The 68473-nt window shown below is 54.7% G+C and overlaps 3 protein-coding genes and 1 long non-coding RNA gene across 8 annotated transcripts in view; 2 read left to right on the top strand and 2 right to left on the bottom strand.

Annotated features, from left to right (window-relative positions):
- The window catches only part of LOC131423623 (endogenous retrovirus group K member 6 Gag polyprotein-like), a 5209-nt gene extending 3413 nt beyond the window's left edge, over positions 1-1796 (top strand). The window contains exon 4 of the mRNA XM_058574247.1: positions 12-1796. Within this exon, the coding sequence (XP_058430230.1) occupies positions 498-1673 (1176 nt within the window). The 5' untranslated portion in view covers positions 12-497 and the 3' untranslated portion in view covers positions 1674-1796. The remainder of the gene's footprint in view (positions 1-11) is intronic.
- The window catches only part of Bik (BCL2 interacting killer), a 20142-nt gene extending 3849 nt beyond the window's left edge, over positions 1-16293 (bottom strand). The window contains exons 1-2 of the mRNA XM_058574248.1: positions 16236-16293; positions 14947-14997 (exon numbers count right to left, since the gene is read on the bottom strand). The gene's annotated coding sequence lies outside the window, so the exon portion shown is untranslated. The remainder of the gene's footprint in view (positions 1-14946; positions 14998-16235) is intronic.
- An 18243-nt stretch (positions 16294-34536) lies between these two features.
- Positions 34537-62511, top strand: Ttll1 (TTL family tubulin polyglutamylase complex subunit L1). Of its 5 annotated transcripts, XM_046429494.2 has the most exons (13): positions 34541-34669; positions 35193-35253; positions 38665-38733; positions 41908-42024; positions 45482-45565; positions 46331-46539; positions 47081-47261; positions 50031-50165; positions 50409-50517; positions 53114-53257; positions 56368-56454; positions 59112-59275; positions 62230-62511. In XM_046429494.2, exons 4-13 carry the CDS (start codon positions 41912-41914, stop codon positions 62357-62359), a joined length of 1356 nt encoding a protein of 451 aa, XP_046285450.1. In that variant the 5' UTR covers positions 34541-34669; positions 35193-35253; positions 38665-38733; positions 41908-41911; the 3' UTR covers positions 62360-62511. The 5 variants fall into 5 exon arrangements, with proteins under 5 accessions (XP_046285449.1, XP_046285450.1, XP_058430218.1 ...); XM_046429493.2 differs by lacking the exon at positions 35193-35253 and having other exon boundaries at positions 34537-34669; XM_058574235.1 differs by lacking the exon at positions 45482-45565 and having other exon boundaries at positions 34544-34669.
- Positions 35621-42984, bottom strand: LOC124082948 (uncharacterized). Its single transcript, XR_006848566.2, has 3 exons — positions 42846-42984; positions 37433-37689; positions 35621-36047 (listed from the first exon to the last, which is right to left on the bottom strand). It is a non-coding gene; the product is annotated as an uncharacterized LOC124082948 (long non-coding RNA).
- Positions 62512-68473: the final 5962 nt, after the last annotated feature.

The raw sequence follows: 68473 nt of genomic DNA, 5'->3' as shown, positions 1-68473 counted from the left end.
ACCTTGATTAGACGGATACACGCTGTCCTCCTGCTGACCGGACTTCTGTTAGGAGGGCGCAGGCTGTGGTCCTCACGACAGGGGAGGAAAAGGGTCCTGCCTTTCTGCCCCTGCTGGACTCCCTCCCAGGCCTCCTCCCCCTACCCTTCTGATCTGCTAAGGTCACCATCAGCCTCCCCCAGCAGCTCCCACAGCTGGAAAACCCAGGCACCTGCTGTCACTCTGTTGGGATGGACACCTATTTTTTGAAGTCTGCTGTTTCTCTGAGCAATAAAAGCAAATGAACGAGGAGTAGATGACACTCCCACCTCGCAGGGACCCTGCCCCGGCTTCTGGGCCTTTTCTTCCACTACTGGGTCCTCTGAGTTTCTCAGTGCCTCGTCTTTGCTGAGGCTGATATTGAACTCGTGATCCTCCTGCCTCAGCCTCCTGAGCCGCTGGGATGACAGGCGTGTACCACGGCGCACAGCTCCAGGCCTTCTCTAAACCATCCTCACATGCAGTTTCACAACCTCCTCCCAGCTCCCCTGGCGGGGCTGCTCTTCAGCCCTTGGCCTGCTCAAGCACTCCCACTCCCAACCTATGGTCCTCAAGCACCCTTCACTGTAAGCATGGTTGAATCCATTAACAACTTGAACATGACGCCAGCAGATTGGGCTAATATGTGTAAAGCTGTGCTAAATGGAGGACAATACCTGTTATGGAAGGTTGCCAATGAGGAATTTTGCAAGGAGACGGCTAGGCGAAATGCAGCAGCTGGTTATCCTCAGAGAAATCTAGATATGTTGTTAGGAAAGGGACCTTATGAGGATCAGCAGCAACAAATTGCATATGATCCTAGTGTATATGCACAAATTGCTGTAGATGCAATTAAGGCATGGAAGACTTTACAAGGACATGGAGGTTTACAAGGTCAATTATCTAAGGTAATACAAGGAGCTAATGAATCTTATGCTGAATTTGTAGATAGGCTTATTCAAACAGCTACCAGAGCTTTTGGGAATACAGAACAAGCAATGCCATTACTAAAACACCTGGCTTATGAGCAAGCGAATCGTTGGTGCAGAGATATCATTAGACCATGGAAACATGAAGATTTAAACACATATATTAAATTATGTAGAGACATTAATGAACAAGAGCAAGTCGTGGCAGCTGCAGTAAAACAGGCTTTAGATGCCAGAGACATTAATGAACAAGGGCAAATTGTGGCAGCTGCAGTAAAACAGGCTTTAGATGCCAGGCCAAGAACATGCTACAATTGTGAACAAACAGGACATTTTAAAAGGAATTGCCCCATTGGAGGAGGGTTTAACAAAACTAGGTATCAAAGGAGTAGAATACCAGGTATTTGCCCACAATGCCGTAGAGGGAGACATTGGGCTAATGAATGCCGTTCTCAAACCACCATAGAGGGTACTCCATTATCAAAAAACGAACAAGGACCAGGTGTTTACCCACGATATCGTGGAGAAAGGCATCAGGCTCCATTGCCAAAAAATGGACAGGGGGGCCCAATGCTCCGGGGCCCAAAACCACAAATATACGGAGCACTGGAAGAACCCAGCAACCCCATCAGGGTAGTGCCCAGGACACATTGTCCATCAGATCCCTCATCAGACAAACCAGAGGGAGCGCAGGGTTGGACATCTGCACCTCCGCCAGAGCAGTAGTTACCCCTGATCAAACTTTTACATTTTTAGTACCCAAACAATCAGCTCAAAAGGTAGAGCTTAATGCAGTTTTACAAGCTTTTGTGATGTTTAAAGATTCTGTATTTAATTTATTTTCTGATAGTCAGTATGTAGTTAATGCTATAGTATCTCTTGAAGATGCTGGTAGGATTTCCCCTTCTTCTACTGTTTTCTCTTTGCTTTCCACTATACAAAGTCTAATCTGGGACAGAAAAGATCCATTCTTTATAGGACATATCAGGGCACATACAGGATTGCCTGGAGCCCTTAGTTTGGGCAATGATTTAGCAGATAAAACTACACATGACATACATATTTTCTCTACACTAGAAGAAGCTATAAATTTTCATAAAAAGTTCCATGTCAATGCTAATACTTTACAAAAGCGTTTTAAAATAACTAAGGAACAAGCTAGACAAATAATAAAACAATGTCAAAATTGTGTGACCTTTTTACCACAAGTTAATCTTGGAGTCAATCCTAGAGGATTGATACCTAACCATATTTGGCAGATGGACGTCACACACTTGCCAGAATTTGGAAAATTAAAATATTTGCATGTTACAGTTGATACTTCTTCTGGATTTTTGATGGGCTCCCTTCATGCCGGAGAAAAAACTAAAGATGTTATAGCTCATTGCTTACAAAATTTTGCCACTGTGGGTGTTCCAAAACAGTTAAAAACAGATAATGCCCCTGGTTATACTTCTACCTCTTTTAAACAATTTTGCTCAACATTTGGCATTACTCATATAACAGGAATCCCATACAATCCACAGGGACAAGGCATAGTTGAAAGAGCTCATCAAACTATTAAAATGTACTTATTAAAGCAAAAAGAAGGAATTGGGAAGGGGTATATATTCCCCAAAGATAAACTTAAAATAACCCTTTTTACTCTAAACTTTTTAAATTTGGATTCATCAGGACTTAGTGCTGCGGAAAGGCATATGTGTCCAAAAAATGTGCATAAGCCCAAGGTACTTTGGAAGGATATTCTAACAGGACAATGGAAAGGTCCTGACCCAGTAATTGTCTGGAGTCGGGGGTCTGTTTGTGTGTTTCCACAGGGAGAACAGCAGCCGATTTGGATTCCAGAAAGATTAACTAAAGCGATTTCTACAGACCAAAAAGAAGATGATTTGGCTCAAATCCATAACAACTGATATCCAAAACTGCAGTTTGGCTATTCTTACATCTGCAACAGAACCAGGATGCTTTTTTCAATATCTATTTTATTATTGCCCTTTGCCATATCATGAAGTTCTATTTTGTTTTTTGAGCTCATACAGACCTAGGTTAATGTTTTGCTGATCAGTTCTATTTTTTGACTATAGAGTTTTTAAACATTGCAATGGAGATTTCACCTGTAAAAAGTTATAAGGCCTTTACTATAATGTTATGTGTTGTATGTATTATATTATGTGTGCACACTTGTGTTTTGTGTTATATGTTTGAATGTACGTATGTCCATATATCATATATGATGAGCGCTCATGATAAAATGGATCCAAATATTTTTTTTTCACGTGATTTATATGGTTTAATTTAAATTGGGTAAACAACTGTTGAGGATTGTTTTACTATGTAAACAAAAAAGAAGGTTAACAGATCTGTTTGTTTACTTTCACCTTTCCTTTTCATTATATTTAATAATTCTCTTAAAGATAATGTAAATTGTTAAGAAAATTGTTTTCTTTTAGTGCCTTCTGTAATGTTACATAATTTTTTCTTTAGCCATTATTGCCAGAATTCCTATCTTCATCCCAGTGCTGGTGAAGTCAAAGATAAAACCAATCTACAGCTTCTACAATAGCCATCACTGAACTGCTTGCAGAACTTGCCTGGACACATTGTGAGCTCACCTGTATGCATTGTGAACTATCTGTTGGTGCAGCGACTTGTGGTAGTGTTGGGGTATTTTTGCTGATGATGTCATTGGTGGTACAATTTTTCCAAAAGGAGCCGTCAATTGGCTTGGTGTATCTTCCTCCCTTCTGCTTGTCATGATAGTCCAGCTAAAATTTGGGGGCCAACAGAGGTGAGGCAAAGAACCTCACCCCCCCGCTGGTACAAAGACCTCTCCACAGGTGTGGCTGTATACTGGACCGGTAGTCAGTGACGGGTAAGATCCAATTGCAATGGTACCAACCTAAGGACCATATGTACTATTGGACAACCTAAGGCAGGCACGGTCCCTAAGCCACATGCTTGTTGTTTAAACAGAGAGGGGGAGATGTTGAGAGCCACAGCCAAAGGGGCCCCAGCAAACTTCCAGCTGCCAGCAAACTTCCAGCTGCCGGCTGATGATTGGCTCACAGCGGCCCCAGCAACATCTAGCTGATTGGCTCCTCGGCCCCAGCAACATCTAGCTGATTGGCTCCTCCGCGGTGATGCTCATTGGGCTGTTTCCCTGCCCTTTCAGACCACTGAGCTACTCATTGGGGGACTTTTTTGGCTCCGCCCACGTGACCCAGCCAATCGGCCTCCAGAGCAGGAGGATTGTGGGAGGTGGAGAGAAGCTTGTGTGGGAGAGAGAGGCTTGTGGAAAGCCGGTGGTGGCAGTTGAGGCTCTGAGGGTTTTTCCTGAGAGGCTGTTTTGTTTGGCGTGTGTGGTTCTAAAAATAAAGTTAGTTTCTTTTGACAAGTGGCTCCTGATTGTGCCCAGCCAGACTGCGGCACCTGCACACGCACTCCCCCAGGCCACCACAACCCTGCAGGGCCTCCCTCTGCAGCATCCGTCCCTTGTAGCCAGTGCTGGCCCCGTGACCCAGCCTGGCCACTGAGAAGTGGGAGGTAGGGCTTGAAAGAAAGGGAGCAGACCCAGCCAGGGCAGCTCCGGGCTCTGCTGCTTGAACATAGGAGCGAGGGCTGGCGCTGCAGCAGCCAGCCCAGGAGAGCGGAACAGGAGGTAGAGAAAGCAGAGCCTACGGCCTCGTGGAGCAGCTGCAAGAGTGACAGTCACTGTCAGCCCCTCTGTGCCCAAGACAAAAATTGCAGTACTGGGTGGGGTGCTTGAGTGGCGCTCCCTGGGCTGTTGGGAGGAGGGGGTAAAGGAATCCCTTTCAAGCACTCTGAGGAGCTGGTACCCCCCATGACCTTCCTGCAGATCAAACTTTATCCAAAATGCGCAGGGCCAAAATGTTTCAGATTTGGGATTTTTTTTTTCTTTCAGATTTGGAATATTTGCATATATGTAATGAGGTATCTTGGAGCTAGCACCCAAGGCAAATCAAGAAATTGGTTCATTTCTCATGTATACCTTATGCACATAGGCTGAAGTTAATTTTACACAAAATGTTGTTCATGGGGCAAAGCTTGTGTGTGCCGACTTGTGGAGTCACACTGATGCCCAAGGGTTGAGTTTTGGAGCATTCTGGATTTCAAATTCTCAGACTGCAGATGCTCATCCTGTTATTTTCTTACAATAACAAAAATAATAAATTAATTCCTCACATCTGCTGGCCCTAGAGAGCTCACAGAGCACCTTCCCACTCTCTCCTTTGATTTTTTGGTTCAAAGAAGAACCGGAGATTGGAAAAGTTCATGACTCAGAGCAGGGTGTGGTGGTGCACACCTTTAACCCCAGAAATTTGGGAGGCTGAGGCAGGAGGATCACAAGTTTGAGGCCAGCCTCAGCAATTTAGCAAGATCATCTCAAAATAAGAAAGGGCTGAGGATGTAACTCAAGAACAGAGCACCCTGGGTTCAATCCCCAGTAAGACACACACACACACACACACACACATATACACACACATACACCACATACATATACCACATACACACACACATATATACACACACATACACCACATACACACACACACACACAGAGTTCATGACTCAGCTAAGAAGGCATAGAGCTCTAGTCTCCTGCCCCCTATGCCAGATAGATTGATGTTCCTCAGACTGCAGACTCCATGCACAGGGCAACTGGACCCCTGGACCCCTGGGGATGCCTGAGGCCAAACACAAAGAGTGCTCCCTCCTTGCTCTGGGCGACATGGGGAAGGGAGAAGCTGGAACAGCAGCACTCACTGGGCAGGGGTCAGAGCAGAGCCCTACGTTTGGGACCCTCTGGGTGTCTCAGGACTGATCTAGACAGCGAATCTCAACAGGCACCCAACACAAGCAGCCCAGGAGAGGGGAGCACGTGGTGACATCAGCGCCACGGACAGGCCCAGGGTGTGGCGTGTCTTAGGCCTTGAGGACTGGAGAAACACAACGGTCCCCCTCCACCCCCCGGCCGGGGTGGGGGTGCACACCAGTCAGCCAGGCTGCTCAGGAGGCCGGGGCAGGAGGATCACAAGTGCAAAGCCAGCCTCAGCAACTCAGCGAGGCCCTAAGCAACTTAGGGAGACCCTGTCTCAAAACAAAAAGATGAAAAGGGGCTGGGGATGTGGCTCAGTGGTTAAACACCCCCCGGGTTTAATCCCTGGTACCAAAAAAAAAAAAAAAAAACAGAGCAGAAATGCCCAGAATTTCTGTCAATAGAGACGGTGTTTCAGTTTCCCAAGAGGAAGACGGAGAGGAGCTTTCCACCTGACCCAGAGGGAGTCTGACATGCAGCAGGGGCCGGCTGGAGGCGACAGGCGCACGGCACACAGCTGCACAAAGGGCCCCGCATTGGCACCTGCACCTGTCAGGCAACACCTTCGCCTGCGGCCGAGGTCAGGTCTGCCAGGTCCCTCAGCGCCAGGGCAGGGCCACACCTGCGGAGCACACCTGCAGGCAAGGTGTTGACAGTCACTGGGTTGGAGCAGCCCCCAGACCCTCGGGCAGGAGCTGGGAGGGTCCCCAGTGGCTTCTGTGTGCCCAACACAGGCTCTGTCCCAGGTGCACACCGCTAGAGCTCGGCCAGTCGAAACCAGCGAGGGACGCGGAGACCATCTGCAGGGCAAAGATGTCCAACAGTGCTCTAGAAAGTGCTTGGGGGGACAAAGCGGCCGAGGCTTGAAGCCACTCTCGGTGACCAGATGGCCAGAGACGACCTTCACCACTGTTTCATTCAGATCTTGCACCTCTCCTCTGCACAGGATGTGGCAAAACCCCTTTCCCAGGCCAAACTTGGACTTCACAGAAGCCACCCATGACACTGGCCAGCAGCCCAGAGGCCCCTTTGGATGAGGACACCATCCTTGGCCCCTGGCCCCTGGGGATGCCTGAGGCCAAACGCAGGCCTCTCTGTCCATTCTCCCGAACTGTGGGCGGGCGAGAGAGGGGAGGGGCTACCACACTCACACCAAAGGCAGGAGGGGACAGGTGCGGAGCAACCCAGGCCCACGGGCTCTGGTCACCCAGCGTGGCCTGCAGGACTCCAGCTTCAGCAGGCGAGTGGGAAAAATGACACCACGAGTGACAGGCCAGGGGCCCTACCCCCCCAGGCCACCTCGAACAGGTTCACAGACAGGAGCACTAATGCAGGGAACCAAGGAGAGCCACGGGCACCCGCTGACGGCACCGTGGAGTCTGCGGTCACTGACTCAAGATCTGGGCCCAAAAGTCAACAGCGCTCCCACACGCCGACCCGAAAATAAGACATCTCCACCAGGAGGACAGAGAAACAGGTTTTAGGTCAGAGATTAATCTAATTGAGGACGCATAAAACTTTTTAGGCAGAAAAATTTTAAAGCCCATTAAAGGATATAAAAGGCCCAGATAAACAGAGGTGGACCGATTTTCACGGCCGAGATGGTCTGGGTTGGACAGACGAGAAGCACAGAGAGTACTCGTGTGTTCAGTGGCCTTTAAGGAATATGTCCAGAGCCCTGGCTGCCCCCCAAGCTCCAGGCGGAAGGGGGGTGACCATGCAAATGGCCATTTCCCTGGGAAAACAGCTTCAGCCCTCATTTGCATTGGCCTCCCCCCAGCCTCCAGAAACCTCCAAGTGACTTCAGAGGCCTGCTGTCCCCCCCCCCCCGCCCTCTCCCCCTGCCCCCCATGCTCTCCCCCCCCCCGCCCTCTCCCGCTGCCGTCTCTCCAGGATACATGTTCCTGGAGACCCTAAGTCCCAGCCTCTTCCCTGCCCTGTGGGCAAGCACCACAGTAGTCAGCCCCATGCTGGACACATGGCCTTGGCCTTGACCCAGTGTCCTGTCATCCCCCTACTCAGCAGACATCCCCAGACCCCCTCCGGCACCTGATGGGAGGATGTCCAGCCACTGGGGTCTGCTGTTGTCAGGAGTCCACAGAGAGCAGGTGGGTCTGCCAGGGGCGGCCACCCACTGCCCCAGGGGGCGGATCTGTCCTGGGCAGCGCCCACTGTCTGCCTTCCTTCCAGACCCGTCCAGACCCACTGGCCTCCCTTCTGAGGGGGCCTGTGACAGCCACCCGTCTCACCTTGGGCTAACATCCCAATCCCACCCCTCAGCCCTCCTGTCCTGGGCCCGTTTCCCTATCTATTGCTAAATGGGGACGACGGTGCTCAAATCCTGGCTGGGGTCTGAGCACCCTCTGTGGTCAGGCAAGGAGTGAGAAAGAAGCCGCGGCTATGAATTAGCTCATTAAATACCCAATAGAGGGCCTTACCCACCACCTTTTGCAATTCAGGGTATTGAACCCAGAGGCACTTCGCCACTGAGCTACATCCCCAGCACTTTTTATTTCTTATTTATAGACAGGGTCTCCCTAAGTTGCCCAGGCTGGCCTCAAACTTTAGATTCTCCTGCCTCAGCCTTCCAAGTAGCTGGGATCACGGGTGAGCGCCATGGCATGTGACTGACAGAATCATTGTCAGTGGGCCCGATACAGAGCCAGTGACTAACAGGAAGTATCACTTGAATCTTGGGCCCCCAGTTCAGTTTCGGGCAGAGCAGACTTGTGTTTGTTGAATGAATAAAGGAGAGCATAGCTTTCCCATGGGACCCAGCGTGAGGTCACAACATCTGCAGATCCAGGAAACTGGACTAAGTTTTAGCACCTGGGTTTTTTTTCCCCCCAGAAAATTTGCAAATGAGTAGTTGAAAACTCTTCTTTAGTGAAAGAAGACACACCTGCCCAGGTCCCCACCCAGGCTGCCGCCCATACTGAGCCTCCTACAAACAAAGTCCACCTCCAGTTGAGAGCTCCATTTTACCCGGGGAGGCGAGGTGCAAATCCAATGGGCACAGATGAGAGGGCCACACCCACAGCCTCGAGGGTACCAGGGGGCTGGAGGGGTGGGGAGGGCAGGCTCCCGGTAAAGCAGCCTGCACTTGGTCACCAGCTCTGCCACTGGCTCATCTGGGAAATGGGGGGACACCCTCTCCCTCCCCGCAGCAAGTGCAGATCTGTCCTGGGCAGCCCCCAGCAGGTGTTCGGGGATGGAGCTCTGGTGGAGACCCCAGACGACATCCACCAGTTCCATCAAAGCCCAGAGGAGGACCTGCTGCTTCCCACCTCACAGATTCAGAAACTGAGAGCAGAAGGGCGCAGACTGGAACCACAGTCCCTGTTCTTCTCCATCAGAGCTCCCTGCAAAACCCCTCCAAGCCTGGCCCTGGACCATGAGGCTGCGGTGCCACAAAGTGCCTGAGAGGAGCTCAACTCAAGCACGACCCAGCAGGGAAAACCAGAACTCGCAGACAGACAGACAGACCTGGGCCACCCCGCCACCCCATGCACCTCGTATAAACAAACAGCACTGCCTCTAGGACTGCTGAGAGGAAGACACACTGTCACCCCCTCTGCCATCCTGGCTCCTTAAAACCTGGGTGACTTGGAAGGGGACAGGAGGACCCCCCAAGTAGCCAGGGTCCCAAGCTCCACAGTGAACAGGCAAGTTCCCACCTCCCTGGAGGTCAACCTGACAACCAGTAGCCCAAGTCACCCTCTGCCTCACACACTCTGGTTCCTAGGAACGGGTCCTGTGTCCTATTCACACCCGGCACGTACCTAGCAGCCCTGAGAAAGAAGGTGTGGGCTGTGCCCAGACCATGGAGGGAGATGGCGAGACAGCCCCAGGGACAGAATAGAGGGCAGCGCAGGCTTCTTCTACTTGTGCAGAGGACTCCATCAGGCCCTCCTATAAGCAAAGCCAGGATGCACAGCCATCTCTCAAAACAGGAAGAGGAGGGACATTGAATTTTTACCGTATCTGCTTTTGTGATCTTGACTTTTTAGGAATGCAGGTGGCTGGCTACTGACACAAAAGATATTTGTTAATGGCTTGAATTCATCTCCAACAGAGCTGTTTGCCTGGAAGGTTTATTTTGGGGAACAAAGGCCAGCCCCCTCCCACCCCACTCCAGTCTCCTGTAGCAGGCACCTGCAGGTGTCCTCTGCAGCCTGTCTGGGAGGGGCAGGGTTCACAGATAGAGAAAAGGAAGGAAGAGAGGAAGGGAGGAGAGAAAGCCTCATTCAGGAACCTGGAAGTGGTGGTTGGGAGGGGCCCTGGGAGGTGCGGCCATCTGGCCTGGCCACCCTGCAGCCCTCCCTCGACCCGCCGCAGTGGGGATGCTCATGGGCACCCTGTTTCCTTTCAACTTCCAACTCCAGTTTCCAGTCCTCCCCAGAAGAGGTCCACCCTGTGTCAGGATGGGGGTCTCGGGAGGGCCACGCCATCACGCCACCTCCAAAAGCACCTTGGCCCAGCAACGTGGCTTGGACCCAGCCTTGACTCCCCAAAAGTCTCCTCCTGAGCCCCGAAATGCTACCGTGTGCACTGAATTCAAGGCACAGTGACGCCTCTGATGCACACGAGATGGGGCTCAGGCACTCGGGCTCTGGCCTAACTGCCCTGTGCCCTGGCTGCCTCCTCTGCAACCCGGACCTTCTGAGGTGGCCACGGCAGCCAGAGGGAAGACACAAACACAAGTGAAGCCCGCGGTGCCACCAACAAGGAAACGGACACCAAGCAAATCAGTGTCGGCGCATCTTCCTGTGAGGCTGAGGGGCTGGGAGGGGAAGGCGGGGGCCTCCATCCCTCAGGGAGGCCAGGTGCACAAGGCCACGTCTCTCTGGTCACGTGAGTCCTCTGTATAAGGGAAAGGCGTGGGAGAAAGATCTGGAAGGAAACGGTGAGTGGTTCCCTTCTGAAAGGACCTGAGGTGGGTTCTTGGTGGGAAGCCACTAGTTCTGCCCAGGGACAACCAGGACAGCTGGACCCCTGGGCCAGCACAACCCTGTGATTTAAGACAAATCCCCTAGCCCAGCTGGGTGCCTCCTCCTTCATTTATTGAAACAAGAGCCTAGTGAGATGATGCTCTATGTCCTTCCTGCTCCAACCTCTAGGAAAATGGCCCAGTGGGGCCCAGGGTGTCGCCCAGCGGAAGGACACTCACCCAACTTGTGCAGGCCTGCGGGTCCCTCCGGGTTGTAGAGGAAATAGACCAAAATCATAATCATCTTGACGAGTTTGAAGTGACCACAGGAAAGGGGAACTCTGCTCTTCTACCCCATCAGAGATGGGCAGTGGGACTTGGCAGAGGACCCCACCTGGGTCTGCGGTTTTAAGTTTCGGGAGCAGCTTCTGAAATGTTGGGGTCACAGAGTGAGGACGGTCCTGGGTCTCACCCCAGCCCCCTGCACACCTTTGCCTCCCAGCCCCTTGAAATCTATTTCGTTTTATACTTTTGGTGCTGGGGATTGAACCCAGGGGCTCTTCCCACTGAGCTACATCCCCAGCCCTCTCTCGTCTTTCCCCATATTTTTAATTGGTGCATGACAGTTGTACATCAATAGTGGGCCAGGCGCAGTGGCGCACGCCTGTAATGCCACACCCCCCAGGGATCAGGGGCCCTGCTGGTACCTGAGTGGCCAGAAGTCTCTTCGTCCCTGCATCAGGCTCTTAGCCTGATCGGCCCCATTGAATGTCTACCTGTCTGTCTGTCTGCCCAGCAGTGGGAGCCTGCCCCGCCCTGCAGAACAAGGACTTGGCAGAGGGAGACAGTTCTCTGCAAAGCAGCAAGACTGAGGGAGGGGACCGAGCATGCCAGCTCACAGGGACAGGAACTCCCGCGTGGAGGCCCTGGACGGACACATGTCCCGCCTCAGGCTCACCTTCTGTGAGGGGCAGGAGGGAGCGCCCCCTGGCAAACGCAGCCCTGAGGAAAACACCCACGGCAGGCAGCCAGCGTCCCAGAACAGCGAAGTCAACGTCCTCATGGCCTGGACAGGGGCCACTTTGGTCTCCTCCAAACCCAGCAGCTGGCTTTGCCCTCAAGATAGGGCCTCGCAGCCCCAGCTCCAGACGCACACACTGAATGTCACCTATATTTTTGTAGTACCAGGGACTGAACCCAGGTGTTTTCATACAACCAAGCTACAAACCAGCCCCTCTAAATCTATTTTATATTTTTGGTGCTGGGGATTGAACCAGGGGCTCTTCCCACTGAGCTACATTCCCAGCCCTTTCTATTTTTTTCCCATATTTTTAATTGATACATTATAGTTGTATATTAATAGTGAGCCAGGTGCAGTGGCGCGTGCCTAGGAGGCTGAGGCAGGAGGATCACAAGTTCAAAGCCAGTTTCAGTAACTTAGTGAGGCCCTACATAATAGTAGTGGGATCCACTGTTAAATGTTCACACCTATTGCAACATGACAATATCATTCCCCATATTTTCCCTTTCCTCTACTGATCTTCTTTCAGTTTTTTATGAGATCCCCACACCTTTCTTTTCTTTTTTCCTCTCTGAAATCCACACAGGGGAGAAAGCATACAACTCTTCACTTTCTGAGTTTGGCTTATTTTGAGTAACACAATATTCAAGTTCCATTTTCCTACAAATGACATAAGTTATTTCTTCTTCTTCGTGGCTGAGTAAAACTCCATTGTGTGTATATCCACATTTTCTTCATCCATTATCCACTGATGGACACCAAGGCTGGTCCTACAGTTGTGACCTGTGCTGCTATAAACACAGGTTGCACGTGTCACTATAGCATGTGCTGACTTTAATTCTTTAGGATAAATATGGAAGGGCAGGATAGCCCAGCCCTTTCTTTTAAAAAAATATAGATATTGGTACCAGGGATTAAACTCAGGGGCACTCAACCACTGAGCCACACTCCCAGCCCTATTTTGTATTTTATTTAGAGACAGGGTCTCACTGCGTTGCTTAGCACCTCACTTTTGCTGAGACTGGCTTTGAACTCTCGATTCTCTGTAATCTCAGCCTCCTGAGCTGCTGGGATTACAGGCGTGTGCCACCGTGCCTGGCACAGCTCTTTTTTTTATCTTGAGACAAGGTCTTATTAAGTCACTGAGGCTGGCCTCAAACTTGCAATCCTTTTGTCTCAGCCTCTGGAGCAGCTGGGATTATAGGCATATGCCACCACTCAGGCGCCACCAACAGGCAGCAAATGTCCTCTTTTGTGTGGGGGGAATCATTCTGCATTCTCAATCTGACTATTCCCATCACAGGGCCCTCTACCAACCCCGCAGACTCAGCCCTCCCCTGAACTTCCTCTCTGTCTGGGTGTCAAATTTTCTCTCATCCCCAGAAAAACAGGTTTGCCCTGCAGTGCCCAGCGGGTGTTTTGTATTGTCACATCCTAATATTGACACTAGGAAAATCAGCTGCCCGCTCCTCTCCGTGCCCGCCCGGTGCCCCGGCCACCTTGCCTGCCCCTCTCCTGCCTGCTGCAGGGCCAACCAGGAACTTGCACCACAGACTCATTGGCCCACACTCTGTGTTTCTCCAGGCCCAGCCCCAGCCAACCAGTGGCAGGACAAAGGAGAGGCGAGGAAGCGGCCACTCACGTCCAGTCCAGACCCACTGCTGGCCTCCTGGTGGCCACCAACAGCAAAACCCGAGCGCCATTGGGAACTTCCTCAAAACCGCTCAGAATTGTTCTGGCCAGAGAGAAAAACAGTGGGAATCTCGTGGGATCCAGTTAAGTCCGCTGCAGGGGAAGCAAGAAGCCATTAACTGTCCACAAACTTGTTTCACTAACAGGATGCTTTCCAGGGGGAGGGGAGAACACCGCCAGCCGCAGCGGGTCAGCTTCAAGCACACAGGGCCCTCCAGCCCCCCGCCGCCACTCACTGCCTGGAGATGGTCAGGAGCCCAGAGAGGGACTGTCAGGGATTGTCCCTGGCTTCTCTGGCAGCTCAGTGGATCCAGAGGTCCCGTCACATTTGTACCCACCAACCCGGGGAGCTAGCAGGCACGCAGCCCCCCGACCTGCTCCAGGACTCATCACAGGGGTCCAGGCCCTCAGGGACAGTAAAACAAGGCCTGTGGACAGAGGTGCTGGGAGGGGAGGCTGCCCCTGGAGACAGGGCAGTCAGGGAGGACTGCTCACAGGAGGTGGCAACTGGGCAGAGAGAGCAAAGAGTGAGGAGCCAGACACCCACTGGGACTGGGGAAGTGTGTCACTCCGGGGATCTGTCTTAAGCCTCACACTATCCCCTGGGAGGACGCGGGATCGACTGTGGCTGGGGGTGAAGCTCAGTGGCCCAGCACTGGCCTGGCAGCATGAGGCCCTGGGTTCAGTCCCGGCGCTGAGGGGGGAAATCAACTAGAAGACATCTTAGAAGTTTGGTTAAATGGGTTTGTCACCAGGGAAAAGCACATTCTGAACTTTCAGGCGTAAGCTAAGAGCCCTGGAAGCCTCCCCTCAGCTGTGTGAGGCATCCTAAGCCAACTCAAGGGGCAGATAAAGAACTGTGCAAACCCAGCACACGAGGCTCTGCAGAAGCCACAGCCGAGGTCCACATGGCCCGGGACCCTGGGGTCCTGAGGGTGACAGTGCTGTGGCTAGATTCAATGAGTGTCCCCCAAAGCCTTCAGGCATCTAAATTCAGTTCCATCCTGAGCTAGTAAAGGGCAGAAACTTGGTCTGAGCCTGGTGTTAAGAGGCGGGGCCTGGGAGGTGACACGGTTAGGGTAGTCAGGGTGGGACCCCATGACCGAATCCCAGAGAGAGAAACCAGAAGAGATGTTGATGCCCACTTGGGGGTCTCGGCACTGGTTGTCCTCAGGACCCTGCAGGCAAGGCGGCTGTCCCAGATGCAGCTCTCTACCACATACCCCCAAACTGGAGCCAAAACAAACCTCTTCTTGATAACAATGCCTTTATTTTTATTCATTTATTTTCATGTGGTGCTAAGGATGGAACCCAGGGCCTCACCTGTGCTAGGCCAGCGCTCTCCCACTGAGCCACCACCCAGGCCCTCTTCTTGATAACTTTGACTCGAGATACTGCATCATTAGAAACAGAAAAAGGCAGATGGGAGGCTCCCAAAGCCTGGAGAAAGGAGTGTTAGAGGTGAAGACATTGAGGAGGTACAGGCCTGGAGGAAGGAGCCTGGCAGAGGACTCACCTATCTCTCAGCTGCCCCAGATGACTCTTCAGGGAACACCTGCAAAACAGCCTGTCAACAGCAGGAATCAGCCACTGAGAACCAGGCCTTGCCCCAATTCAGTGGAAATAAGGATATTTACAGAAGCTACCAGCAGCCACTTGGGCAGGAATCTCAGGTACCCATTTTACAGAATCAACAAACTGAGGCTCAGAGAGGTGGATGGCCTGTCCAAGGCCACCCAACTGAGAAGTGGCTGCATGGTCTCCAAAAGAGGGCTCTGGGCTTTTAGCTGAAAGGCCCAGCACCTGTGCTTCCTGGGACCTAAGCCTCAGTCTCTCCAGCTGTGAACTGAGGCCTCCTGCTCCGTGAAGTTAAGTATATGGCCCTTTTAGCCCAGGGTCCTTCTAGGGAGCTGGTGTCCCTGACTAGGGTAGGAACATTGTTGCAGCAGCAGCAGCAGCAGCAACAACAATGTCCTGCCGCAGGGGGTGGCTCCTACTAGCGCCAACTGCAGCAGCAACCAACGGTTTACTAAGCGTTCTGCATCCGGGGGGCCAGACCCACCGCGGAAAGTGAGACAAGCCCTGAAGCCCCGGCGCAGGTTAGGCCGGGTCACCAGAGGGGGCGGCGGGGCCTCAAGCTCCGACGCCGCGGCGACTCGGGATCAACGGTACGTGGCCCGCGCCCTGCCGGGTGGAGCCAGCCGGGCCCGCGGGGCACTGCGCAGGTGGCAGCCGGCGACAGCGCCTGGCTCCTCGTGCAAGTTCCTGTTCCGGATTTTCCCCGGCCCTTCCTCAGGTGCACGGGGCCCAGGATCCCGGCGGGGACAGGCGCCCGACGCCATCTTCCCTCTTTTCGTGGACAGAGCTGTGTCGTCTGGGCCCCGGGCTGGCGGTGCCCCACCGAGCTCAGGACCCGGTCTGCATACAACGAAGGTCGGAGCCCCGAGGCCACGCAAGAGGGCGGCGCGAGGGTGACGGGCAATGTGCCTCTGGGCGGAGCGCACAGGAGCCACCCATGGCACGGGTGCGCAGGCTGTGGCACGCGGGGCTGCGGCTGGCACGACGCGGGGTGGGGACCTGGAGCCCCCAGCGAGACAGGGGACTTTTAGAGCCGGGGTCTTCAGACGGCCTCCCTCGAGGGACTCCAGACTCCCTCGGGATATGCCGGTGTGGGACGGGGAGGGACTTAGGTCCGGGTCCCCGACCTCGCAGCCGTGCGCCCTGGTCAGCGGCCTGTGCGCTCACCTGCCGGGCTTGGGGCGAGCTGAGCGGCGGGCTGTGGCGGGGCTCTGGGCTCCAACTTACCTCGCGACAGCAGCAGCGGCTGGGAGGGCGGTGGCAGTGTGCGGCCGATGGCTGCGGCTGTGTGTCGCGCGGGACCTGCTAGGCGGCCCCGCCCCCGGCCCCGCCCCGCCTGCCCCGCCCGCCCCGAGCCCCGAGCCAGGAGTCGGACTCAGCCGCATGCAGAGCTCGTACCAGAGCATCTGCCGCCTGCTCACGCGCCCCGCCCTGCCCATCAGCGAGTGCGCTCCGCCGGTGCCCGGGTGCGCTCCCTGCGCCCAGCACCGGCCGTTCGACGTGCGCGCCCGGGAGCTTGAGTGGAGGGATCCGCCGGCCCCAGACAATCCAAACTCTAATGAGCCTCGCTCCGTCCTCTCAAGACTCCATCAGCCCTTTTGTACTGGGGATTGAACCCGATGGAGCTCGACCACTGAGCCACATCCTTAGCCCTTTTTAATATTTTATTTAGAGTCAGGGTCTCGCTGAGTTGCTTTGGGTCTCACTAAATTGCAGAAGCTGGCTTTGAACTACCATCCTCCTGCCTCAGCCTCCAGAGTCGCTGGGATTACAGGTGTGCTTCACCGCGCATGGCTAGCCCTGGGCTTTTTTCATGCCCGTTTTACCCACGTGGAAAGAGGCTCCGCGAGGACCGAATGGCTTTCAAAAATCCGTGCCTTTAGGCTGGTACTTGTGGGAATTCAAGTTCTTTAAACTAGTGAAAAGTCAAAACTCAAAACCGTTTCTCGCTCCTTAGAAGCAGCGCAGCGCACCCGCCCTGGAGCTTGGGGGCTTCCCCAAGCGCCCAGCTGCGTAGCCCTCCGCACCGAGGGGGGCCTGCTCACCCTGCGCTGGGCGGGGCCGGGGGCGGGGGGGGGGGGGGGGCAGGGAGGGCACCAGCAGATAGCCCACTTGCAGGCCGCTGAGAGACCCTGGAGGGAGGAGAAATCCAGAGTTCCAGGTCGGGTGGGCGGGGTGGTCTCCAATCCCAACCCCCAGCAGGGGTGTTTTGCGGGTAGAGAAGGAGGGGTGCTGGGTGTGAATAACAAAGTAACCACCTCCCAGAACTGGGCTTGTTTACGGGTCCCTCTCTGGCCACGGCCCTGGGGGAGGGGTCGACAAGGGCTCCCCTCCCCCTCGTGTCCTTTGCCACTCTTTCTTCTCTCCCTGGAGACAGAACAATGAGCCTACTTGGGCCTCAGTGTTCTCATCTGCAAAATGGTCCTGCAGGGCCTCCGGGGGATCAGGAGAGAAGTTAAGTAAACTCAGGCTGTGGGTAACCAGCAGGGGCCCTCCTGCCACAGGGCGTCTTTGGCCTCTTTTCCAGGACCTGCGAACTACATCAACTCCAAGCCAGAAGCCCGGCTCTCCCAGAAATGTATTAATAGGCACAGGCGCCCTTCCGTCAGGAGTGGGGAGCCCCGCGGAGGGGAGGGGGTGTGTGATGATACAGGGTCTCATGGGCGGGGGAAACCCTACATAGTGAAAGAATCCTCCACACAAGACAATTTGCCCAGGAGAATTCCAATTTTACTGCAAAAGGCTGTGTGCTTATATAGATCTAAGGAGAGATGGCAGGGCTTAGATAAATGGCGGGCAAGTTCTTCCAATATCAGTTCTGGAGCCCAGGAATTAGTTCTTATTGGGGCTAAGGTTCCCCGCCAGCTAGATTTGAAATTGGCACCACTGGGAGAGTTCACACCCACCGGAACTTTTCCTGCCAGTGAAAAAACGGGAAAGTAGGAAGAGAAGGTCCTTAGGCACCATGTTGGGGTTTTTTTTCCTCTGGGGTGCGGCTGCCATTATACTTTTCCCAACATTCCTCCCTTTTTGTTTTCTTAGGAACTGGGGCATCATTGGTCAGATCCGGCTGTGCAGGGACGGCGTGGGCCTAGAAGGGGAAGTGGAGGAATGTTGTGGGGGGCAGGTCTGGGGATATCATGGCAGCCAGAAATAAAACCCAGTGGCTATAGACAGCTACTTGCATAGGGGTGAAGTCTATGAAGGTTCCCTGAAACCACAGTCGTCGATGGCATCGAACCAGTCCTGGATGGAGGAGATTGTTGGTATCAGCCACTGGTCCTGTAACAGAGACTCTAGGAAATACTGGAAGCGTTGCCTGGACATGGCGTCACCAGCACCTGAAGGAGATCAGAGCGAACAAAAACAGGATGAAGATGAAAATTAAAGCAAAGGTCAGTTTTTGGCAGAAGTTCTATGTTGGGGAACTGACAGAGAAGAGGCTAAGGGCCATGAGGAGGCTTAAAAGGACATAAAGACTCAAGAATTCAGGATGGCAGATTAAGAGGTTCTCTGGGCTTGTTGTCGCCCGCTGTCTGATGTCCGTTGCATTCCATCATGCCTGGTAGTGAGCTTCAGCACTGAATGAACTGTTCTCTTGAAGATGTTGGGGGTTCATGGGTCATCAGAGGCTGGTAGTGCCTAAGCAGAAGCTGGTTGAAAGTTTGATTAGAAGTTTTCTGCAATTGGGTTTGAAGGACCTTCATTATGCAGAGCAAGAGAGCACATAAAAGGAGCATCCCAATAAGGGGCCCCAAGAGAGGTAGCAAGTACGTGGAGAGAGAGGATTGGAAGAACCCCGTTATGGGATTAGAGAGGTGGGTTTGAGCAATTGGGTCGATAATTCCTGCAATTTAACAACATTATTTTCTATTAGCCCAGACTCATTAACACAGTAGCAACATTCCTCTCTGAAGAACGGGCATGTAGCCCCTTTTTCTGCAGGAAGGAGATCAATCGCCCTTCTGTTCTGTAAAGCCACTTGTGCCAATGAAGTAACCTGCTGCTGCCAGGAGCCCAGAGACTCAGCAGTGGTATCGAGCGCTTCCTGCAGTTTTTGTTGCAGGTCATTGGATGCCCATAGAACATGACCTATAGCTCCACCAGAGAGTCCGAGACTCGCCACTGAGGTTGTTAAAGTGAGGCCTACCAGAACCGGCAGAAAGACTGCCCTACGGGTGCCGGAAGGTAGGGCCAGCTGCCGGAATTCGGTGGGAGTATACAAAGACAGCTGAGGAACTACAGTAACCAAGAAACCGGTGCCAGAGACATTGGTCGTTGAGGTACTTAAAGACCCGTTACACCAGAGGAAATGTCCAGGTTGCATAAACGCAGGGCTCGATGGGGTGCTATAGCTAAGGAACAAATGGGTAAAGGATTCATTGTTGGCAGGTGGAAACAGATGAAAGGAAATGAAGTATTGGTGGAATAACTTTCCGTAGTGGGATACGTGCCACATGTAGGGGTTGTCCTTTCTTAGAGAAATTGTAGGTTTTTGCTGAAATATTTCCTGCCGCTAATGGGACTGCTGCTAGAAGCGGACGACTAAGTGAAGCACAGAGGAAGCACTGAGAAGTGGGCACAGAAAGAGGGGTGGAGTTTAATAATCGAAGAGTTTGGTGTAGCAAATTGAGCCATGTGGGAGGGGGACCTGAGGGGGCTGAAGACTCTGAATCCTCTTTGGATGAGCTATGGATAAGATCTCGAAGTTTTGATTCTGACTCCTTGATGTGTTCGACTACCTGGATGGTTGCCTTAGGTGGCATTGTCAGGGAGTGGCCAACAGTCATCCACCCTGTGGGTCTGGCTGAGATTGTCCAAGCATAGACAGCAAACTCAACATAGTCCCAACGTTTGGCCTTGGGGTCAGGTATATCTAAAGTATACCATCCATTGTTATCGGATGAAGAGCCCTTATGCCATTTGAGGTAACTAGAAGTCCACATTTCAGGGTAGCCAAGTGAGTGGACAGAAGAGCTACCGCATTCATCACGGAGCCTGCATGACCAATAGGGGCACCCGTTATATACCTCAGGCCACCAACGGCAATAGTCTTTGGTTTGATCAAAAAGGAAGCAAGTGAAAGGCCAGTTCCAGCTACAGGGAACGAAGGTTCTGGAAGGTGACCATTTTAGGGACACAGAGGTGCAGTTGTGGATGAAGCAAGTAGTTACATCCGCTGTGTGGACGTTCTGCATGCCATGTTCCGAATATCGTTCCCGAAGGGTGAATTGGTACATGGTAGGAGAGGAGGGTAAAGACCAGTCCTGACAGAGCACAGAAAACAAGCAGAGAGAGAGGACTAGGGTGTTGGGAAAGCTCATTGTGCCTTCTATAAGAGGAATTGGGCTGCGGGGAACACCGTGTGAGCCGCAACTTAAAGGGGTGAGATGGGTGTGGAGAGCAGGAGCAAAGGGGAGGTTCAGGAGGTGACTCTTGGAGTTCCTCTGGGGTGGTCCTGTTGTCAGCAGGTGGGGCCTCCTGGTGATATGGCTTCAACCTAGAAATGTGAATCCAGGGGGTGAGACGGTTGTCTGGTAAGGAGAGTTTGGCAGTGGTGGGGGTACAGAGAATGACAGGATAGGGGCCTTCCCATTTTGGGACAAGAGGCCCTTTCCCCTCCAGGGTATTATAATAGACTAAACTCCCAGGTGTTAAGGGAGGAGTGTTTGGAGAGGAGTCTGGGTCCAGAAGAAGCCAGTCCGGATATTTCCAGAGTTCCGAGCGGAGATGAAACAGGAGAGGCAAAGACAAATCTCGGGTGAGAGGTCCTTGTGAAACGACCAGCCCCGGGGGTATAAGAGGTCTTCCTACATTATCTCAAAGGGAGACAGTAGAGATGGTTTCTTAGGGAGAGCTCTGATTCGAAGCAAAGCCAAGGGAAGGAGTTTGACCCAGTCTAAGTTTAATTCCATTGTCAATTTAGTAAGGACTTCCTTCAGAGTCCGATTTACCCTTTCCACTTTCCCTGAAGCCTGGGGGTGATATGGACAGTGGAAATGCCACTTGAAGGAGAGGGCTTGAGAGACCTTTTGTGTGATCCTAGAAATAAACTCAGGGCCATTGTCGGATTGTAGGGAAGTGGGCATACCAAACCTGGGGATGATGTCTGTCAGTAAGACTGAAGCCTTTTTATTGGAAGTGGGAAATGCCTCAACCCAACCAGAGAAAGTGTCCACAAAGACAAGGAGGTATTTAGTGCGCCGTACTGCAGGCATGTTGGTGAAGTCTACCTGCCAGTCAGCAGCAGGAATGTGTCCCCGGGCTTGGTGGGAGGGAAACGGTTCAGGCCTTAAAGGAGTATGAGGGTTGGTCCACTGACAGATCTGACAATTAGAGTCTATATTCTGTAGCATGACTTTGTCAGAGGGGGTGAGGGAGAAGAAGCTCTGTAAAAAGAGGGTCAAAGACTGAGAATTGGAATGAAATAGAGTTATGGAGGAACTCAAAAAGATCCTTGTTCTTACTGGAAGAAGTAGGGGCTTCAGATGGACAGTCTAAAGTGGCCATTGTATGTCCCCCAGGGGGGGTCATAATTGGAAGTGGTAGCAGCCATCCATGCCGCCTGGTCAGCTTTGGTGTTGCCCTCAGTGATAAGAGAGGCATCCTTCTGATGGGACCTACAATGGACAACTCCCAACTGGGTGGGTAAGTGGGAGGCCTCTATCAAATTGGTTATAAGAGCCGAATTAGTGATCGCATTACCTTTAGTGGTAAATAGGCCTCGCTCCTTCCATATTGCAACATGGGATAATAGAATATGGAAGACATATTTTGAGTCAGTATAAAGGGTGAGGGATTTGCCCCGTGCTAGAAGGCAGGCACAAGTGGCCGCTACAAGTTCGGCCTGCTGGTTGGTAGTTCCTGAAGGCAGAGCTTTGGCCTCTATAATCTCAATGGCCGAAACCAGAATAAGGTCAGGCTTGGTGAGTGGTCCCTCAGAAACGGAAGAATGACAGGGGAGGAAATCATCCAAGGTTTCCAAGCAATTATGAGCTGGTGTGTCAGGTGTGGAGGTCGTTGGGAGCAGGGAGGCTGGGTTCAGTGCAGGGCAGGGGAGGAATGTAATATTAGGGTTTTCCAGAAAGGAAGTGAGGAGCGACAGGACTCTGGATGGAGGAGGGGTTTGAAGGCCCTTATAAGCTAAAAGATCCTTCAAGTGATGTGGGGAGTGGATAGTTAAAGGGGCCCTGAAAGTCAGCTTAGAGGCTTCTTTGTGTAAAATTTGTCCAGCAGCCAGAGCTCTTAAGCAAGGGGCCCACCCACGGATGGTAGGGTCTCGTTGCTTGGACAAATATGCCACAGGTGCAAATGTAGGCCCATAGTTTTGACCCAAGACCCCAAGTTCTTGCCCCCCTTTTTCATGGACATATAGATGAAATGGTCTTGAAAGATCGGGAAGGTGAAGGGCGGGTGCCTTTAAGAGGAGCTGCTGAAGCCTGCGGAAGTGGTAGCGGGGGGAGGAGGCAAGAGATTCACCAGGGGGTCCCTTTGCTAGGTCATACAGGGGTTTGGCTAGAAGAGAGTAATTTGGGATCCAGGCCCTAAAATAGCCTGCTAGTCCTAGGAATGATAGTATTTTGGCTTTCGTATGAGGCACCGGAAGATTAAAGAGGAGTTGCCTCCTATCCAGTGTTATTTCCTTTTTCCCCAGTGCAAGGCGAAAACCAAGGTAGGTGACATAGACTGGGAAACCTGGGCCTTGTGGGGAGACACCCTATAACCCCTGTCCACTAGGAAATTGAGAAGCTGGGCGGTGTGGGATTGAGAGTGTTCCCAAGAGGGACAACATAGAAGAAGGTCATCGACATGTTGAAGGAGAGTAGAGTCAGGACAGGTGGGGTGGAAGGATGTGAGGTCCTGGACAAGAACTTGGCCAAAGAGATGGAGACTATCCCTGAATCCCTGTGGGAGGACGGTCCAGGTAAGCTGACAAGAATGGCGGGTGTGAGGGTCAGTCCATGTAAAAGCAAAGATATCCTGAGATTCTGAGGACAAGGGAATAGAAAAGAAGGCATCCTTTAAATCTAGGACTGAGAAGTGGGTGGTAGTAGCAGGTATCTGAGAGAGGAGGGTGTAGGGGTTGGGCACTAGCGAGTGGATGGGGACCACAGAGGAGTTGACGAGGTGAAGGTCTTGAACCAGCCTGTAGGACCCGTTAGGTTTCTTAATTGCCAGAATGGGGGTGTTGAAAGGAGAGTGTGTAGGCCTGAGATACCCCTTCCGTACTAAATCCTGGATGATGGGTTCTAACCCAAGGAGGGCTGTGGTTGTGAGTGGATATTGTGGTTGACTAATATATCTTGAAGGGTCCCATAAGACAATATGAATAGGACTGCATTTAGCCATAGAGGGTATAGCTGTGTCCCAAACCTCAGGGTTAACTGGTTTAGATAGTCGTGGGAGAGTGCATGATGGAGGTGCATCTGTCCCTAGGATCATCATGAGGAAATGAGAGGCGGGGGAGGTATGGGGTGATATGTGAATGGTGACCTTCAATAGTGAGAGTGTGTCCCTTCCCAGGAGGGGAATGGGGCAATGGCTCATAACGAGAAAGGAGTGTGTGAAGGACAAAAGGGATCCCTGAATATAACATGATGGGGGGGGGGTTCGAGGGAAAATCTGTTTACCTCCTACCCCGACAATAGGAGTTTTGAGGGTGTGGTAGGACCCCAATACTCCCTCAAGACTGAAAAAGCGGCACCAGTATCCAAGAGGAAGGTAATGAAGCGTCCATCCACCAGGAAGGTGACCCTAGGCTCTTGCTTCTTGATGGTAATAGTCGGGAGGGAAGGCCCAGGGTTCCGTCAATCCTCCTCTGCCAAGCCCAGGAGAAGCTGGGGTTGCGGGGCAGCTGACCAACCTCCCCTCCAGGTTGTTGGGCATTCTGCCCCCCAGTGCCCCCTTTGGTGGCATTTTGGGCAGGGAGTGGAGGGTGTCCTCGGCGAAGGACAAGCCCTGGCCCAACGTCCCTCCTTACCACATTTGAACCAAGCTCCAGGGGGGTGTCTTATTGGGACGGCGTGGTGATGACTTTCTCTGAATGACCTGGGCCAGCATTTGGAATTTGGCATTTTCAGCCCTCTGCCTACGACATTCGCTTTCGTCCTCTCTACCATGGAAAACCTTGAAAACGACCGCGAGGATATCGGTCTGAGGAATAGCAGGGCCCTGTTCAAGCTTCTTAAGCTTGGCTTTAATGTCAGGGTAGCTTTGGGCCAGGAAATAAGTCATCAAGACATGACGGCCATCAGGGCTTTCTGGGTCGAGGTTTGTGTGCTGCTGGAGGGCCTTGGTTAGTCTATCGAGGAATTCTGAAGGTGTTTCTTCCTTCTTTTGAATGACCTCCTGCACCTTTTGAAAATGAACGGCCTTGCGGGTGGCCTTCTTCAGGCCCGCCAAGAGGCAGGATGCAAAAAGGTCACGAGACTGTAAGCCTCCAGGGGTGTTGTAATCCCATAGAGGAACCTGCTCTGGGACAGCGTGAGGGCCCATGGGGTGGTTGGGATTGGTCCTATGATTTTCATCAGCATGGGCCTGGGCTAGTTCCCAGACCCGTTGCCTTTCCTCAGGGAGAACTGTATTGACTAGGAGCATGTAGATGTCATGATGAGTGAGGCTATATGCTTGCAGGACCCATTGAAACTCCCGAATGTAAGTGGTGGGGTCGGTGGTGAATGAGCCTAACTTCCTCTCTAGCTGAGTAATGTCCGACATGGAGAAGGGCACATGTACTCTGATGACACCCTCTGGACCAGCTACCTCACGAAGGGGTGCGATTGTCATGGGGGTGGGAAGGAGTCCCTTAGACCTGGTAACAGGAGGACTGAAAGAGGCAGTCAGCGACGGACAGGAAGGAGAAGGAGGGGAGGGGGATGTCTCTGTGGAGGAGGAGGTGGAGCGGGCGGAAGAGGGTGGAGGGGAAGGCTGAGGATCCGTGGAATCATGCGGAGGAAGAGGAGGGGATGGCGGGAAAGGAGGGGCAGATGGGGCTGAGAGATAAGGTGGGAGTTCATCTGTTGGGTCAAATGAGGAAGAATCTGCGAAGTCAGGAGTAGAAGTAGAGGAAGGGAGGGGTTTGCAAGCAAGGAGGACTTGAGAGAGAGAACACGAGGAGCAGAGAGCAGGGTGCTGTGCGAGAAGGCTAAAGCCTTCAACACAGGGAATCTCCCTCCACTTTTTCAGTCGCTGGCAATAGTTAAAAAGGTCCCGGAGGAGATTTGGATCTAACAAGCCTTCTGGAGGCCAATGATTGCCATTATCCAGTGGATATGTGGGCCAATCTTGGGTACAGAATTTGATCAGGAGTTTGGGCTTGATGTCTGGTGTGAGGGAGAGTGTGGCCAGATTTTTTATTAGACATTTGAGGGGTGATGTTTCAGGTATAGACGAGGAGGCACCCATGGTCACAGGGAGAGATGGAAGAGAGAGAGAGAGAGAGAGAATAAGAGTAAGAGAGAGGGACAAAAAAATCCCGGTCCAGAATAGCTTCCTGGAAGCTCAGGGCGAACGGGGGATCAAGTGGGCGTCCCCAAAATGACCGACCGTCGCGAGGAAATACAGAGGGCACTACCCGGTCGTCACCAGAGAAGTGCTATCTGTGAGACCCAAATTGGGCTGGAGCCACGGGCAACCTGACGTCAGGAAAGTTTTTGACTGGAGCAAAAGAGTCAGGAATGAGAGGAACGGAGCTCCGGGCCGGAAGTTCAGCTCCGGGCAGAACACAGCTCCGGCTGAACGTAGCTCCAGCAGGACTCAGTTCTGGCGGAGAAGGAAGAAACCGAGGAGCCCCTCGTCTTAAACCCAAAAGCCTCATGCCCCAAAGGGAAGCGGATCACCAGAGGGTCCACTGTGGCCTGTAAAGGTCTTAGTGTGGTGGGTTCCCTCCTCCCTACCGGGTGTCAGGAGTGTGCCGGACAATCATGGTCACAGTTCCTGCTGTTAGCCCGAAAAGAGTTGGCGAGCCAGGGAGGGGGAACTTACCTAAGCCAGATCAGTGGTGAGTGCAGGGAGCCAGCATCTGAAAGAGCGGAGCAGGGCAGGGTGTCTTGGCGGAGCCGGGGACGGGGGCTCTTGTTAGAAAGAGCTCACCCGTGTCCCGGGTTTCGGCACCAGAATGAAAGAATCCTCCACGCAAGACAATTCACCAGAGAGAATTCCAATTTTATTGCAAAAGGCTGTGTGCTTATATAGATCTAAGGAGAGATGGCAGGGCTTAGATAAATGGTGGGCCACCCGTTTATTGGCAAGTTCTTCCAGATATCAGTTCTGGAGCCCAGGAATTAGTTCTTATTGGGGCTAAGGTTCCCCACCAGGGAGATTTGAAATTGGCGCCGCTGGGAGAGTTCACACCCTCGGGAACTCTTCGCGCCAGTGAAAAAAGGAGAAAGTAGGAAGAGAAGGTCCTTAGGTGCCATGTTGGGGTTTTTTTCTCTGGGGTGCGGCTGTCTTTATACTTTTCCCAACACATAGGATGTTGGCGGAGGGTCTGGGGCTCAAGGCATCTCCCAGGGCTGTTGTCAGAATGAAAGCATATGAAGCCTTCTGGGTGGTACATGGCACATAGTAGGTGGTCAATAAATACTAGGGATAATATTGTAGGAGTTCGTTATGAACTGGTGAGGAATTTAACATGGCTACCAAAGAAATCACCTCTAATCTGTTCACATAATGATAAACAATCCATATATAAAGATCCACAGGAAAATACACAGCAGCAAAGTGAGCACAGTAGTCATCTCTAGGCAGAAGGATGATGCTTTAGGTTTTTTTTTTTCTTTTTGTCTTTTTCTTTTTAAAATGAACATGGATACTCCCAACTTCCCGTGGGTTTCCGTCCTGAGGAAACCCATGTGTGCTGAAACCCAATGCCTGGAGCACCCAAAATAACCTAATCCGGCGCGGCCTGTCAGGAGAGGGAGAACAGCCTCCGTCTGCCAGACAATGGGGGACATCAGCTCCTGCAGCCTTGCCAGGGTCTTGGACAGCAGGCTGTGGATATCCCAGCAGAGGCTACTGCTGTCCCCTGCCAGGAGCAGGCTTAAGACCCCAGGTTATGGCTCAAGTCAGGTCTGGCAGGAGGCACCAGGCCCTTAGGGCGCAGGCAGGCAGGAGCCCTAGTCCTGCAGAACCTCCTCCTGCCCAGAATAACAGCCCCTGACAGCCGCTCATCAGGGCAACAGCAGATTCCCTGGGTGCAAGAAGAGCCCCAGGCTCCTGAGGTTCCGCACCAACAGGCCCCAGGCGTGGACTGGCCACCCCTCCAGGGAAGGGCTGGCCCTGGCCAGGCTGCCCCGGTATCCTCAGCCCTGGGGAGGCAGGCCTTGTGCCCTTCTGCCCTCCTGCTTCCCGAGCAGAGGACCCCGGAAGATATCTGTGTCACAAGGAGTGGGTTTCCCTCCTGGCACCCTGTCACGCGCTCACCCACCTTAGGAAGTAGGCCCTGCTGTTCCCATGTTAGAGCAGGGGCCACCTGGTGACTGTGAGGTCCCATGGGCCAGGGCGGGCAGGATCCCCATCTCAGACCCGCCTCCCGCTCCCCACCCCGACACACACCCTGGAGGAACGAGGGGGGCCACGGTGGTTTCAGATTTTTCTACTCATAGGAAATATTTCTTCATTCCAACAACGTTTCTTTGCTACTCTGTCCTTCAAATCACCAAGGAAATACAAGGAACAGTGACAGCGTCGCTGCCCAGCCCTCTAGGCCGGGCTGCACGACATGGCACCAGGTGGGCATGTGTGTGGCAGGCAGGTGTGTGGTGGCTTTGTCCCTTCTGTGCTGGGGTCACACGCGTGTGCTGCCTCTCAGGAGGGCATCCGGGAGCTTCTCAAAACTAAAAATGTGCACATTCTTTGTCCCAGATGCGTCACTTAAGGACATTGTGGTAGGCAGAGTCAAGCCAGCAAAGGTGGGGACATCGGAGAGTCCACGCCAGGACCTGCCACAGACAAAGCCAGGCTGGCACTTGGCCTCTGAGGAAGGGAGCGGCCCACCAAGCTGGCTTCACGGTGCCCCTCTGTCCCTGTCTGGCCGAGCTGAGCACCTGTCGAGTCCTCGTGGCCCTGTGGGGAGTCCTGGCCAATCTCCTGACCTCTGGGAGCTCCAGGTTCCTTCTCTGCCCCACAGAGGTGATATGGCCACACAGAGGGCCACTGTGGGGCCATGTGGCAGGCTTGGTGACAATGTGCTCTGTCTCCCCTCTTGTCCTCTGGGGCCAGAACTCCCACACTCTCCTGACCAGGGCCACCTGTCCTGCAGCTGGTGGCTAGTGCCACTTGCAGCCGGAAGGTGAAAAGGTGTGCGGGTCTGGAGGGAGTGAGGTCTGTCACAGGCCAGGTCCAGGTGATATATGTAGCCTAGTTCTCTCATTAGATCAGAAGCCAGCTTGTCACAAGTTATGAAGGATTCATTTCTGTTTTCTGTAAAGATATCAGGATGTCTGTAGGGCCTGGCCATTAGTCGATGTCGTAAAGCCGATTGGAATGCCTGCCCGTGCCCCGAACTCACCCATGTCTGGTTTTCCCTGGCCAGATAACGACCCTTTCCTAAACCTTAGTGACGCCTCATAAATTCTGGCCTTCCCTGGCCGGATAACGACCCTCTCTGAGTCTCTAAGACCTCCATAAATTCTGATGTCGGGTCCAGCAAAAATGTAAACTTGTGCTATGCTCCTCAGAGTTTTGTTATCTGTAACCCCCCTTTGTGTAACTTTTTGGGCTATAAAACTGGGCTGCAAGGAAGCTTTGCCGCTGTCCTTGGCTCCCACGATTTTGATGGGAAAGGCAGCCCAGCTGGTCGAAATAATAAGCTTGCTTTAATTTGATTTGAATTGGAGTCCGTGGTCTTTTCTTGCGTCGTGGTCTAACACTCGCGCCTCACGTGGTTGTCCTGTTGACGTCTGTCTCCTCCCCAGCACTGCAAGGTCAGGCATGTGGCCCCTTAGCAATGGAGTCCAAGACGGAGGAGCTCAGTCTGGTGAACAGGAAATGGGGTTCGGACCTTTTCTTGAAAGAGAGCCTGGCTGCATCCCAGGAGGGACCACCGGGCTGGGAGGAGCCTGGTGTCCCAGCCACAGGCTCCTGACAGGGAACTGTTCCTCCCCAGTCTTTAGCGCCCATGGCCAGGCCTATGCCCATCTCTGGGGCACAGAGACCAGCAGCCCTGGCAGGAAGAGAGGGTAGAGGGGCAGGCAGGTGACTGGCCAACCCAGGAGATGGGCTCAGTGTCTTGGGCTCCCGGAGCTTCCCTTATCTGCATCCCTGCAGCCTTTGAGCTGGGGAGGACCATCCCCATTATCTCCAGCATCCACAACCCACCTGCCTCCACCCAACACAGAAGAGAAAACGTCGAATGTGGAGGCCCCTCCCCTGTGCCTGGGCTCAAGTCCCCTCTGGCACCTGCTGGAGGAAGGGAAAAGAGGTTGCTTCCTACCCTGACTGGGCTGTGCAGTGGGGCTGGGGGGGCCGGCTACTGGGTCTTGGGGAGACCTACTCCACCTCCCTCCTGTCCCCAGTACTGTGCTGCTGCCTGTGTCAAGGGGGACACATTTCCCAGGAGTCAGAGCTTTGTCTGGTCAGAAGGTCCAGGTTTCCTCTCTCCTGGCAACAGCTCCTCCCATCCCCACTGAGTTCTGTCCTGGACCCCTGCTGTGGGTCATACCCCCCCACACACGGCAGGGGGTCTCTTTTACAATAAAGAATGGGAACAATAGGACCTGCCCTCTGCTGGGCTCCCAGCTGAGCCCTGTTCTGCAGAGGAAGATCCTGGGGACAGGCTCCGTGCTGTGGGCCCCAGCTGTGGGGCAGCTCTGCAGGATTAATCCACTGGTACGGATTCACTGGGTTTCACTATAGGAGGGTGGGGGTGGCTGGAGGAGGTGGATCCGGGCTCCTGGCCCCTGGGGATTGTATTTTGTCCCTGATGAGCAGGGCTCTTTCTGCCCTCTGTCACCTAGTTCTGGGCTGCTTTCTTTCACCGTGGGGTTCAGCCCCACCTCACGCCCAGAGCAGTGGAGGCAGCCCATGATGGCTGACTTGCGGTACTGGGGATCCAAGGCAGGGCCGTCTCACATGCTAGGCCAGTGCTCGACCTCTGAGCGACATCCACAACCCTTAAAAGGAAATTGGGGAGGACTGGGAATTGAACCAAGGTGCCTCTTACCACTGAGCTACACAGACCCTGTCCCCAGCCCTTTTTATTTATTATTTTTGATGTAGGACAGAAGAGACTGGGCACCAAGGAATCTTCAGGAAGCAGGTTTATTGGCTGCAGGGCCAGAGGGCCTACCTCCTAAAATTCTCTGAAAATTCTTCTAACTTTATATACAGTGGGGGGTGGGGGGCCGAGGTTTCCATTTTCGTAGGAGTCTACTGAACAGTAACACACACACACACACACACACACATACACACACGCACGCACACACATTTTTTGAATTCATAGAAAGTACTCTTTTTTTTTTTTGGTCCTATTTTTAAGATTAGTCAGAGGTTTTACAAGTTTTACCACAAAAGCATCAAATGTGTGTGGTGAAACTTAGCTTTTTCAAGAGAAAGCAACTCAGAACTCACAGAGAATAGGAAGTCCTAAACCACATTGAGTTCTTGACAGAAATTTTTGCTGATATTCTATTAATAAGAAAAATCTTGGTGATGGTCTTTGGAGAAGCTCAATAAAAATTCTTGGTGGAGGAGGGGGCACCATTACATTTTGAGACAGGATCTCCCTAAATCGCCCAGGCTGGCTTCAAATGTGCAATCCTTCTGCAGCAGCCTCCTGCGTTGCTCGGATTACAGGCATGAGCCACCTTGCCCAGATGTACTGCATCTTTTTCTTACTGATCTGTGTAAGCTCTTGTTACGTTGTGTGTGGTTGGTCTCATTATGTTGCCCAGGCTGGTCTTGTTATGCTCGAATTCGGGACCCCCAAAAGACCACCAGAGACCAAGATCAATGTAAGTAGCAAAGAGGTGTTTATTGCTAGCTAGCTCGGTCCTCCGCGTGCGCACACAGCAACTGGTGACGCTGAGAGGCCCAAGCCCAGGGTTGCAGCAGTTTTATACACACCACGGGAAAATCAAATAACAACTCTAAAACATGATTTGCACATTCACTGGCGGGAACAAGTTGGGTAGGGGTGATTGGTTAGTACAAGAGGGGGATTCATTTGAACTGATTGGTTTAAGCCAAGAGGGGTGTTCGTGCTGAACTGAACTACATGGTTTCCCAACACCATAAACTACTGGGAGGGTCATCTGGCATCCCAGGTATTTCCCTGTCTCATGCTGATTGGTGGCTGCTAGGGGGTTACTCTGGGTCCCCACCTAGCCTGACTGAGTCAGGGACACCTGGGCAGCAGATCTCTCCTCTTATTTGTAGATAAACAACTTAGCAGGGTGGGAATGTGCCTAGGAGTGCTCTGTGGGTCTTTCCAAGGACAAAGGTCATGTCCCTTCCTTGGACAGGCTTTGCTCTGAGGTAGAGGCTGGTTTTTCAACCCATGCCAGGTGAGTGCGCTACCACTTGAGCCACGTCCCCAGCGCCTGGAAATTTCTTTTTCGGTGCTGGGAATCGAGCCCAGGCCTCGTGGGTGCTAGGCAAGTGCCCTGCCACCGAGCTGTACACCCAGCTGGAAGATTATTTTAAAAATTAGATTTGCAGGGGAGGATTCGCACTAGTCCACCAGCTTCCTGTCATTTGCTCTTGGGGCTGCTGAGCTCCTGCTCCTCCATATTGGCCAGAACTTTCCCTACGTTCAGCATTCCCTAGGTTTCCTCCCACAGAGCCTTCCGGTATACCTTGCCTCCTGGTGTTAGACAGCCTTTGAACTGGCCTTGTACGCTGCAGGGCCCAAGGAACTGGTAAAACACCTTCCTAGTTGCTATTCACAAGGGATTTAAAGATCTTTTCTGCACTCCTGAGAAATGGAGATCATTATTATTCCCATTTCTGTTGAAGAAATTGTAGTTAAGAGACTGAGATATACCCACACAGAAACCGCTAGAATGTATCAGAACAGGGATATAAATAAACCCTGTTGATTCTCTGCTCTCATGTTGCCTCTAAAATGCCCTTTTATAGCAGAGGGATGTCTGGGAAACATGCTTTTCTGTATAACAAATTTAATTCTCTATTTTTGTGGTATTGGAGATTGGCTCCAAGGCTGCTGGACCACAGAGCTACAACCTTGTTACCGCTGTTGACCGGTGACAACCCTTGGTCCCCTGAATGCTGAAGTATAACACCAGAGAAGCACGCGGAGGCAAGTGGAGAGTGGAAAGTAGAAGCTTTATTAAGGACAGCAGAAAAGACTTCTCCCCGAGGAAGAAGGGGACCCAAGGAAGGGGGAGGGCAACACTTTTCTATAGCTAAGGTCTTGTTTCAGCTCTCCCACACTCACATCTTTTGTTTCCTTTTATCTTGCAGTGATAGAATGCAGGTGCGAAGGCCCAAAAGGTGGGAGGTAGGTGGACTGGAGGAGTAATCTGGGCAGGAAGGGCCTGGGGCGGCTTTTGATTAGAATTTCCATGTTTGCTGGGAGCTGCTTCATTAACAGTTTCTTAGGATGGGCTCCGGACCTTGGGGACATTAACATTTCAATTTCCCCAAAAGCTGCTCTGTTTTCCTGGACTCCTTTCTCCATTTTCTTTCTACACTACCTACCTATCTGTAAATCTGGCTTTATCCTCAGCACTGGATTGTGGGCCTGCACCACCGCCCCGCCCCCACCCGGGTCATGCACTTTTATTATGAATCAAATACAAGTATTTGAGTAACCCCAATGTGCTGTTGTAAGCACATTACTTCCCACCCCCCAACAGCCTTCAACCTAGGTGTTATTATCATCAGTTTACACAGAAGGAACCTGAGACCCAGAGAAGTGAGGTGACTTGCCTGAATGAAGCCACACACTTGGTTTGGGGAGTTGAGATTGAGATAATTCAGGTTTCAGTTTTAAATTCCCTACTGGGCCAGGCTGCTGCTGTTGCTATTCATGTATTTATTTTGCACTCAACCACTGAGACACATCCCCGGCCCTATTTTGTATTTTACTTAAAGGCAGGGTCTGGCTGAGTTGCTTAGGGCCTCACTAAATTGCTGAGGCTGGCTTTGAACTTGCAATCTCTGGTCTCAGCCTCCTGAGCCCCAAGATGTTTGGAATGCACCTGACTGCTTCCTTCCAACAGAGGGGATTTTAGAATGCACACAGTTACTTTTAGGAATGCTTCACAGATGAGGTGACCTTTGAGGGGCCTCTTACTGTTGTATGGTCAATCCTAGTGTTGTAGGGACAGACAAGGCAAGGAGCCAAAGATAGCAGGAAAGAGTTTTATTAGACTGCAGCCAGGTTCAGAGGCACAGCTTTTTCATAATCAATCCCCTGAACCCCTAGTCTAGGTTGTTTCGGAATTTTATACCCAGCACGGAAGGGGAGGGGCTAGAAGTCCACAGTCTGCAGAAGTTCACATAAAAGCACCTTTTTTTTTTAAAGATAGAGAATTTTTAAAATATTTAATTTTTAGTTTTCGGCGGACACAACATCTTTGTTTGTATGTGGTACTGAGGATCGAACCCCGGCTGCACGCATGCCAGTCGAGCGCGATACCGCTTGAGCCACATCCCCAGCCCTAAAAGCAATTTTTTCTTTCACTGTTCTGGGCAAGTTATACCTGAGAAGGGGAGAGCTTCTTCTCCATTTTCTCTCCTCCCCTTCCAGCTGTTCCCATGGAGCCCAGTTGGTAACTTCTTTTATCTTAGAAATGTGGACATCTCTGTGAAGCCCAGATCAAGGCCAGAGGCCTGGTTTACACATTTCTACAAACTACTACACTGGATATGTTTGTGAAAACCTAGTAACGGGGTGTCCAGCACCTCCAGTGCCGATTTCTTCCAGGCTAGCATCCAAGTAAAATAGGGCGACACGAAAATAGGAAGTTTATCTACATTGAACTCTTTTGCTGACAGTCCCAAAATCAGCCATGGTGAAGATTCTGGAGAAGGTTAGTTAAGACTTTTTGTGGAGGAGAGGGTGCCACTGCACTAGAGGTAGGTGCTACCCCAGCACTAATTTTCCAGGCTGGGCACCTGAATGCTGGGGGAGGTCAAGGCCACGTGGCCAGGGCTGGTCATCCTCCTCCTCTGCCTCCCACTAGCTGGGCTCAGCGTCCAGACCCTTCTCAGTCTCATTCCCAGGCCTCTGGGTTGCCAGAGTGGACCGAAGAGCATTTCCTGGGATCTAAGCTCCCCAAGCAAGGAGGGCAGTAGTTGCCTGATCCGGAAGTAGTTGCTGAGCTTGCCGCTGCGTCTTCGGTTGCCAGGGCGCCGCCCCGGAAGTGAAGCGCGAAGCGGCCCAAGCGCCCAGCGGCGGCGGGAGGCGTCCTCTCGTGGGCGCCGCAGCGGGCGAGGCGGGGCCAAGGCCGCCCTTGGGCGCGGTCCCAGGTGCCAACACCCAGGGCTGGCCCGCGCCTAGGCCGCCGCCTCCGGGCGCCGCGGTGCGGCCGGGCGCGTGTGCGCGTGCGCGGGCCTCCCCCTCGCCTCTGCGGCCGCGGCCGTGCGGTTGGGTGCGGCTCGTCCGACCCGCGTTCTGCAGGACCGTCGCGCCCGCCGCCGCGCCGCCGGCCTCCCGAGTTCCTGCGACCTGCCTGTGCCTTCCGATTGCTGTAATTGCATCTTATTCTTGTCCCCCCAGGCTGTCGTGGTCCCTGGCCGTCGGCGTCGGTCTGCAGCCTGCACCGTTCTCGCTGGCATCTTTTGCAGGGAGCATTGGCAGCACTTGTGTGGAGGGGACGGGAGCCTGTCGTCCCCTTCCTGCCCGTTTTTTCTGTGGGTGGGGGGACCGGACCACGACGTTTCCCTCCCTGTTCCCAGGGCGGGGCAGGGTTGGCCCTCCGCCGTGGGGAGTGGCGGGGCGTGTGGGAGTCACCTGGCTTCCAGTCCTAAGCCTTTTTGGAGTTCGGGAGCAGGTTCTTTGTTTGGGAAACATTAATGGGCAGGTTACAGTGCTGGCTGGTGGCAGTTAGGAAAGATAGGTCCTGCTGTCCCCTTGCTGTGCAGCATGACACCATCACCCAGTGGGGACGTGGAGGGGCACGGTGACACACAGCTGTGGACACCCTGTCGGTGTGTGACCATCATTTACATCGTTATTAACTATTCAGGATGGCTCTTTTCTCCCCTTCAAAGAAAGCTTGTTGGACCATTTTCTAATGGCTGGACCCAGGAGGGTGAAATGATTCTCAGGACTGTAAGTTCCCCTGCTTGCTCTTCTTGCACTGTTGCCTTGGCTTTCATAACTGCCTGCTGGCAAAGCGGCTGACCTCCTGGGGTTGTAAGCTTGTAGTGACAGGCAGCTGTCCCCCAGGTCCCAAGGATTCCGCTCCACCCCATCCTTACAGTGCATGCTGTAGTAACACTGTGTCCATGACTGGTTGATTCTTTTTTTCCCCTTTACACTGGAGATGGAACTCAGGGCCACATTACCACTGAGCCACATATTCAGTCCTTTTAATTTTTTTTATTTTGAGACAGGGGCTCACTAAGTTGCTGAGGGTCTTGCCAAATTGCTTAGGCTGAACTCAAGCTTGCAATCCTCCTGCCTCGGCCTCCTGAATTGCTAGGATTACATGTGTGTGTCACTGTGCCCAGCTTTATGGGTGATTCTTTTCTTTTTTTTTTTTTTTAAACACAATGCCTTTATTTTTATGTAGTGCTGAGAATCGAACCCGGGTTCTGCCCGTGCTAGGCGAGCGCTCTACCGCTGAGCCACACTCCCAGCCCTATGGGTGATTCTTTACTGGTCTCCCTCTCTTAAGAACTAGCAGCTGCTGTAGAGTTGGACTTCACCTAATTCACGTGGGTTTGCACAGATAGCACTTGTTTGATCGTGTGCAGAGGGAATTCATTTATTTTTGTTAATTCATCAAATGTTTATTGAGTACCTGCTGTTGCTAGACACTGTTCTGAGTGCTGGGGATTCAGTAGAAGGTAAGGCTCTCATGATGGTGATGTGTCTGTTGAAGAAGGATGATCACCAAATACCTGAAAAATAGACCGATTAACTTCCAATTTGCGCATGTATAGAATCTCCCAATAGCTCAAGACAGCTTCTTGTCCTAAAGAGTCAATCAGCACATCATTGTGTGACGCTCACAGATCTGTCTCACTTCATTTCTTCCTTTTGTCTGTGCTTTGGATGGAACCCATGGCCTGGCACATAATAGACAAGCACTCCACTGCAGAGCTACACACCCAACCCTAAGAACCTGTTTCTAAAAAGTGATGCCAGTCCTTGAGCCATGCCTTAGTAGCTCTGGACTAAACCAAGCTATGGAGAAAGTACAGTCCCACTTATCCATGCTTTTAATACGTGTGTTTAGTTGTGGTCTGAAAATATTAAGATAGAAAATTCCAGAATAAACAACTTGTAAGTTCTAAATTATATGCTGTTTTGATTATTGTGATGAAATCTGTCACACTTTGTTCAAAGTATCCATCCTGTATATGTTACCTGCTCAGTAGTTACTTGGTATCCATCTTGGTTATCAACTTTTTTTTTTATGGGGGGGGCTCTCACTATGTTGCCCAGGTTGGCATCTCACTCCTGGGCTCAAGCAATCCTCCTGCCTCAGCCTCCCAAGTATCTGGCTATAGGCGTGAGCCACTGCACCCAGTTGTCAGTGATTCTTGAGGTATTGCAATGCTTGTGTTCAAGTCACCCTTATTTTACTTAATATGGTCTCAAAGTACCAGAATGGTGATGCTGGCTGTTTAGATACGCCAAAGGAAAGCTATGGGTGCGTCCTACAAGTGAAAAGGTGAAAGTTCATCCAGGTATATGTGTATAGGAAAAAACAGTATAGGGTTTGGTACTGTGTTTGGTTTCAGGTGTCTACTGGGTGTCTTGAAATGGTCCACTGTGACAATGTGGTAGTTTTGGATGGATACAGATTGGGTGGTCAGGGAAGGCCACTCGTGAGAGGTGCCCTTTGGGAAGGGGCAGCTCTAAGGGACGAGCGAAGCCTTCAGACAGGATGCCATGTGGTGGGTGTAGGAGCAGAACAGCAGCCAGGGGCTCTAGAGGGGCCATTGGGAGACAGGTTGAGGGAGACGGGCCTGGGTGGCGCACGGCGGCCTTGTGGGTTGCAGTGGTAACCGCGTTCTCCCGGCCATGCGGGGCTTTGTTGGCGACTTGCTAAAGCACTTTGCCATCACGGGGCGTAAGCATGTTCTGTGTGTCTTATCTCCCTGGGTCTGGAATGTCCCAGTTGGCTTTTTGTCTTGGTGACAGACCTGGCACCCGCTCAGTGCTTAGCAGGTGGATGAAAAGCTGGACTGCAGTAGCCCTGAGCCCCGGCCACCTTGGGAACCCTGTGCTCTACCTTAGGAAGTCCTACCTCCCAGTGGGCCCAGGAGGGCACCCTCACCGTCTTCCGAAAGTAGCCAGTAGCTCTTTGGTTCCCAGGTGGCTCTGTGGTTGGCACAGCTCAGGTGGTGGCAGCCCCAGCCACCGTCTTGAGCTGGGTCCGCCTGAAGGTCAGGGCGCCACTTCCTTGGTCATGTTTTCATGGTGTTGGCTGGGAGGGGCTCTCCCGCAGGCTTCAGATTCAGATGCTGAATCCCTGGGAACCAGTGGACGCCGAGCGGGTCAAGTTCATGATGCAATGCCTCTGCCCTCTTCCTTCTACCCAGCAATTGGAGAAAGTGATAATGAAACAATCTAATAGCAGTTTTTTAATTTACTCTTCTAAGGAAAAGGACTTCATATTTCTAAGTGGGGAAGGAGCCAACCTCCTTCTGCAGTGTGGTGACGGACAGTGGCTTCATTTGTCTGTTCTGCAGGAAATTTCTGAACCCTTCACTGTGCCTGGCCTTGTCTGGGTGCTGATGTGCAGAGATGCCCCACAGGGGTCTGACTGGGGAGGGACATGTAACTAAAGTCACCGTGGGGGTGGGGGACAGAGTCGATGCAGCCCCTACTCCACTTTTTACTCTCTTGCTGTCGTCTGTGCTGATGCTGTAACAAAATACCTGAGACCAGATAATTTATAAAAAATAGAAGTTTAGGGCTGGGGGTGTATCAATGGTAGAGCACATGCTTAGCATGCACAGGGCCTGGGTTCCAGCCCCAGTACCCAGAAAACACATTTGTTTGGCTTAGGATTCTGGGTCAGGATCAGGACATCTGGCCAGGACTGTGTGTGTGTCGTGTCATAATGTGGCAGAGGGCTTCACATGGCGAGACGGCAAACTTGCTGGCTCCGGACTCTTCTTGTAAAGCCACTGATGCCATCTTGGGAACTGTACCCTGGCGACCTCAAATGTTCCTATTTACGTCCAAGACCCCTCCTCCAGATAGCATATGGATTGGGGGTCAGGTTCCAACGCAGACTCCTGAGGGGACCTCCCTGCCACAGCGGTTCCAGCTCCCTCCTCTGCCCTCGGCCGCCAGGCCCTGATGGTCTGCCGGCAGTGTCTCTGGGCAACCTTGACCCCGGGGAGGAGGCCGGAGGGCTCCTGGTGCTCACTTGGTGAACAGGACCCGTCCCCTGAATGTCCCCTGGCTGGTGGGGCTTTGCTTTGTTCATCACTTGCTTGGCCATCTCGGCTTCCGTGCCGCCGTGGCTGGACGTCTCACCCAGGGTCAACTCTGTTCTAGGTGAAGCCAGCGGCCAGAGTCAGTGAAGCCGAGAACCTGGGTGACCCAGTGGCTCCTGAGGGACCTATGGTAGGTGTGGCCTGACCTGTTCCCAGCAGGGACTGTCCACCCAGTGGGACAGGGGCGGGGCGGGGCCCTGGGGCTGAGGCAGCCCTGGCCTGGGGGCTCCGCTTCCTGTTGAGCAAAGTGAGGCTGGGAACTCCCCCTTGTGGGTTTGGGGACTGTGACCTGGAGCAGTCTGTGAGCTGCCCAGGCTGTCAAGAGGCGGCTCTTGTCATCTGCAGGTGCGAGGCCGTGACCGGAGGAAGGCCGCCCTGAGACTTTGTTTTGTTTTGGGTTTACTTATTTATATGTGGTGCTGAGAATGGAGCCCCGAGCCTCACACTGCTAGGGAAGTGCCAGGGGAAGTGAGCTACAACTCCAGCCGAGACTTTGTTTCTGTACTGGGAATCTAACCTAGGGGCACTTTGCTCCTGAGCTAAGTTTCCAGTCTTGCTAAACTGCTGAGGCTGGCCTCCAATTTTCCATCCTCTTGTCCCAGCCTCCCAAGTTGCTGGGATCACACGTGTGCACCCCGTGCCTGTCAGAGACTGGGTTTCAGTCCTGCCCTGTGACTGAGGTGGGGGTGCTGACGGCCTGGGTGTGGTAGGGCTGGGGAGTGAGGCTCCCATAGTCAGAGGACAGGGGGGAGCAGGATTCGCCTGGGGTTCAGGGCTGTGGGGCAGACTTCAAATAGTGAAGTGTAGAATTTCCTCGGTCACTGGCGTTGACATGTCCCTGAGGCGCGGGGACAGGCCACAGCTGGCAGGGATTTGGCTCTTACGGCTCTTTGCCGTCTTCAGCGCAGTGACTGCCTGTGCTCTTTGTGTATCATGACCAAACACCAGTGGTGGCCGTCCACAGGGCACCTGGCTCTGCAGAAAGCAGAAACGGGCCATCAGCATCACCTTGCTGGAGGCCAAGTGCGTGGAGGGCCACAGTGGGCCGTGTGAAGGGCAGGGTCCTCCTGGGTCTGAATCAGGCCCCCGCGGCTCCCTGGGTCTGGTTCCCATGCAGGCTCCTAACCCCTGGCCTTCAGCCTCCTGCGCTGACCATCTAGAGGGGTTTGTTTGTTTGCAGAGCTAAGGATTGGACCCAGGCCTGGAGCATGGTAGGCAAGCGTTCTACCACTGAGCCACGTCCCCAGCCGTTTTTATTTTTGTTTTGAGACAGGGGCTCGCTAAGTCGCTGAGGCTGGCCTCGAACTTGTGAACCTTCTGCCTCGGCCTCCCAAATTGCTGGGATTATAGCCACTGTACCCAGCTGATATTGAGTATTTCTCGAGTGCCTTCCTGGTGCCAGGTATTGTTCTTGGTGCTTTTGTAGGTTCATTTATTCAGCTCTTGCTATAGCCCCAGGACGTGGGTAGATACTGTTCTTATCCATCTTACAAATGAGGAAATAAAAGTTCACAGAGGTTAAGTCATATGCTCAGGGTCACACAGCCAGTGAGTGGTGGGGCTGGGCCTCACATCCCAGCTGCACAGTCCAGAATCCCACCACAGTGCCCCCTCCCTGACCCTACCATCCTGGCCAGAGGATGGGCAGCCATTGTGTCAGTGCCCATCTCTTCTGCCCCATCGTCACTTGGCCTGGAGTGGAGCAGGTGCTGCTCATGAAGCCTGGCGGCTCCTGGAGGCCTGACTTGCCTGCTCTGCACTCGTCCCTCTTCACATGGAGCCCCACGTGCAGGTGCAAAGAGCAGGCTTCTCTGGGGAGCTGGGTGGGAGCCTGGCATTCCGCGCAGCTCGAGCGCGTGAAGTCACTTTTTGAAGGAGGAAGCTGAGGCCTGGAGCCGTCAGAGGCCTCGTTCAGGCGCAGGGTGAAGCTGATGGTCAGTCTGTCTGAACTGAGTCCCTGTTGTGAGCCAGGCATGGAGCGGCCCGTGCGGTAGTGAGGAGAGCCAGCCCCTGACCTGCAGGGGGCAGCAGTCGCAGAACAGATCTGCGGGGTGCTGTCCGTGTGCCTGGCCGGGAGGCTCTGCAGAGAGAGTGACCGATTTGTGCTGGCGGATGAGTGGGAGGGGGCAGCTGGGCAGGGGACAAGGGGACGAGAGAGTGGGCAGAGAAGACCAGTGTGGCAGCTGGGCACAGTAGCTGCAGCGACTCAGGAGGCGGAGGCAGGAGTATTTGACTTAGCAAGATCCTGTCTCAAAATCAAAATGAAAAAGGGCTGGGGAGCCAGGCACGGTGGTGCACCCCTGCAATCCCAGGACTCAGGAGGCCGAGGGAGGAGGATCATGAGTTCAGACAGCCTCAGCAAAAGTAAGGCCCTAAGCCACTCAGTGAGACCCTAACCACTCAATGAGACCTTAAGCAGCTCAGTGAGACCCTTCTCTAAATAAAATATGAAACAGGGCTGGGGACGTGGCTCGGTGGTCCAGTGTCCCTGAGTTCAATCCCCAGTCCCCCCCTCAATAAAACAAGGAAAAAGGGCTGGGGACGTGGCTCAGTGGTAAAGCACTGGGTTCAGCCCCCAGTACTCCCTGCCCCCCCCACTCCCCCCCCTTTCCAAAACTGAAAACAAAACAAAAACCCTAAAAGCAAAGTCAAGAAATCAGCGCGACAAGGACAGGGAGGGGAAGGACAGGTGGCCCAGATGTACCTGGAGGAGCAGGTAAGAGCCTGGGGTCTGTGTTTCAAGTACACTGGAGGCCACTGGTCATTCGCTCAGAGTGGAGTGGTCAGATACCCCGGAAGGTCACTGCGGTTGTCGAGGGTGACTGGAGGGGGCAGGGCCTTGAGGGGAGATCCGTGCTGGGCGGGTGCCCTCCACTCCCCTCGGAGTCAGCTCGCGGTGCCCTCCTCAGGCCAGTCTCCCCCGCCTGGGCAGGGCTGCCCTCCTCCTGCCCGCCAGCCCCTCGCGCCTCTGCTTTGGTTCTTGTTTGGGTGCCCTTGGTGATGGGGTCACCTTTACCGCCCACCAGGCCAGGACCCCGCCTCCTGTGCTGGCCTCAGGACTCAGGGCTTCTCGGACAGCATCCGTGCTGTGCCGCTCATCTAGATGGCAGAAGTCCCCTTCCCCTGCTGTGACACAGAATGCCCCCAGACATTGCCTGGGGGCGGGATTGCCCTTGGCTAGAGACCACTGCTGGGCAGAGGCGCTGGGGTGGGGCAGGAGCTGGCCTTGGGTGTTGGAGGAGCCTCTGCTCTGAGGGAGGTTGCTGGCCAAGGTTCAGAGCCCTGATGACTTGGTCTCTTCTAGGATTATGGCAGGAAAAGTGAAATGGGTCACTGATATTGAGAAGTCGGTGCTGATCAACAACTTCGAGAAGAGAGGATGGGTCCAGGTGACCGAGAATGAGGACTGGAACTTTTACTGGTGAGGACAGCCACTGGATTTGGGCTCTCTGGAGCCTGCCTCTGAGCTGACTCCCTCCTGCCCGGCAGAGAGCCACGGCCCAAGCACGGGGCGGGGGCGGGGGAGTGGGGGCAGGCGTTCAGCATCTGGGCGGGGAGGAGGAGCCCAGCTCCCACCTCCCCACACGTACTGGCCACAGTTGGTGCCCAGGACGGGGTGGGTGCCTTGGGGGAGGTTGGTGCCTCCCTTGGCCTCCCTCTGGCGCCCTGCAGGGCTCAAGCTGGGTCATCAGCCCCGGAAGACCACAGTGGAGAAGGATTCCGCTAGGAGAAGAGAAGCCGCGTGTGGGCATTGGCTCCAGTGGCCAGGGTCCTGCAGATGCCTCTCGCTGCGTATTGAATAGGTCCCATGTCCTCCTCCACCCTCCTTCCTCTTGTTCCTCCTGTGGTGGCCACAGTGGGGGCCTGGTCTGCTCCTCCCTCAGGGTTGACCATCATCTCTGAAGGGGCCTCCTGACCAGGGGTCGGCCTCCACCCTCTGACAGCGTCACACACCAGAATGCAAACCAGGTCACGCACTCTGGCCTCCCGGTCACCTGCAGCTGCCCAGAGCAGTGCAGTGATTCTTGGAGGAGTGGGCCCGGGTGGGCGAGCAGGAGTCTCACCCCACACCTGTCCCCGCCTCAGACTCGCTGGCCCGGTGCTGACCTGAGAGATGGTCCTCCCTCCCTTGGCCACTGTCCTTCTCCCCACTGCCCCCAGCTCCTCACTGTTCCCCTGCCGTGACCTTGCTCACCCGAGCTGTGCCCCCCCACCCCCGTGCACACACGCGCGCACACACACCTGGCGAACCTCAGCCCGTCGTTCATAGGTGCCCATCCAGACTCTGGAGCCCGATTCTCCCCTCTGTTCACACCTCGCTCCGCCTCTCTGTGTGGCCACCCTCTGTGTGTGGACGGTGGCCAGAGCTTGGTGTCTCTTCAGATCTGGTTGTTGGAGGTTTCAGAGTCTCTGTAAAGTGGGGGCTTGGGGTGGTCTGGCCTGAGGTGGGCGCTCGTGAGCGAGTCCACACGCTGCCCCTGAGGCCGCCTTTGCCTCTCCGAGGCTCACAGTTTGCCTTATCTGGTGGCAGGGCCTCGGGTGTCCTGGGATTGGTGTCCCCACCTGTGCCCTCTTTACATGGTTCTGAGACCCTTTAGAGAGCGAAAATCCTGCCTGGCTGTGCCAGAGTCCCCAGAGGCTGGCAGGGGCCTGGGCACCGAGCGGGCCCGCGGTCGGCTTCCGTATCCGGAGTCAGTGAGCGATGACTGCATTGCTTCTGACGACATGCCGGTTACCTGCACGGCCAGCCACAGCTAGATTTCGTCCAGGAATGTGGTGTGCCGACTGGGGAGTGCTCCCGGGGTGCTTCAGCACCTGGGTTCACTCTGCCAGGTAAAGTGCAGAACCGTCTGCCCCGTGGACCCTCAGGTTCCTCCTCTGCAGACTCAACTAACCCTGGGTCAAAAATATTTGGAAAAGAAAATTGCAGCAGTACCAAACATTCACTTTTTCTTCTTGTAATTATTCCCTAAATGATAGAGTATAACTATGTACACGGCATTGCCTTCCCACGAGCATTGGAAGTAATCTAGAGGTGATTTAAAGTTGGGGGGGTGCAAAGGCCCTGTGCAAACATAGCACCCTTTTTTCTAGGGGACCTGAGCACCCTCATAAGTCTTGGAACAGCTCCCTGCAGATGCCGAGGGGCAGCTCTAATTCCTCCAGAGCCTTGTTTAATAGGTGCTCCGAAAGGAAAGACTGAGTTGCACAGTGACTTGTAACTTTCCGTTCCAAGTGTGTTGCCCTGGGCCACCCAGCGCTCTGAAATCACCCGCGGCTCTCACCGGGTCATGGGTGCTCGAGCGCCTCCTTCTCCATGTGGAATAGAAACATCCCGCTGGGGTCTCCCTACGCTGCCCAGGCTGGCCCCCAACTCCTGCGCTCACCCCAGCCTTCCACATCAGCGCTGGGCTAGCTAGACCACAGGTGTGATGCCACCGCGGGCTTCCAGCTGTTCCCAACAGCAGGAGGCACAAGAGAGGCCCAGCCAGAGACGCAGGGTGGGAGCTGCAGCCATTGGTTTAACTTTTTTTTTAATTTGTTTTTAATTTTTTATTTGTAGATGAGCACACAGTGTCTTTATCTATTTTTGTGTGGTGCCTCACACATGCAAGGCAAGCGCTCTGCCCCTGAGCCCCAGCCCAGCCCTGACTTGACCTTTACTCCTAGGTGCTAACAGCAGGTTCGGAGTCGGTCAGGGTCACAGTGGAACCACTCGGTTCAACAGCGTGGGAAAGGTCAAGTACTTCAGCTGAGTGGTTATGGCTCAGGTGCTAAACCGACAGTTATAGTGCGGTTTGGAAGCTTCTGTAACCATAAGTGAGACGAGCGTAGTAAGGACTGTCACTGGGGCTGGGAGGACAGCCTGTGTGCCTGTGGAAAGCCGCCGGGTGACCTCAGTCCGAGTGCTCAGCCCGGCCCTGCCCTGGTTCCTGACTAAGAGGCCAGTGGAATGGCCTTGGCCCAAGTCGCTTTGGGTGAACGGCACCGCAGTGGCCGGGACCAGGGAGCTGCTGGCCGCACACCTGGAGGGGTGCGGGGCCCAGCTGTGATCTTGAAGACTGGCCAGTGAAGGGAACAAGTCACGCAGGATTTCCTCTCGTGAACGAGCTGCTCTTAGGGTACCTGCTGTGGATGAGGGGATCTTGCAGGACTGTTGCTGCTGGTAACGACGGGGCAGGGGGAGGTAGAGGGCGGCCACGGGAAGAGAAATGTGGTTTCTCATCGTAGTCTTTATGTTCAGCTGATAATATTTTCGACATATTGGATTAAATAAGATCTATTAGGACGGTTTTTTCTCACCTGTTTTTTCTGGGGAGGTAGCGGGGATTGAACTCAGGGGCACTCAACCACTGAGCCACGTCCCAGCCCTTTTGTATTTTATTTAGAGACAGGGTCTCACTGAGTTGCTTAGCGCCTCACTAAGTTGCTGAGGCTGGCTTTGAACTTGAGGTCCTCCTGCCTCAGCCTCCTGAGCCGGGGGGATCACAGGCATGGCCACTGTGCCCAGCTCTTGTAACATTTTAAAAAACTTGCCTGTTAGTTTAGTTGTGCAAGAGATGGAGCCAGGGCCTTGTGCATGCAGACGACCCCTGAGCTACACCCCCAGCCCCCACCTTACCAGAGGATTCGTGGTTCCACACGTGGCTCATTCCATGTCTGCTGGACACTGGGGACAGTGCTGGCCGGTGGGGCTTGCCCATCACTGACATCCCAGAAGGAGACCCCAAGCCGCACGTTTCCGCTGACCGTGTACACGCCACGTGGGAGGCAGCCTGGCCAAAAGATCTGCTCATCAGCCCTCGAGGCTGGCTGGCAGTTCCTAGGAGGTCAGGGGCCGGGGACGTGTGAATAAGGAGCCTGGGTGAATCCCGCAGGACAAGGACAGATGTCCTCGACAAAGGGGTTGCATGGAAGAGAAAGAGAAAGAAGGAGGAGAGAGGACAAGGACTAGAAGAGAAGTAAGAGCCCAGGCTGGTGGCCAGGCCGTGTCCCAGTCACTTGGGAGGCGGAGGCAGGAGGACCACAAGTTCAAGGCCAGCATGGGCAACTTAGTGAGGCTCTGTGTCAAAATAAATTAAAAAAAGGGGGGTGGGTTGTTGCTCCATGGTGGAGCCTGGCACGTGCAAGGCCTTGGGTTCATCCCCAGCACCACAGGGAGTGGTGATAAAATGTGAAGGCATCTCTTTCTACCATCGCCCCTTCCTCTGTGAGCCTTCCAAGAGTATGATGTGCTAACTCAGGGCCCTCAGATAACCCTGTGATTTCATTTTTTTATTTTTGGTACTGGGGATTGAAACTGGTGGTGCTTAGAGATAGGGTCTCCCTGAGTTGCTTAGGGCTTCACTAAGTTGCTGAGACTGGTTTTGAACTTGTGATCCTCCTGCCTCAGCCTCCTGAGCTGCGGGGATTACTGGTGTGTGTCACTGTGCCTGACCAACCCCTGTGATTTCGCCTTTAAAGGTCAATGATCTTTCTGAATTTGGGTGCAGATACTGTGTGAGTGAGGTTCCCTGTAGTCTGAAAGGGGTCAAACTGCACTTGTTGCCAATGTTATCATGATCAGTGAACACTTATTAGGCTCCTGTCTCGGCAGAATCAAAGCAGCTCCTGCCTCACAGTCAGGTCCCGTCCAGTGCCTGGAGACTGGGGCACAAGGGGTGGCGGCCAGGGCTCCGCGGGGCTGTGGGGGACTGGCGGCCTTAGCCCTCTGAGCTCTGTTTCAGGATGAGCGTGCAGACCATCCGGAACGTGTTCAGCGTGGAGACCGGGTACCGGCTCTCGGACGACCAGATCGTCAACCACTTCCCCAACCACTACGAGCTCACCCGCAAGGATCTGATGGTGAAGAACATCAAGAGATACCGGAAGGAGCTGGAGAAGGACGGGAGCCCCCTGGCCGAGAAGGACGAGAACGGGAAATACCTCTACCTGGGTGGGCACCTTCCGCTGGCTGCTGGTCATCAGTAGCTGAGTTTCTCATCGGGAGGGACCCTGAGGTGGGGGTGCTGGCTCAGCTGGGAGAACGTGTAGGTGCCGGTCTGTGGCTCCTCTGTCCCCTCGGTGTCTGGCGGGTGGGTTGGGCCACGGATGGCTGGAGGGTGTGCTCGGTGCCCATGCACGGGAGACACCTGCGTGCCTGCTAGGGTGGGCCCCCGCTCCTCCAGCCCCAGGAGGACGCTGTGTCCCTGCCCCACCTGGTGATGGAGGCGGCTGCGGGATGGTCAACTGTCCCTCCACGTCCCGAGCCGCGGTTTCCTCATCTGCCGAGTGGGGGTGCGAGCTGTAAAGTCGGGACACTCGGGGCCCAGTGAGGGGAACTGGGCCTGCACAGGACTCCGGTGGCCAAGTCCTCGTCGTGTGAGGCCCCGGTGGTGGGGACCGGGTGGGGACGGGGGACGACAAGTGCTAGAGGCAGTGGCTTCCCGTTTCCGCCCCGTGGGCTGCCACTCACGGCACTGGGCTTCCCCTTCCAGACTTCGTGCCAGTCACCTACATGCTGCCTGCAGACTACAACCTGTTCGTGGAGGAGTTCCGGAAGAGCCCGTCCAGCACCTGGATCATGAAGCCTTGCGGCAAAGCCCAGGGCAAGGGTATCTTCCTCATCAACAAGCTCTCGCAGATCAAGAAGTGGTCCCGGGACAGCAAGACGTCCACGTGCGTGCGCGGCGCCCATCACGGGCTGGGTTCTAGTTAGCCACTGCCGGCATCCTCAGTCCCTGGGCCGAGAGCGGGCTGACCCTTGCCTGCTTTCCAGCTGCGTGTCACTTGTGGTGTGGTGACCTAGCGGGGCCTGTGGCTGTGATAGTGTCAACCAGACTCTCCCTGGGGTGACTGGTCCCAGGCTGGCGGGAGGCCTGCCGGGGCACAGGAGCCAGGCGTCAAGGCTGGCGCTTCAGACCTCGGGTTTGAATCCCACTCTCGCTAGCTGAAGGTTTTTTGGTATTTTCTCGTTTGGTTTGGTTTGGTGCTTTGAGTCGAACTCAGGGTGCACCACTGCGGAGCCACATCCCCAGCCCTTTTTATTTTTTATTTTGAGACAGGGTCTCCCTAAATTGCTGAGACTGGCCTCAAACTTGGGGTCCTCCCACCTCTGCCTCCTAAGGCGTGGGATTGCAGGTGTGCCACCGTGCCCTGCAGTGCCTGCTTCTGGACCTAGTTTAAACTAGGGGGAATAATGACACCACTGCCTTGGGAGTGGGATGAGTCACGGGTGGAGCCTGGGGCAGTGCAGCGAGTGCGTGGAGCCAGAGGCCATCAGGGTTCTCATGTGCTGGTTGTAGGTCAAGTCCAGATTCTTCCTGGGTTGCAGGCTCCTCTCTGCCCTTGGGGTGTCCTCAGCGGCTCTCAAGTGCCCGGGGCCCCTGGAGCAAGGCCTGGTGTGATCCTTTCCCAGTGGGGTGATGTCTAACGTATCAAGAGATCCCAGGGAAGTGGGGGGGGGGGGGCTCGTGTGCAGTGCACTTAAATCTGACCGCACCTTTCTGTTCCCCAGGCTGGCTCCTCGGGGGCTCCCAGGGGCTGTGTGGCAGTCTTCCCACTATCTCCCTGAATCCCTGTCACCCCAGTTGTCTCCTGATGAGCCAGGATCTCTCTCTGGGAGGCAGGGGCTTGTGACCAACTAAATGTACCTTTGCTCTTTGCTGACGAGATTTCAGCCGGGCGCAGTGGCACACTCGTGTTATCCCAGTGGCTCAGGAGGCCAGGGCAGGAGGATCTCAAATTCAAAGCCATCCTCAGCCATGGCGAGGAGGCTCTAAGCAACTCAGACCCTGTCTCTAAATACATACAAAATAGGGCTGGGATGTGGCTCAGTGGTCGAGTGCCCCAGAGTTCAATCCCTGGTACCAGGAAAAAATAAAAAAACCCAAAGAATTTAGTACTTTCAGAGCAGTTTTGGACTCACTGCTAAGCTGAACAGAAGACGGGGCTGGGGTGGTGGCTCAGGGGTAAAGCACTTGCCTCGCACCTGTGAGGCCCTGGGTTCGGTCCTCAGCACCACATAAATAAATAAAATAAAGGTATTGTGTCAACTACAATGAAACAGTTAAAAACAGCTGAACAGAAGATCCAGCTTTCTATCTCCCTACCCCCACCCCACCCCACCCTCCCCTGTCCACAGCCCTGGGTGCTCAGCCGCTCCTGCCCCTCCCCCCAGCCTCTGTCAGCCTCTGGTCTTTGTGCTGTCCCCTTGTCTTTTCCCTAGTGCCACCCAGGAGGAATCCCACCACATATAGCCTTTCACCTCTGCTTCGGTTGTGAGCAACGTGCGTTAAGCTTTGTCATAGTGCATGATAGGCATCTGTGACTTCTCCTAGCTCCATGCTTTCTTTGTCCCACTGATTAATATCCCGTTATCTGCATGGACCACAGATTATTTATCCCTCACTTGCTGAAGGACATCTTGATTGCTTCCTGGTCTGGGGGAGTTATGAACAAGCTGCCGTAAAGGTCCAGGGGCAGGGTTTGCAGGGACATGTGTTCTCAGCTCCTCTGGGGAGACGCCGAGGGGTCTGATTGGTAGACCTTTGGCAGAGTGTGTTTAGTTTCTTTAGAAAGTTCCTGATGAGCTGAATATGGTAGCAATTGCGATCCTAGCAATTCAGGAGGCTGACGGAGGAGGATCACAAGGTCAAGGCCAGCCTCAGCAACTCAGCAAGACTATCAAAATAAAAAACAAAAAGGGCGGGAGATGGAACTCAGTGCTAGGGCACCCTGGGTTCAATCCCCAGTGCCAAAGCACAGCCTCCAAACTGTCTTCCAAAGCGGCTGCCCCACTTTGCACTGCCAGCCGTGAGTGCAGACCTGTTGCTCCGTGTCCTGGTGGGCGCTTGGTGTGACCCTTCACACGTGGTTTATCGTGCCCTCCTGATGGCGTCTGAGGTGGAGCGTCTCTTCCTGTGCGTAGTCGCCACCATGTGCCTATCTTTGCTGAGAGACCTTTAAGGTCTTGATCCATCTCTAAATGGTTGATATTATTGTTGGGTTTTAGCGTTCTTTGTATTTGGGGATAACCATCCTTTGTCAGATATGTCTTTTGAGCATATTTCCTCCCAGTTTGTGCTTGTCTTTATATTTTCTTTTTTTTTAATATTTATTTTTTAGCTGTAGTTGGACACAGTATCTTTAGTTTATGCATTTATTTTTATGTGGTGCTGAGGATCGAACCCAGGGCCTCACACGTGCTAGGCGAGTGCTCTACCGCTGAGCCACAACCCCAGCCCGTCTTTATATTTTCTTGACGGTGTGTTTTACAGAAATTTTGTTTTCCAGCACTGGGGATTAAACTCGGGGCTTTAGCTAAACAAATGCTTTACCACTGAGCTGTTTCTAGCCCAGAAATTTCTAAGTCTAATGAGGCTGGGTCCATCTGTTCACTCTTTAATGGGTTGTGCCAATACTGTCTTTTACCCTCTCGGTGCGCAGGTTCGTGTCTCAGTCCACCAAGGAGGCCTACGTGATCTCGCTGTACATCAGCAACCCCTTGCTCATCGGCGGGAGGAAGTTTGACCTGCGCCTCTATGTTCTGGTGTCCACCTACCGCCCGCTGCGCTGTTACATGTAAGAGCCGGGCCTTGCCTCTAGCTGGTGTGCATCTTAGCCTGACTCGGCCTCCTGCTTAGCACCACGTGAGGCGAGGGATTTAGTAAAACAGTGGGTGCTCAGGTGGGTACTGGGAAAATAAGAGCCACTGGCCTCGATGCCACTGTGAATCCCACAAACAAGAAGGCAGCTCCTTTAAACGTTAAAGCAAAAGCCGTTCCTTTTAGTCCTCAAAGTCTGAGTCAGTTGAACTCCCCCCAGGTATAAGCTGGGGTTTTGCCGGTTTTGTACCGTGAAGTACACCCCGAGCACCAGCGAGCTGGACAACATGTTCGTCCACCTCACCAACGTGGCCATCCAGAAGCATGGGGTGAGTGTCTTTCTGCTCCTGCTGCGTGGGCTGCTTTCCTGTGTCCGCAGGAGAGGACAGGTGGCCCACGGGTGGTGTGGAGGGTGCATCCTGGCCCGAGGCCCTGGCACCAGGGGATGGGGGCCAAGTACTTGCTTGGGGGAAGACAAGAGGGGGTCTCTGGGAGAGAGGAGGCCACAGGTGCAGGTCCCCCTTTCTAGTTCTGTGACCTTGGACAAGCATGTTCAACCTTAAGCTTTACTTAGTTTGTCACAATAAAAGGAAATAATAGTATTAAGAGGTTCCTTCTGCTACGATGAGGTCGTCGCGTCTCGTAGATCTGTCTGACGTTGGCATATAGGTTAGAAAATGCATCAAAATTAGGAGAGGAAGCCGGACGCGGTGGCACTCACCTGTCATCCCAGCAGATCAGGAGGCTGAGGCAGGAGGATCGCAAGTTCAAAGCCAGCCTCAGCAATGGCGAGGCACTAAGCAACTCAGTGAGACTCTAAATAAAATGCAAAATAGAGATGGGGATGTGGCTCAGAGGTCGAGTGCCCCTGGGTTCAGTCCCTGGTACCAAAAATAAAAAATAAAAAGTAAAATAAGGGGAGGAGGGGTTGGAGTGGTGGCTCAGTGATAGAGTGCTCGCCTAGAGGCACTGGGTTCAATCCTTAGCACCACATAAAAATAAAATAAAGGTATTGTGTCCACCTACAACTAAAAATTTTTTTTTAAATATTTCTTAAAAATAAGGGAAGAGTGGGGAGTGAAATCAAACTCCATGCCTGCATGATCTTGTCAAAATGCATCCAGCTACTGTGTATAATGGTGCTCTAATAAAAAACCAGTCCCTGTAATCCCAGTGATCAGAAGGCTGAAGGAGGAGGCTTGGTGAGTTTGAGGCCAGTTTTAGCAATACAGCAAGATCCCCAGCAACTTAGCGAGATCCCATCTCAAAATTAAAATAATAATAGAAAGGGCTGTAGCTGTAGCTCAGGGGTAAGGCACCCCTGGGTTCAATCCCCAGTGCCACACACAAAAAAAGCCACACTCCACCTCGCCCGCTGAGCATCATGGCTCTGAGCCCTCCTGTGAGGCTGGTGGGGTTTGGTTTCACAGTTCTCAACCTCTTGCTTTGAAAGTGAAACCCCAGACTCATTACCTCCTGATGCCTTTGTGTCACCAGTGTAAGAGGGAAGCCCCTGGCTGTGGGACGAGCATCAGCCACTGGTCCCCAAAGCCAGTCCTAGGGAGGAGCGGTGGTGAGGTCAGGGAGGGAGCTTTGTTGTGGGTGTGGCTACGCCAGGAAGAACAGAGAGGTCTTGCGCCTGGGCTCTGTCTCCAGGGGCTGGTCGAGGGCAAGGGGAGCTAGGCTTGGGGTCTGCAGAGCTGGCACAGCAGGCCGTCCTGCTCCATCAGCTCAGGATCCACCGTAAGAGCTTTGTTGGCACCGAGAAGGTCACTGGTGTTTGGGGGTGGGGCTTCTAGTCCTCCTCATGAGGTGTTTATGGGTCAGACCTGCGTCCCTGGAATCCAGGTGACCGCAGGAGAGATGACTCAGGGGGCTCAGAGGGGAAAGAAAGTCCCCATGGCCAGGCGGAGCCGGGGGCACGGTGGGGTCAGCTAGGTCAGTGACGGAGCCTCCTTCAAAGGCCGGTGGTATGGGGAGAACGGATCAGCAGGGATGGGGGGACAGGAGGAGTGCTGAGCCGGCTTCAGGAACCCTGGGGCCTGCTCCACCCCAGCCCAGGACGAAAGCTTAGGCACATGGCAGCTGCTCTGAGTCCATTACCCTGCTCATGAATTGAGGCCGCATTGGTGACACCGCAGGCTTGTTAGAGAATTACAAGTGCCGAGTTTTTCTTTCTTTCTTTTTTTTTGTGTGAGGCAGGTGCTCTGCCACTGAGCTACACCCCTAGCCCTGCTAATTTGTTTATTTTTTATTTTGAGACAGGGCCTTGCTAAGTGATGTTGGCCCTGAATTTGCAGTCCTCCTGCCTCAGCCTCCCACGTCACTAGGATCACAGGCATGTGCCGTGCGCCCGGCCACACATGGTGTTTTTGAGTGTAGGGCCTAGCACACATGTGTCTTGGCCTGGCTTTTCCAGGTGAGAGACTGAGGCAGAGATCTGCGGGCAGGAGGTGTGGGGCTCATCCTCAGCAGCAGCACGTGAAGCAGGGAGGTGGGCAAGGCCAGGACACTGGGAGGGGAGCAAACGCAGCTGCAGCAGAGGCGCCAGCTGGCACCAGGTGGCGCTGTGGAGCTGGGTGCCCACCTAACTGTGCAGGAGCAGGGAGAGGGCCCACGCTGGCATCTGCCAGGCCCTGCCAGGCATGACCTTGGATGAGGCACCTTCCTGGAGGGTCTCTGCTGGGGCAGGAGTGCTCTGGTCTTGAAGGGGGCCTGGGTGGCCCTCCACAACATGGGCTGTGAGGTTGGTTATGAGAATACTGTAGCGCTGGACTTTAGGAGGCTCAGAGCTCTGCCAGGCAGGGAACCCATCTGCCCACACCCAGAAGGCACTCGAATGACCTTGGAGGGACGAGAGAGCAGGTGGCTGGGTTCCTCAGGTGCATTGCTGGAAGGTGCCCTGTCCCCGTTTTCTGTCACTAGGAGGACTACAACCACATCCACGGAGGCAAGTGGACCGTGAGCAACCTGCGGCTGTACCTGGAGAGCACCCGCGGCAAGGAGGTGACCAGCAAGCTGTTTGACGAGATCCACTGGATCATCGTGCAGTCCCTGAAGGCTGTGGCGGTGAGTGCCAGGTTCAGGGGCCAGGTGGGCACCGGGATGAAGGCCCTCAGGAGCTGGTCGTGCTCACCACTGGGCTGCTCTTGTTGTTTTGCTAAAATACCCGCGTTCACGTCCTCACTGTCTGCCCGTCAGCCAGAGGCGGAGGTGGCTTCAGGAAGGCAGAGGCCCCCTCAGGGTGTCGCTGCTCAGTGAGCTGGGTCCAGCTTCCCACGTGTGGCCACAGGCCCTGCATCCTTTGCGGCAGCCCAGGCGCCCCGACACCATCCTTGGCTCTCCCTGTGCCCACTGGCTCCGGGTGAATGTTTCTGTGGGAAGCGAGTGATGGAGGTGGACCCTCCTGTCTGGCTGCAGTCTCCGCTGCTCCATGAACATCTAGAGCTGACTTGCTCCTCCTCCGCTCTTCTGTTTGCTGCTTGTGTTGCTCTGAAGCAGGCGCGCACCTGCCCTGAGGGGGGAGAGGAAGAGTACTTAGAGCCCCTCGTGCTGGCCCTCACGTTCAGGGCTTCACAGATGGTATCTCTGAGGTGTCTGATCACCCCGACTTGACGCACGAGAAAATGGGGGCTCGAGCCCTAGAGCTAGAAAGCGGAGGGCCTGGCATTGGCGCAAGGCCCGGCAGTCCTCCACCTCACCAGTGAGGGTCGGGAGGCACCAGCCCACTGCCGAGGCCCTCACCGGAGACTGGGTCCCTCCACCTGGTCTCATGGTCTTGCTGCTGAGCTGGCCTCTGACGGGCCCTCCCCCACTCAGGTGTGGGACCGAGGACACGTAGCCATGGAAATTTTTGGAGGGTGCCGGCCACATCCTAGTCTTTTGTTTTTTTAGAGACAGAGAGAGGGAGAGAGAGATAATTTTAATATTTATTTTTTAGTATTTGGCAGACACAACATCTTTGTTGGTATGTGGTGCTGAGGATCGTACCCAGGCCACACGCATGCCAGGCGAGCGCGCCACCGCTTGAGTCACATCCCCAGCCCCTCACATCCTAGTCTTTTAAGAAAGGTACTTTATAAATCTTCAGAAGTGGGGCTGGGGTTGTGGCTCGCGTATTCTGTCCACCTACAACTAAAAAACATATTAAAGAAAAATCTTCAGAAGCTTAAGAAATCAAGTTGAAGAGCCAAAGAACCACAGCCAGGCTGCAGCACGCGGCCCGCAGACCGAGGGCCTGGGGAGGAGCCCTGCCGCGAGCGCAGGTGTGTGAAGTCTCTGTGCCCAGAGGCTTGGGCTGAGCGTGGGGCGCGTCTACAACCCTCCATTGGAGACCCCAGTGGAGACCTCCGTGGAGACCCCCAGGGAGACCTCCTGGAGTGTGGGCCGCCCACTCCTGCCTGTGCGGCTGGAAAGGCACTTCACAGAAGTCACCTGAAGAAGGCCTGAGACAGGAAAAGGTGACCTGGGGCCTTTCCAGGTCTAGAGTGATGTACTTCCTGCTCTCCAAGGAGCTCTGAGCGCTGTGCGGTTGATCGCGGGCTTCATCATTGGTTTGTGTTGACAATTCGGAGGAGAAAGACCCAGGAGCTGGGTCATTGCTGGCACTCGTCTTGGGGACCCAGTTCCACACCTTCCTGCTGCGTTGACAGAAGCCTGTCCCTCTGGCTCGGTGGCAGGTCGTGAGGGGGTGCTAGCTCAGCTGTGCTTTAAGCCTCGTACCTGCCTGTTCTGAGTCTGAGACTTACATCAGTGAGCTGAGCCAGACACCAGTGTCATGGGGCTTGTGAACAGTGCCCCGAGGTCACCTTACTGACCCAGAGGAGTTAGGTGCTATTATTTATTTTTAATATGTATTTTTCAATTGTAGTTGGATACAGTACCTTTATTTTATTTATTTATCTTTACGTGGTGCTGAGAATCGAACCCAGGACCTCGCACATGCTAGGTGAGTGCTCTACCGTTGAGCCACAACCCCAGCCAAGGTGCTATTATTCGTCTATTTATTTTCCCCTGGTGCCAGCGACTGAACTCAGGGTGGTTCTACCACTGAGCCACACCCCGGCCTTTTTTAGTTTTTGGTTTGGGGACAGGGTCTTGCTGAGTTGCTGAGGCTGGCCTTGGCTTTAGGGTCCTCCTGCCTTAGCTCCGAATGGCTGGGATTACAGGAATAATCCGGGGTGCGTCCTGGCCAAGCTGTCCTCTCAGTTGCTTCCAGCCACTGCAGACCCCCCTGGAGTGGTGGGGCTTTGAGGAAAGCTGGCTGGTTGACCAAGAAAGACTGCTGATGTCAGGATTCCACCAGGAAGCCACCCACTGCCGCCCAGCTTCCCTCCCTCAGTGAGTGAGGAGGGGTCCCAGGCTGGGTCCCCTGAGACTTTCCACTGAAATCAAGGGTTTTGTTTAAGCAGAGCCACTTGCCACCAAGGGATGAAAAGGCCTCACCTGCTTGTCTCTGGGGTTCACTGATGGGGTGCACAAGAATCCCCGAAGGGCATGTGACACTGGGTGGTGTCCAGGGGGAGGACCCAGGAATCTGCACAGTGAGCAAGGAGCTGGGTTGGTTTGTTTGTACTTAATCACTGAGCACCCCCCCCCCCCCTTTTTAAGTGTCTTAAGGCCTTGCTAAGTTGCTGCTTCTGGTCTTGAATTTGTGATCCTCCTGCCTCAGCCTCCCAGTTTGCTGGGATTCCAGGCGTGCGCCACGCCCAGCTGGGTTGTTTCTAACATTCTTGGAGTAGTTTAGGTGAGGGATGTGGAAGTGGAATGGGACTGATTGTCACAAGGACCCTGAGAAACTGTAAGCGAGTGGACTGACTCATCACTGGAAGCAGAGCTTCGTAGTGGGACACTCAGGTGGCGCAGGGCTGGGAGGAAGTGGAACCCTCTGGTGGCCAGCGTGTGTCTGTGCAGGCTGCGTGGGCCTTCTCCCCAGTGCCCAGGCTGGACTTGTGTGGCTCAGGACAGTCTCACACTGGCGGACATTCAGGGCTGACCGTGGGGAGCTTCTGGCGAGCAGGACGTGGAGACAGTTATTGCTCCCCTGGTCCCTGTTGGGTGGAGGCAGGTTCCATCTCTAAGCCCCGGGAGCAAAGGGAGGAGCCTGGTCCCAGGAAGCCAGGACTGTGGGAGGCCTGAGGTGTGACGCCAGCTGGGTAACTGCTCTTTCTTCCCTGCAGCCGGTGATGAACAATGACAAGCACTGCTTCGAGTGCTACGGCTACGACATCATCATCGACGACAAGCTGAAGCCCTGGCTGATCGAGGTAACTGGGGACGCCTGCACTGGACTCGCCTCATGCAGCCCACCCTCAGGCTGCCCAGCATGCGCCCAGCATGCGCCCAGCGGCCCGGGCCAGCGTTCACCAGGCTGGGCAGGAGGACTGGGACAGAGGCTCGGGTTGGGCAGTCAGGAGTGCACCCCAGACCCATCTCTCCCCTGAGCCCCAGCTGGGAGTGCGGTGGGGCTGGGGTCCCTCTCCAGATGAGCCCAGAGCTTGGTGACCGGGACCCTCAAGCCTCGGGAGCTTCAAGGCTGTTGGTGCTCCAGCAGCCCTGCACCCTGACCCTTGAGTCCTCGTGGGGGCCGCTCCTCTCCAGAGAGGGGGCTCCAAACCACAAAGCGCTCTGTCAGCAGGAGCCTGCTGTCCAGAGGTCAGGGAAGCTCTCGCTCTTCCTGGGCCTGTAGGAAGGCAGTTTGGAAGTGGGTTGATCTGTCTGTTCCCAGGAGTAGGGAGGACTCATGGTGGCTGTGCCAGGGACGCAGGGGTACATGCGCCCTGCTGTGCAGAGGGCCCTTTCCTGGTGACAGGCCACGCTGCACAGCAGGCCTGAGCTTCCTGCTCACCTTGCCCAGGTGCTGAGCCGGCTCTGAGCATGCTGTGGGAATGAAAGCGTCCGGCTCTGCTCTGCGGGTTCTTGGCCACGTTTCGCTCAGAGGGTCTCCTCACCAGGCTCCTGTGGAGGTGGAGCTCAGGCCAGGAAGCCCTGGGTCCTCCTGAGTCGTGGGGCGGGGCTGGGGGTTAGGAAAGTCAGAGACCCCCCAGCGGCTGTTGGAAGAGCCCAGATTCCTGTGCACAGGCTGGCTGTGTTCCGGGGTTTTCCAGGGACCTCACTTGCTCTGCTGCCAAAGCTCTGTGTGTTGGGGGCGGTGGGGGGGTAGGGGGTAGGAGTATAACGTGTGCTTTTTTCCTGCATCTTAAACGGAGTATCTTGAATGGGAGCCAAGCTTTCCTTGATGCGCTAGGATCCTAAATGTAGCCATTTTTTTCTGTTTCATATGTATGTGTGGCACTGGGATTTGAGCCCAGGGGTGCTCTACCATTGAGCCACACCCCCAGCCCTTTTTAATTTCTTTTTCTTTTTTTTTTTTTTTTTTTTTTTTTTGAGACAGAGAGTTGCCCAGGCTGGCCTCAAGCTTGCGACTCTCCTGCCTCAGCCTCCCTCGTAGCTGGAATTATAGGCATGTACCACCATATCCAGCTGGACCATTATTTATTTCTTTTCTTTTAAAAATTATTGATTGATTGATTAATTGGTTTTTTTTTTAATATTTATTTTTCAGTTCTCGGCGGACACCATCTTTGTTTGTACTTGGTGCTGAGGATCGAACCCGGGCCCCACGCATGCCGGGCGAGCGCGCTACCGCTTGAGCCACATCCTCAGCCCATGTTTTTTATTATTTATCTATTTGTACTAGGAATTGAAGCCAGGGGCACTCAACCACTGAGCCACATCTCCAGCCCTTTTTAAAATATATTTTATTTAGAGTCGGGGTCTTGCTAAGTTGCTGAGGGCCTTGCTTTTCCTAAGGCTGGCTTTGAACTCGAGACCCTCCTGCCTCAGCCTCGAGAGCTGCTGGGGTTACAGGCCTGCGCCACCGCGCCCGGCTTATTTTTATTTATTTATTTATTTTTTTGAATTGGGGACTGAACCCAGGGGCACTTAAAACACTGAGCCACATCCCCAGTCCTATTTATTTTTGGAGACAGTGTCTTACTGGGTTGCGGCTCAGTGGTAGAGCACTTAGCTGGTATGTGAGACAGGGTCTCACTAAGTTGCTCAGGGCCTCACTAAGTTGCTGAGGCTGCTTTGAACTTTTGATCCTCCTGCCTCAGCCTCCTGAGCCCCTGGGATTATAGGCATGCACCTCTGTCCCCAGCCTACAGTGGTAATTTTAAAGGCAGCTGAGATACCAGGATTCCTGATAGTGTCTACAGTAGACCCCCTGCCAGCCACACAGGTCCTGTGCCCCTCCAGCCTGTGACCTCCTGGAGGGGATGGGCCAGCTGCTCTCTGTCCCCCAGGGCCTGGGGGCTAACCAAGGTCATTAGAACCACACCTAAAATCGGAGTAAATCGGCTGAGCTGAGGCTGGGTCTCTCCAGGGGTGAACGTCTGCATTTCACCTGTGGGGTTTGGGGCTTGCCTCAGTGCTCAGAGGCTTTGGGGGACCCGCTCCTGTGTGTCAGTGGGTCCCCACTGGAGTCAGAGTGCTGCTTCCTGGTGAGGTGTGGCTCTTTTATAAAAAAGGAAGGTCTTTCCTTTACCTCAAACCCCACGCTGCTGTGTGGTCAGGGTCCTCTGGGCCATTGACCTGGTTCTGGGTGGCTTTTGGTACTTAGGACATAGCAGAGTGTGATCTGAGGTGACATAAAGTTATATTTATGCTGACCCCAGGGTTTTATGGGTGTGATAGCTGATTTGAGGATTCTAATCCTAATCAGTTCTGCTTTATCTAACAGCTAATAAAATTAGATTACAAAATGTTCCCCGTACAAGACGGGAACATTAAATAATGTTAGTAAAGCATCATAAAGTCATATTCAGTCATGACGGCCACCTAAACCGGGTGGCAGCCGTGTCCTCTCCTGCGGGCCTGGAGGAGCGAGGGCACGGTGCAGACTGTGGTTTTCCTCTCTTAGGTAAACGCGTCCCCATCCCTCACCTCCAGCACTGCCAACGATCGAATCCTTAAGTACAACCTCATTAACGACACCCTCAACATTGCCGTCCCCAACGGCGAAATCCCAGACTGCAAGTGGAACAAGTCCCCTCCAAAGGAAGTTCTTGGGAATTACGAAATTCTGTAAGTCGCGTGTGGCCCTGCAGTTGTCCCCTGAGGTGTGCCAAGGCCCCGCGTGGGTGTCGGAGGCAGTGTCTCATTCGCGATGCCGCGGCGGGGCTCACGGCCGAGCAGGAAAGCTAGGCCGGTGTTCTGCTCAGGCACTGGGGGCTCTGGGACAGCTGGGAGCAGGGTGGACCTGGCCCTGGGCGCCCCCTCAGGGCTGTGTGATGCCGAGGAGCTCCTGTCCATGGGCACCTCGTCAACTGGAGCCAGGAGCCATCCTGCAGCTGGAGGGAGCTGCCTCTCGTGGCCGACCTCCGAGGGCTCGCCGCGCGCTCCACACGCTCCTTCCCGCGCCCTCCCAGCCCCTGAGGAGAGGAGTCCCCCTGAAGTGGTCCCCTCATGCTGTGACATGAAAAGATGGACCCGGCACTGCATGGAGGTTGCTGAGGATGGATGGAGAGTCTAGAAGCGCAGCAGAATGGGCCCTGGCCAGGGCCGCTTTGGATTGGCAGCGTGGGAACCAAGGGTGGTGTGAGGTGACAGATGTCAGCTGCAGGGGACCCCCACGGGCTCAGATCTGTGGCTCTGCAATGGGAGCTGTAGGGTGGGGACAATATGAGGGGGGTCTGCCAGGAGCACCAGGGCCTAGGGGTCCCCCTTCGATCCTGCTCAGGGTGGCAGGGAGGCTGGTGGGTTGGGAACACATGGGTGGGCTCTGTGCCCCTCCAGCCTGTGACCTCCTTGAGGGGATGGGCCAGCTGCTCCATGTCCAGGCCGAGGAGCAGAGGTAAGGCCCCTGCTTTTAGTTGTAGAGAAGAAGAAGGTCACCCGTCTGTTGAGCCACCCTCTTCCCCCAGCTATGAGGTGGCACGGGCTCCTGTGTGGAGGCAGTCCTAGCTCCTGCCCAGGACCTGCAGGTGTCCGTTATGGCCCGGCTGCTGAGCAGGGCCGGTGCAGAGTGGAGAGAAGGGCTCTGTGGCAAGAGGGGCTTCTGTCCCCAACGCCTGCCCTGTCCCCGCGCCAGGCCCTGTGCTGCATGTTGCCAGTGCTCACGGCCACCCTTCAGTGTGAAGAGCGGGAGGCTGGCAGCATAGGTTCACATGCCAGGGTCACACTGGGGCTGCCCAGAAACAGGTGTTCTTGCTGCCCCCAGATTGTCCCCTGCCTGGCACCACAACGCCAGCCTTGTGCATCTGCCCCCAAGAGTCTGTCTGAGCTGCCAGCTCTGGTTCCACAGCCTTTAAAAACACCCCTCGCACCCCAAAAAAATATATTTAGAACCCAGACAGTAGCCAGGTGCGGCGGCGCAAACCTGAAATCCCCGTGACGTGACGTGACGGGGAAGGCTGAGGTAGGGAGATCGCAAGTTCAAGGCCAGCCTCAGCAATCGAGCAGACCCTGCCTCAACCAAAACATAAAAAGTAGCTCAGGGGCAGAGTGCAAGATCCTGGACTCCATCCTGTACCGCAGAACAAACAAACAAACAAACAATGGTAACTGTTCTGCCTGTCAAAACCCAGAAGAGAGGCTTTTGAATAGGAAGGGCCATAGACACCGCCTGGCTCTGTCTGGGTTCCGTTTGCTCCCCAGGTGCCACAGCTCTGGGGGGACAGCGCCTGGTCCCAGCCGCTCGCCAGCCAGGTGTGCTCAGTTGCTGTGGTTTTCAGGCCGCGTGGCACAGGCTTCCATCCTCATGGGCCGAGTGTGGTCCTGTCCACTCCTTCAGCAGTTCCGCCCACCCGCCTTGCCAAGTGCTAGGGGTGGCCAGGAGACACAGGAAGCGTCACTGCAGCCCTCAGTCAGTGATGCAGATGCCCAGCAAGCCATAGGGTGGTAGCCTGTGGATGGGGTGTCTGGGGGCCGTAGCAGTCTCCAGGGACAGGGGTGCTGGCCCTGTGCAGAGGGGCTCCCTTACCAGGCTGGGAGGAGAGGAGCACCTGGTGGGGTGTCCTGCTGTCCTACCCCAGCGCAGAGTGGGCCCTGTGGAGTCTGCCATGTGGGGAGCAGGGGTGCCCGGGCCTCTCCCTCCCTGCACATCCGCCCCGTCTGCCACCAGGAGCACAGCGCAGGCGTCCTTCCACCCAAGCGTTTCTGAGACAGACCCCCTGCAGCCGCGGATTCTGGTTCTGGGAATGACCCTGAGGCAGAAGCACGCCCTTGGCCAGGAGCCCGCAGAATGCAGCCTGCAGCAGACCGGCCCCCTTGGCCCTTTATGGGTGGTGCAGAGTCCGCAGATGACCGAGGGTCCGCGGGCAGGACGCACTTAACCACGAGCGGCGGCAGGAGGAAGCTCTGCGTTAGGGATACGGAGTCCTGGGTGACACCCCAGCTCTGCCACGGCCTGGGTCTGAGCTAGAGGGTAGTGGGCCGTCATGGGAGGGGTGGGCAGCATCTCTCCACCTGAGGGACCTTGGAGGGGCCCCACTGCGGCAGAAGGGCAGGGACTTGCTCTGATGCCGTTTGGCACAGGGCACCCAGGCTCCGTCCAGCTCCACAGACGCCAGGCGCTTTCCCGCCCCACTCACGCCGCTCGCCCTGGCACTGCCCGTGCTGGTGAGTGTTGGAAACCAGGCGGCGAGGACCTGGAGGGGCATAAGAGGTCCTGCTGGAGGTGTGCGCCTGAGCTGGTCCCCTCCTGTCAGCCTCTGGCCCCTACCAGGGGTGCCGGACAGAGGGTTTGGAGACGCGGGGCCTCCCGTCACTGCACGGGGCTAACCTGTGGTGTCTCATTTGTGTTCATTGCCAGCATCTGTCTGGGGACCTGTTAAAATGTCCACTGCAGGGTGGGACAGGGCCCTGTCCTCAGTAGCAGTTGAACCGCGTGGTCCTCGAGGCTGTGGGCCGCTAAAGCTGCCTGTGGGCAGCGGGGCTGGAGCTGGGCGAGGTGGGACTGGGGTCAGGGGTCAGGCCTGCTGCTTCCCGGTGACATGTGTGCAGAGCCCCCTGTGATCCTGGAGATGGTCTGTTTCCAGGTACGACGAGGAGCTGGCCCAGGGCGATGGGGCCGACCGGGAGCTCAGAAGTCGACCGGGGCAGCCCCTGGGGCCCAGGGCTGGCCGCACAAGAGACTCAGGACGATCCGTCCTCTCCACCTGGAAGTGACCACCAGCAAGAAGGAAGCCCCGCTGGGCCTTGTCAAGACGACCCCCTTCCCAGACCCCACTGAAGGCCTAAGACCTATTTTGGAATTTCCTTTTTTCTAGAGTCCTCTTTCCTGAGCCTGTAAATAATAAAGCACTTATTTGGAAGGTCAAGGTGTCTATTTCATGAGGGCAAAAGAACTGTCATGGATGTGTGGAACTAGCCCTTTTGACAAACAGTAAGAGTGCAGCCGGGACTCAGCTGGTTATGACAGTTATGAGGCGGGTGATGTTGCAGCCCTAACCAGAGACTCCAGAGGCCGAGGCAGGAGGACTGCAGGCTCGAGGCCAGCCTCAGCAACTCAGGTTAGCAATACCTGTCTCAAAAAAACAGAAAGGCCTGGGGGTGTCGCTCAGGGTAGAGTGCACCTGGCTCAATCCTCAGTACAAAACCCCACTACAGACGAGTTGGAAGGCCACCCTTATCACCTCCCCGAGTGGCGCTGCGCCCAGGGAGCCCCGGGTCCCGCCACACGGCAGCTTCAGCTTCGTTCCTTTCACCTTTGGAGGCGACCATCATTTGCAGAGGCCTTGGTCAGGGTGCTCTCAGGAGAGACCTGTTTCTGTCACCCCAGGTTTGGAGACCAGCACAGACCGTTCCCGCTAATGGCTTCTGTGGCGCCAGCATCTGGGTTCCTGAGTACTGTTGGCAGCCGTCAGCGGGGACGGGCCACGTGACGTCCGTGGAGCCTCCCCAGACTCCAGGGTCTTAAGGAGAAACAGGGAAGGACCTGAGCCCACCTGGGAGACTGACGGACGGATGCATCGATGGCTCCGGAGGTGGGAGGAGTTCTTGGTAAGAGCCCTTCTCTGAGGGTCCCATCCGACCCTTGGACTAACTGAGTCACTATCTTGAAAGCTCCGCCTCCCTCTGTTCCCAGGTCAGGGGCGGGGCTTGGGGTTTGTTCTCAGGGCACTGTGCCGAGTCCTGGGTCCCTGGGTCGGGCTGACTGAGAGCCCCCAGGCCACCCCGGACAGCATAGGCGTCCTTCCTCGTGTGAGTGAGACCTCACGGGTGTGTAGTTCTAATGACGTTTCCCTGCCAACTGAGGGGAAGGTCCTTGTGAGCCCAGAGGGTGCGCTGCGGGGAGTACCAAGTCCCCCGATGGCATTCAGCCACAATCAGGCTGCGGACCCGCCTGCCCCTCTGCCTCCCTTTCGTATGTGTGCTGTACAGCCAGCACCTCAGTGGTACGCTCCTTGCTGCTCTCGCAGCTGAGGGTTGATCCTCTGGTCAGGCTTGGGCTTGAGGCCTGGTTCTGCTGTTTATTACCATGTCCTACACTGTCCCAGCGACTCTTGGGACCTTTATTTCCTGGTTCGTGAAAGGGGGTTAAGCTGGGAGTGGTGGCACAGGCCTGTAATCCCAGAGGCTGGGGAGGCTGACCCAGGAGGATTGCAAGTTTGAGGCCAGCTTGAGCAACTGAGTGAGTCCTGTCTCAACAAAATAAAAATGGCTGGGGACATGTTCCAGTGGTGGAAGCACCCGTGGATTCGATCCCTAGCACCAAAAGAGGGGAGTTCATTGTTTTGCTTCAGAAATGCAGTGTGGGCCGCGCCGCGGTTAACCTCCCCACCCGCTGCTTCTCCCTGCTGCTTCTGACCTGGGGGAAGGTGGACTCCGGGTGCTGACCTCGGTCTCCTCTCTGATGACGAGGGTGGCCCGGGCGGCTAGAAGAGAGTGCTAGTTGCTGATGGCTGTTGCTGGGTGAGAGGCGCGGCTGGGGTCTGCGTCAGACATTGGCTGTCCCACGAGTGACCAGATGTTTCCTCTGCACAGTGCCCAGCACACAGCTGGGGAGCGTGCGGTGTCCTCGGCCTCAGGAGCGTGTGAGCTGGGGTCAGTGCTGCTTGTCACCCGGCCCAGCTCCGGCAGTGACTCTCTTGGCCCAGGATGACAGCCTGTTTTCTGCCACCACCCTCCCTCTATTTCCCTTCCTGATGGGCTGGGCCCGGGCCCGGGGCGGCACCAGCTGGTCATTTTCTCCGTTTCTGACGGGTCGGGCCTCTCCCAGGCTCAGCTCCTCGTGCGCCTGCTCCCAGCATGGCTTGGGCTGCCACCCGAGCCCCGGGGCAGCCTCCTCACCGAGTCCCCGCTCCCCCCCCACCCCGACGCCTGGGCCACTGCTGGAGGGCCCACCGTCCCAGCCCACGCCCCATCCCATCTTAGGGCTCCACCCCGAGTCCACGGGCTTTTTCTGTCCTGCGGCCTTTTGTCCCAGGCCCGTGGTCCTTTAGCTCTACCAGCTCCCGTGCTGGGGGAGGGTGGAGGCCGCCTGGCCCTGGGCTCCTGCCCTTCACTTGCCAAAAACTTCCTCTCTGTGCACTGTCCTCCAGCCCCACCCTCTCTGGACCCTTCTCTAGAGGTCATCCTTCCCCCAGGTGGGTGGTGAGCTCCCTCTAGGTGCCACTTCCACTCTGCGGCCTCCTGCCCGCCCCGCATCAGCTGATCCCGGGGTCAGGCGGGATCTGCTGCAGGGACTGCCGGCCCTCTCTTCACTGCTCTCAGCCGCGGCCGTGAATTCAGGGGAGAAACTGGATGAGGGGCGATGGGGATGAAGAAAAGACAGACACACAGAAAAAGCTGGGCCAGGTGGACAGCCAAGCTCTGATGGAGCTCCACTGACCCAAAGCTAGCTCAGCACGTTCATTATGGGGGTTTCATTAAAAGGTTCTTTGTGGGAAAGTTTCAGCAAAACAGACAACATGAAGGACGTGGGCCTGGCGAGACATTAGGGTCACCTTGTTATGCTCAGAATTCTCCATTCCCGGGAGTTGGTGACTGAGCCCAAGGTTCCGACTGGTACAGCTGCCCGCCTTCACACCTAGCCGCCTCTGGCCAGACATCACCATAGCAACGGGGCCACCTTGACCTGCACCTTTGCACAGGCAGTTCCCAGCGCAAAAGCAGCCATGAGGGAGTCAGACCATGATTCAAATCACCACTCTCCACCGGGACCCTGGGCAGCTCCCCGCCAGGGCTGGAGCCAAGGCCCGGCACCCTGGACCCTGGGCACCCATACCCAGGCACCCACAGGTGTTCACTATGTCATTTAACATGAGCTGTGCCCAAATGGAGCACCCTGGGGGTTTTCAGGACCCTCTGTGAGCCAGTAAGAGCACATTGGCTTTGTTTCCTGTTTCTCGGAGGATGGGCCCCAAGCTGCAGGCCGGCTCTAGGAGACCATGTTTGTAAAGGAAGATATGCTCGGTCTTCTCTGGTTTCGTTCCAGCTACAAATGCTTTAAAGTCAAACTCGGCCTTCCTCTCTGTTTGTGGGATGAAGTGTTGCCCAGCTTTAGAATAGAAAATGAAGCCCATCATGCAATTAACATCTGTTCTGTGTTATTTGGTGCTGGGGATTGAACCCAAAGGCCATTAACCACTGAGCCACATCCCCATCCCCTTTTTAATTTTTTAAATAAGTTGTTTAGGGCCTTGCTTAGTGGCTGAGGCTGGCCTCAAGCTTGCAGTCCCCCTATCTTTGCCAAGCCTCTGGGATGGCAGGCGTGTGTCACCACACCTGGCCCCATTAAGATCTTTGTAAACGGGACAATGCCATTCTCCCTGTTTGTTCCTCAGGAGCAAGTTCAAGCTCTAGCTCACGCTTGCTCCTGGTGTGGGTCCTGGTGTAGCTGTTGGGCTGTTTGCAGGAGCCAGCTGGAGACTGCAGTGTCCCCTACAGGCAGCCACAGGCTTCCCCTGCCTGCCATATGTGCCCTGCAACACGTGTTTACTACCTTGATTTTCTTATATAAAATGTCTCAGGTTGTCCCAGCCAAAGTCTGAGTGCTCTTCCTGGGACTTCAAGTAGATCTTTTCAGACGGTGGTGAATTTTTGAGGGGCGTAGGGTGTGAAGCTGCACTCGGAAGGGCTTTGCAGGTGGCCTGGCAGAGTGGCCTGGCTGCTGTGCAGCCCTGTCATCAGCAGCCCCTTCTAGGCACAGGGACAAGGATTCAGTCTCCTAGACACCACGTACCGTACCTCCAACAGCCACGTTACCAGCCTCCTCATCGACAGCCCTGCTGCATGGGGCAGGGCGGGGGGACACTACACGTTAGAAGGGCAGGAGGGTGGCCCGGCCTGCACGACTGTGGAGCCCCGTCACCAGGCTGGGAAACTGGCCCACAGGATCTGATTCTGCAGGGGCATCACCTTCAGGCCCTTGGTGACGTCAGGCTGCGGTGTAGGTGTGTGGTTTAAGAGGTTCCCCCTCCCCAAGACTCCTGTTCACTCAGACCCCAGAATGTGACCTTGAGAGAGGGTCTTTGCACATTAGATCGTTAACCCGTCATTTGCTCCAGCCCACAGGAAACCCCCGGGGACAGCAGAGAGGATCCAGGGGGTCCTCCTCCCCCAGCTGGCCCTGGATGACAGCTGGGAGCCTGTCCACTGCCTCCTTCCTGCAGGGGCCCCCCCGCAGCACTGTGGTCACCTGCACTGTGCTGTCCACCTCTCCCAGCGCCAGGCTTCCAGTTCCTCCCAGCCCCACTGTGTGGGTCGGCAGCGAGTGTCCCCAGATCGCTGCTATTGTGTCCCTGCACCTGGTACAAGTCCACCAGCCGGGCGGGTCCCTTGGAGCCTTGGTGTCTGATTTCAGGGCCTTCTCAGGACTTCCCTCTCCCTCACCTCTTAATCCATTGTCTTGGTTTCAGCCACTGAATGCTGTCCCCTCTGTCACCCTGCCCCCATTCCTCCCAGTTCCTCTCCCAGAACTGCGGCCTTCCTCCCCGCCCTGGAGCTGCATCTCTGAAGGGATCACCTGATGGCCGGTCCTGTGCTTCCGGACTCCTCCTGGCTCTCGGGGTTCTCAAGGGGGTGGAGGCAGCGGGGGCTGGTGGCACCCAGGGAGCTCTCCAGGACAGGGCTGGCGGGGAGACGCCTGGGCTCCCTCCTGCTGGACATCCCTCCTCCTGTGGCCACGGACTCTGCAGGCCCGAGCCCCTGTAGCCTGCAGTTCTGGGCTGATTTCCATTCAGGCTGGATCGGCTCTCTGGGCTGGTCAGGCCGCTGGGCACAGTGCCCAGGTGGGCCCCGTGGCTGGGCCTCAGAGCAGGGCCTCTCGGGGAGGAGGGCCAGGCCTGCCGGGTTCACCTCTGTCTCAGTTGTCCTGACGCGTCCAGACAGTCGGGTGGTGAGGGGTGAGGAAGGGACACGGCGGGCCGTTCCAGCAGGGGAGACCTCACACTGGAAGCCCTGGCTCTGACGTGGTCCCCAAATGACAGAAAGCAGCTCTGAGGACCATGAGCAGGCCTGACCCTCGTGTCATGGTGTCCTCCTGCTGAACATTAAAAAAAGGCACAAAACATTAACAGACAAGAGCAAGACCCCCCAGGGCCCTGCATGACACTGTCCAAGCCGCAGGGTGCTCCCCCCCCAGCAGGCTCTGGCCCTGGGCTGTCCTGGGACAAGGCTTATCCTAGGCTACCAGAGAACTCTCCCCTCCCACAGGACTCTGCCCAGAGCACCGCCCTGGCATTAGTGTCCCCAAACTCCCCAACAAAACACCACCTAGCAGGAGAGCCACAGGACCTTGCCCTGGGGGTATTTTTTGGCCCCCACTGGTTCAGACCTTCACTGGGCAGAGGGGAAGCTGGCCCGGAAAAGGGCTGTGACTCCCCAGAGTCACACAGCTAGGGAAGGGCAGTGTGACTGCCATGTGCTTCCTCTGTACGGGAAGGTCAAAGACAGGCTGAGGCTGAGCTCCCAGTGACCACCCAGCAATACCCAGGGGTGAAGATGGACAAATAGTGGTGCTCACTGGCCGTATACGATCTGGGAAAGCAGAAGTGCTCAAGGAAGCGCCCAGGGAGTATTGACACAGACAGAATCAGGCAGCAGAAGACCAGGACCCTCTCTCTGCCCTGCAGCTTGCTGGCTGTGTGACTATCAGCAAGTTACTGAGCCTCTCTGAGCTGTGCTTTCTCATCTGCCTGGTGGAGATTATAACCTGAGCCCCACCTGCCTTACCCGGTCATCCTGAGGAAGGGAAGATAAAGGCTGCAGAAAGGCCTTCTTTGGGGGGGAGGGGGGAGTACCAGGAATGGAACCCAGGGGCACTTTACACTGAGCTAC

Source organism: Marmota monax, unplaced genomic scaffold (assembly GCF_021218885.2).
Source record: "Marmota monax isolate L192 unplaced genomic scaffold, Marmota_monax_Labrador192_F-V1.1 WCK01_AAM20220418_F8-fsc00051, whole genome shotgun sequence".
In the NCBI taxonomy this organism is placed as follows: domain Eukaryota; kingdom Metazoa; phylum Chordata; class Mammalia; order Rodentia; family Sciuridae; genus Marmota; species Marmota monax.
Note: the sequence above shows the minus strand (reverse complement) of the source record. Positions and strands in the feature narration are given on the sequence as shown.

Coding starts and splice junctions, on each gene's coding strand:
- Ttll1 (XM_046429493.2), top strand. CDS start 41,912: ATGGCAGGAAAAGTGAAATGGGTCACTGATATTGAGAAGTCGGTGCTG. Junction 42,025..45,481: donor GAGGACTGGAACTTTTACTG/GTGAGGACAGCC, acceptor TGAATCCCGCAG/GACAAGGACAGATGTCCTCG. Junction 50,166..50,408: donor CGCCCGCTGCGCTGTTACAT/GTAAGAGCCGGG, acceptor AACTCCCCCCAG/GTATAAGCTGGGGTTTTGCC.